Consider the following 72089-nt stretch of genomic DNA (forward strand, 5'->3'; position numbering starts at 1 on the left):
GGGAGAAAAAAGACCTGTATGCAGAAAACTATAAGACACTGATGAAAGAAATTAAAGATGATAGAAGAATCAATTAGAAGAATCAATACTGTGAAAATGACTATACTACCCAAAGCAATCTACAGATTCAATGCAATCCCTATCAAACTACCAATGGCATTTTTTACGGAACTAGTACAAAAAATTTTTAAATTTGTAGAGAGACAAAAAAGACCCCGAATAGCCAAAGCAGTCTTGAGGGAAAACAACGGAGCTGTAGGAATCAGACTCCCTGACTTCAGACTATACTATAAAGCTACAGTAATCAAAACAATATGGTACTGGCACAAAAATGGAAACATAAATCAATGGAACAAGATAGAAAGCCCAGAGATAAACCCATGCACCTATGGTCAACTAATCTATGACAAAGGAGAAAAGGATATACAATGGAGAAAAGACAGTCTCTTCAATAAGTGGTGCTGGGAAAACTGGACAGCTACATGTAAAAGAATGAAATTAGAACACTCCCTAACACCATACACAAAAGTAAATTCAAAATGGATTAGAGACCTAAATATAAAACCAGACAGTACAAAACTCTTAGAGGAAAACATAGGCAGAACACTCTATGACATAAATCACAGCAAGATCTTTTTTGATCTACCCCCTAGAGTAATGGAAATAAAAATAAAAATAAACAAATGGGACCTAATGAAACTTCAAAGCATTGGCACAGCAAAGGAAACCATAAACAAGACCAAAAGGCAACCCTCAGAATGGGAGAAAACATTTGCAAACGGACAAAGGATTAATCTCTAAAATATATAAATAGCTCATGTAGCTCAATATTAAAAAAACAAACAAACCCAAAAATGGGCAGAAGACCTAAATAGACATTTCTCCAAAGAAGACATACAGATGGCCAAGAAACACATGAAAAGCTGCTCAACATCAGTAATTATTAGAGAAATGCAAATCAAAACTACAGTGAGGTATCACCTCACACCAGTCAGAATGGGCATCATCAGAAAATCTACAAACAACAAATGCTGGAGAGGGTGTGGAGAAAAGGGAACCCGCTTGCACTGTTGGTGGGAATGTAAATTGATACAGCCACTATGGAGAACAGTATGGAGGTTTCTTAGAAAACTAAAAATAGAACTACCATATGACCCAGCAATTCCACTGCTGGGCATATACCCTGAGAAAACCATAATTCAAAAAGAGTCATGTACCACAATGTTCACTGCAGCACTATTTACAATAGGCAGGACATGGAAGCAACCCAAGTGTCCATTGACAGATGAATGGATAAAGAAGATGTGGCACATATATACAATGGAATATTACTCAGCTAATAAAAGAAAGGAAACTGAGTTATTTGTAGTGAGGTGGATGGACCTAGAGTTTGTCATACATAGTGAAATAAGTTAGGAGAAAAACAAATACTGTATGCTAACACATATATATGGAATCTAAAAAAAAAAAAAACAAGGTTCTGAAGAACCTAGGGACAGGACAGGAATAATGACGCAGATGTAGAGAATGGACATGAGGACACAGGGAAGGGGAAGGGAAAGCTGAGACAACGTGACAGACTGGCATTGACACATATACACTACCAAATGTAAAATAGATAGCTAGTGGGAAGCAGCCACATAGCACAGGGAGATCACCTCAGTGCTTTGTGACAACCTAGAGGGGTGGGATAGGGAGGGTGGGAGGGAGACACAAGATGGAGGAGATATGGGGATATATGTATATGTATAGTTGATTCACTTTGTTCTACAGCAGCAACTAACACAACAATGTAAAAGAATTATACTGCAATAAAGATGTTAAAAAAAATAAAATGTAACCTTCTTTTCCCTGGTTACTCTCTATTAATTTCATAAACTTGCAAATTTAAGCATATAAAATCATTGACTAGCACTAGAAGGGAGTTTTTAGAAGATAAATCATAGTGTATTGAAGCTTAGATCAGAGAGGGACTATAGCAATTTTTATCCAAACTTTTCCTTTCCCCTATAATCTCATGATCTTGAAAGGTGTTTGGTCAGTGGCCAAGAAAAAGAACAAAACTAATCTACATCTCTACCAGTTGCCTGGTGCCTTTCAGATGTCCCCTAGAGAAAAGATTGAACCAACTATTCTAGAAGCTGATGATCCAACAGTGAACAAAATAGATAAGGTTCTTGCTCTGAAATGCTTATATTCTGGTCAGAGAGACAGACAGTAAATAAGCAAATGAATAAATGGACAAAATAATGTCAGGTGATGTTAGGTGATGTGAAGACAATAACATAGGACAACGTGATACAGAGTATGCAGCTGGTTGAGACAGCAGCAGACTTTTGGGAGAATTTCAAATGCCTGGTTCCCACTCTGGTTTCTGACTTAGTATAAAATCTAGACAGGTCTTTTATGGTTCTCCCCGTGGAATAGTGTTCAGGGTCTCCTCATGGGAAATCCCTGTGACCCTGGTACCCAACCTGATTCATTTCATAGATGAGAAATAAAGCTTGAGTTCCACCTCTTACTTGTGACCCAGCATGTCCCCAACTCCACTGAACACCAAATCCCATTGCTCAGGGTGTAATACATATGAGGGCCGAGTTCACATTTGACCTTGTTACGTTTGCCCATTGATCTATTTACTTATTCTTTACACACATAACTGAACCTGAGGTTAGTCTGCCAAATGTCTTGGGCAGCACACTTGGCTGTGACCCAGACCAGCAAGGAAAACAGGAGGAAGCACTGATGTCTCTGCTGTGTTGAAAAGACTCGCACGTGCTCCTGCCCCGGTTGAGTGTATTGGGACAGAGAAGGATATGCTCCAGGGAGAATAAACAGAAATAATAGTGTTTCACCCACGAACATCGCAGGCGACCCTGATCCAGAGTTCTGGATACAAAGAACTTCATACAAAGGTATGAAACCTTTGTTAGACAAATATTTTGGAGAGACTATATTTATAAACATGGATTTGGACATCATACAAATTTGGGTTTGAAACCCAGCACTGCCACTTATCAGCCGTGTGAACTTAGGCCATTCAATTAATTCTTTAAGCCTCAATTCGTCATCTATGCAATAGGAATAATACATATACCTGTCAAATCTATTGTGAGAATGGAATAAAATAACATATCTAAAGCACTTAGAGTATCAGGGCACATGTGTCACTCAAGAGCTTAGACTTTTGAAGCTAGAAGGAAATATACACATCATTTACTCCCATGTCCTCACAAAACAGGTAGGGAACCTGAGACCCAGAGATGGGAAGGGATTAGCCAGTGGGAGAGTCAGTGTTGGGCTGTACCCTGCAGGCCTACAAGGCCTGTGCTTGCCCAGCTTTAAGACCAAAGAAAGAGCCTGGAGTTAGCAACAGAGACATCAATGGTTTAATGGATAGGGAGCTTACATGTCTGAAGCAAGTTCCTAGAGCAACACCCCACCATGTGTGGCAGACAGCAAACAGGACATGGTGGCAGTCTTTGCTGGGGGTGGGGGGTGCCATTTATAGGGGGAATTGATGTCAGGTTGGCTCATCGGTTACCAGGGAAACTAGCAGAGGGGCACACCCCTCACCGCCCCTTTGATAAGAACAATCACTAGCTGGGGCCTGGGGCAAGTATGTAGGAAGGTCAGTCATGTGCGTAGGGCAGAGATACAGCAGGCACCGGTCGGGCAGGGGGTGTACAGAGAGCAAGAGAACAGCCATCTTGAGTGGCCTGACCACATAGTCAGAAAGAGAACCACCAGCTCCTGGAACCTACATGTCACGTTGCCTTCCTAGGGCTTATCCACAAAGAGAGAGAGGGCCCAGTCTTGCAGGTCCTGGCTCTAGCAGCACAGATTGAACAAAGCAATCAGAGTCTGCAAAGTCAAGTTCTCTCTGTTCCATCAACTTGCTAGGTAACTTGAGTCAGGAAGTGATGCTGCTCTATACCCAGGTCCTCTACTTCCTGTAGAAATGGCAAGGGACCATGGTGAGACTGGCCCCAAGACTATGAGGTCTAGTTGTACATGCTCTGTAAATTCAGTTCAACCACACCAATCTCTGCTGCAAGATCACTCTGACTCCTCGTCATCCAAGCATTCATGTACTTGCAGGCTCAGGGCCAATGACACAGTGAGTTGTATTCACTCTATGGAAGGAAGTTTATAAAACATCCAACACTACCAGAATTTACCTATGAATTTCTGAGACACTGAATGCCTACTTTCTTGGGCTGCTGTGTCCTTCTCAGCCTTCACATTGGCCCTCTGATTCAACTTCTAACTTTTGGTAGTTGTATATATACCTCTTCTATCCCTGTTCCCCAGTCAGAACATTCTCCAGAGAATCAGAACCCTAGAGAAAGATGCCTAAGAGATAGTGAATCACAAGGATAGATGATGATGATGATGATGATGATGATGATGATGGTGCTGGTGGTGGTGGTGACAGTAGCTAATACCTAGTGATATGTCTTCAGGGCCAGCACAGCACTCAGCACTAAGTACCACCTCATTTAATCCTCACCACAAGTCTAATGATAGAGGCATTGCTAAAACTCCCATTTTGCAGGTGACGAACTTGAGACCCAGACTAGTTAAAGTAGCTCACCCAAGGTCATTAAGTGGTAAGGCTAGGATCCAAACCCATTATGCCTAAATCCAGACCCCAGTCTCTTAATTGCCACTCTACATTTCTGGAAGAGCCTCAGAGAACCTAGTTAAACCAACATCCTCATCTTACAGAAATCAAAACTGAGACCCAGAAAAAGGCAGATCACTCATTCACCCACCAAATACTTAACTGAGCACCACTGTATGCCAAGTACTACATAAGTGCCAGGGAAACATCAGTAAGGGAAAGGCAGTCCCTGCCCTCAAGGAGTCTAGAGACTGACCAAGTTCACCTAACTGGTTAATGGCAAAGTCAAGACATAACTTCAGTTTCCAGTACTCTTGTACCTTGCTAGGCAAGGGTATCATTCAGGCTTCTCCAGAGAAACGAATCAATGGGGCCTGTGTGTGTGCATAAAAAGATTTATTTTAAGGATTGGGCTCACACAATCACTGAGACTAGTAGGTCCTACATCCGTAGGGCAGGCCAGCAGGCTGGAAACTCGAGGAGTTGAGTTGCAGTCTTGAGACAGAGTTTCATCCTCTGTGTTTTTGCTCTGGAAATGTGTTTTTGCTCTGAAGGCCTTCCACTTATTGGGTGAAGCCCATCCACATGACCAAAGGTAACCTCCTTTCCTTAAAGTCAACTGATAGTAAATGTTAACCACATCTATAAAATACTTTCAAATATACCTTCAAATACCGAGATTAGTATTTGACTAAACAGCTGAATATTTAGCCTAGCCAAGTTGTCACAGCAAGTCAGTCCATCATCTTCTCATAATTAATTAGAGCTATCTCCAGACTACCCCCAAAATACCTCCTCCCTCTGCGGCCTTCCTCAGTTACAAAATGAGAAAATTATTCCTCAGATTCCTTTTAATAAATGTAAACCTGACTTACTTCTCTCCTTCCAATTTGATGGAGGTAATCATTCTGATATATATATATAGAATGAGTGATCTGTCCTTTTCTGGCACTCAGTTCATTGTACAAACCTATTAATGGCACATCAATGATTTAAAACTTGATTAATAAAAAAATATGAAGTCAGACAAGGAGTAATATAATTTATATTATTGTCCTGGCTTGACTGTATTTTACTGCCACACAACCTTTCTTATCCTTGGTTTCCTCCTCTTAAGAACAGGGAGAATATTTGGAACATTAGGACCTTTCCAATTCAAAATGTCAATCATTCTACACCCCATGAGATAGATAAAAAGAGGCACAAGCTCTGCCAGTGGACAGGCAGCAAAGATAAACCTACCCAATCTCATAACTCTGCCAGAGGCCAGCTTACCTTCTTCAATCGACGGGCAGATTACCTAGGTTGAACAATACTTATCAAGGCTGGGTTAGTTGGTAGGTTGGTTGGTTGGTTAGACCTTAAATGCACAGAATGAGATTAATCAGAATTCCTGGTCTCATCATTGGCCCTAACATGGTCTGCTTCTATGTATTTGGTAATTTTTTCAAGTTTTATTGAAGAATGACTGACAAATGTAACTGTATATATAGTTTAAATTAAAAGATGATTTTATATACATAGTCATTGGATTATGAAAATAATTACCTCAATCAAGATAATACATCCATCACATTGTATAGTTAACTATGTGTGTGTGTATGTGTGTGATCCGCTCAGCAAATTTCAAGTGTACAATATCATATAATTAACTATAGTCACCATGCTGTACGTTAGATCCTCAGATTTTATTTTGCTTATCACTGAAATTTTGTACCCTTGGACCTACATCGTCCCATTTTCCCCTCTCCCCAGCCCCCCAGCAACCACCATTCTACTCTCTATTTCTATGAAATCAGCTTTTTTCCCCCCAGATTCCACATATAAGTGATAAAATGCAGTATTTATCTTTCTCTGTCAGACTTATTTCACTTAGGATAATACCTTTCAGGTTCATCCATGTTGTTGCAAATGGCAGGATTTCCTTCTTTTTTATAACTGAATAATATTCCACTGTATATACATACCACATGTTTTTATCCATTTATCTATCAACAGACACTTAGGTTGTTTCCATATCTTGGCTATTGTGAACAACGCTGCAATGAACATGAGTACAGATATGTCTTTGATATACTGATTTTGTTTCCTTTGGATACATACACAGAAGTGGAAATGCTAGATCATATGGTAGTTCTATTTTTAATTTTTTTAGGGACCTCCACACCGTTTTTCATAGTAGCTGCACCAATTTACATTCCCCCCCAACAGTGTACAAGTGTTCCCTTTTCTCCACATCCTCACCAACACCTATGGTCTCTTATCTTTTTCATAATAGCCAATCTAATAGGTATGAAGTGGTTCATTGTGGTTTTGATTTTGCATTTCCCTAATGGTTAGTGATTTGAGTGCCTTTTCATATACCTACTGGCCACTTGTATGTCTTCTTCAAAAATGTTTATTCAGGTGAAGATATTTGCAAACCATATATCTGATAAGGGGTTAATATCCAAAATATATAAGGAATTCACAAATACCATAGCAAAGAGAAAAAAAAAAACCCACAAATAATCCAATTTAAAAAATGACTAACTTCCGGGGAAGATGGCGGAAGAGTAAGACGCGGAGATCTTCCTCCCCACAGATACACCAGAAATACATCTACACGTGGAACAACTCCTACAGAACACCTACTGAACGCTGGCAGAAGACCTCAGACCTCCCAAAAGGCAAGAAACTCCCCACATACCTGGATAGGGCAAAGCGGAGAGATTCCCGCACAGAGGATCGGTGCCAACCGTCACTCACGAGCCTGAGAGGCTTGTCTGCTCAACCGCCGGGGCGGGTGGGGGCTGGGAGCGGAGGCTCGAGCTTCGGTCGGAGCGCAGGGAGAAGACTGGCGGCGTGAACACAGCCTGAAGGGGGTTGCTGCACCACAGCTAGCCGGGAGGGAGTCCGGGGAAAAGTCTGGAGCTGCCGAAGAGGCAAGAGACGTTTTCTTCCCTCTTTGTTTCCTGGTGCGCGAGGGGAGGGGATTAAGAGCGCTGCTTAAAGGAGCTCCAGAGACGGGCGCGAGCCGCGGCTAACGGCACGGACCCCAGAGACCGGCATGAGACGCTAGGGCTGCTGCTGCCGCCACCAAGAAGCCTGTGTGCGAGCACAGGTCACTCTCCACACCTCCCTTCCGGGGCCTGTGCAGCCCGCCACTGCCAGGGTCCCGGGATCCAGGGACAACTTACGCGGGAGAACGCACGGCACGCCTCACGCTGGTGCAACGTCATGCCGGCCTCTGCCGCCGCAGGCTCGCCCCGCACTCCGTGCCCCTCCCTCCCCCTCCCCCCGCCCCGAAGCGGCTGCTCCTTTAACCCTGTACTGTCTGAGCGAAGAACAGACGCCCTCCGGCGACCTACACACAGAGGCGCAGCCAAATCCAAAGCAGAGACCAGGGAGCTGTGAGAACAAAGAAGAGAAAGGGAAATCTCTCCCAGCAGCCTCAGAAGCAGCAGATTAAAGCTCCACAATCAACTTGATGTACCCTGCATCTGTGGAATACATGAATAGACAACGAATCATCCCAAACTGAGGAGCCATGTGGATGAAAGGTTCTTGGTGCTACAGCCAGGAGTCAGTGCTGTGCCTCTGAGGTGAGAGAGCCAACTTCAGGACACTGGTCGACAAGAGACCTCCCAGCTCAACATAATATCAAACGGCGAAAATCTTCCAGAGATCTCCATCTCAACACCAGCACCCAGCTTCACTCAACGATCAGCAAGCTACAGTGCTGGACACCCTATGCCAAACAACTAGCAAGACAGGAACACAATCCCACCCATTAGCAGAGAGGATGCCTAAAATCATAAAAAGTCCACAGACACCCCAAAACACACCACCAGACGTGGACCTGCCCACCAGAAAGACAAGATCCAGCCTCATCCACCAGAACACAGGCACTAGTCCCCTCCACCAGGAAGCCTACACAACCCACTAAACCAACCTTTGCCACTGGGGACAGACACCAAAAACAATGGGAACTACGAATCTGCAGCCTACAAAAAGGAGACCCCAAACACAGTAGGATAAGCAAAATGAGAAGACAGAAAAACACACAGCAGGAGAAGGAGCAAGATTAAAACCCACCAGACCTAACAAATGAAGAGGATATAGGCAGTCTACCTGAAAAAGAATTCAGAATAATGATAGTAAAGATGATCCAAAATCTTGGAAATAGAATAGACAAAATGCAAGAAACAGTTAACAAGGACCTAGAAGAACTAAAGGTGAAACAAGCAACGATGAACAACACAATAAATGAAACTAAAAATACTCTAGATGGGATCAATAGCAGAATAACTGAGGCAGAAGAACGGATAAGTGACGTGGAAGATAAAATAGTGGAAATAACTGATGCAGAGCAGAAGAAAGAAAAAAGAATGAAAAGAACTGAGGACAGTCTAGAGACCTCTGGGACAACATTAAACGCACCAACATTCGAATTATAGGGGTTCCAGAAGAAGAAGAGAAAAAGAAAGGGACTGAGAAAATATTTGAAGAGATTATAGTTGAAAACTTCCCTAATATGGGAAAGGAAATAGTTAATCAAGTCCAGGAGGCACAGAGTGTCCCATACAGGATAAATCCAAGGAGAAATATGCCAAGATACATATTAATCAAACTGTCAAAAATTAAATACAAAGAAAACATATTAAAAGCAGCAAGGGAAAAACAACAAATAACACACAAGGGAATCCCCATAAAGTTAACAGCTGATCTTTCAGCAGAAACTCTACAAGCCAGAAGGGACTGGCAGGACATATTTAAAGTGATGAAGGAGAAAAACCTGCAACCAAGATTACTCGACCCAGCAAGGATCTCATTCAGATTTGATGGAGAAATTAAAACGTTTACTGACAAGCAAAAGCTGAGAGAGTTCAGCACCACCAAACGAGCTTTACAACAAATGCTAAAGGATCTTCTCTAGGCAAGAAACACAAGAGAAGGAAAAGACCTACAATAACAAACACAAAACAATTAATAAGAAAATGGGAATAGGAACATACATATCGATAATTACCGTAAATGTAAATGGACTAAATGCTCCCACCAAAAGACACAGATTGGCTGAATGGATACAAAAACAAGACCCATATATATGCTGTCTACAAGAGACCCACTTCAGACCTAGAGACACATACAGACTGAAAGTAAGGGGATGGAACAAGATATTACATGCAAATGGAAACCAAAAGAAAGCTGGAGTAGCAATTCTCATATCAGACAAAATAGACTTTAAAATAAAGACTATTAGAAGAGACAAAGAAGGACACTACATAATGATCAAGGGATCGATCCAAGAAGAACACGTAACAATTGTAAATATTTATGCACCCAACATAGGGGTCCAGTCACCATGCAAGATGAGACCAACATGTTGTGAGGAAGCCCAGTCTAGTCATATGGAGAGGCCAGGTTAAAAGAGAGCTACCCAATCAACCCTTAGCTCCTTTAGCCATCCCAGCTCAAGCCAGAGATATAAAAATGAAAAAGTCTCCCAATGACTCCAGCTACAGATGCCATCTGAATGCAACTTTATGAGAGACCTCAACAAAGAAATACTCAGCTGACCCTAGTCAACATACAAAACATGAGAAATAATAGTAAATTATTCTTGAAGCCACTAAAAACTGGATCGCTTATGTATCAATCAGAAACAACAAGCAATATGTAATGGAAACTAATGTTTTTCAGACTGTGTTTCATAGAGCAGTAGAATTCAAAAACAAACAAACAAAGAAACAAACAAAACAACCCTGCTGGGGAATAGATTGGCCTGTCAGGCTCTATGCTTTCCTCGTCACCCACTTCAGCCAGGGAAGCTTCTTTCTTATCTCTTGCAGTCCTACAAAGACTTTCCTTTGAAAAGAGGAGAAAGATAAGGAAGGGGGTTCTGTTGCTATTAGTCTGATAAACGCCAGATCAGGTGATGCCTAAGTTTCTTTCTGTCATTATCTTTCTATGATAATATCACTAGATATCATCCAGGGTAAAGGCAATAAAGACAATGTCAAATCAGAAATAATAATGAGAATTAGGAATGTTTGACCTAAAGGGAAAAACAACACAACTCAGATACTCTAACAAGGACCGGAGTTGTCTAATACTGAAGAGATGTATGCTGTGAGGAGGTATCTCCTATCCATCCACCCCACCTCATTCTTTGCTTACTATCTTCCTACACCGAACATGCTTTTGGTCTAGATTACATTTCTCACACTTAACTCAAGACCCACTTTCTGTGTGTGTGATCTTCGTCATCCAGTATGAACTTTAATTTGGGAGGAATCCCTCACTTTCTTGGTAACTATGTACGCTTGCCATATCTTTTCGGTCTGCACTCCTCCTGCTCAATTATCTTTGTAAAGAGAGGTCTCATTTTTTAATTCTGGGATTTTTGGCTGCCATTTGATTCTGAAAGAGTACAATAGAAAAAACAGATTTTTCATTCCTACCAACTTAAGCCTTCTCTAAACAGAGCATAGAGCACAGCTCCCCGTCCTCAGGCCAGTGTGTATTCATATTCCCAGAGAATCCACTGGACTTCTGGATGCTGAGTCCATGCTGCCCATCTGGAGTCTCTCCATTTGCCATCTGTATGACAGTAACAGTGCTTTTCCTGCTACACTTTCATCATAGAAACTCCATCCAAACACCCTAGAGAAAGGCTCAAAGATGTTCAGGAAAATATACAATAATCCTTGGCTGATTAATTTAATATCCTTTGGAGACATTCTATACAGCACTAGGCTGCTGTAAGCCATAACCTCCACTTTTATTCTGGAAGCTATAACCTCCACTTTTAAATTTTGCCAGTACTGTTATTTACTCAATATTTCCTTTAAATTAGACTGCTTTTCCATATAAATGAATTTGGAGTTGATTTTCCCTAATACACTCCAAAGTATATGCACAATCATTAAAGTGATATTCAACTGTAGACTAACTAAAATCACCACATTCCTCAAAACACTGGACTAGATGACCCTTTCAACTCTATGGTCAAATAGTCTTCAAAATGTATTAGCTTATTCAAAACTGCATTCATTCCAGAGGTCTGAGTCCATTTTCCCCATTTATTTCAAGGTCTTCCTCATGTCCTTTTCTTCTTCCCTAAAACTTTCTCTTGCTCTCTATATTGACAAATCTCCAATGGTAAAATATTCAGTTCCCTTTAGAATAAAAAAATTATAACCTTTATTGAACACTAACTATACAGTAGGCTTTATACAGAGTGCTTTACATGAAGCCTAGATATTAATTTTTTTTAAAGCAAAATATAAGGGAACACTTATATTAGCCCAGCCTTGTGGGTTTCTTTAGTTCCCATGCCTGGTTCCTTTTTGCTCTTGGCCACATAATAACAAAGAATGATGTTTCATTACTTAATGCTCTAAATGAGATGGCTGTGAAGACCCTTATTTTGGAAAAATGTCAACCCTATCTTGCCAAAAGCTAGCCACATAGCAGCCTTATAATAAAAAAGGGGGAAAGTTCCCAGCTTAGCTTTTCCAGAATGAAATTAACTATGAGAATTCAACTCTTTCTAAGTCTCTGGGTGCTCATGCCTTTCCCCCTGATAATTAGTTATAAATGATTTTGCACTTTCTGTGCTGAGTAATGTGGACAAAAATTTACAGCCTGGAGAAGGGGTAGAACATTGAAATATGGCTTAAACTTCCTACTCCAGGGACTATCTCAGGGCTACCTGGGCTGGCTCCTTCTGCTCCAACAATCATTAATATTCCCTGCGCCCATCATTTCTTAGCCTTGACCACTCACCTGAGCTTCTCATTGTTATTTTTTACATGCCTGTACCACTGAGAGGCTATTAAAGTTGCCCACGAAAGCATATTCTCAGCCAAATGGGTCTGAAATCTTACCTGCCTCTGTCTCTGAAGCACTGCCCTCTCACATCCTAGCTAATAAGACATTCATTTTGAGTTTGTTAATTTAACAGACATCTATCAGCTCCTACTGTGTGCTGTACATTGTATGAGATTGTGTGGGGGATACATCAGTAAATAAAATACTCTAACTTCAGTAAGCTAAAACGTATAGAACCAAATAGTTTAAAAAGATGATAGGCTAAGCTCCCTCCCCAGCCTCCAATCACTGAAATGTTAGTATCATGAAGACAGAAATTATGTTTTACATATTATATTCCAAGCACCTAAAATTGTGCCCAGCCCATGATAGCAGTTAATAAAATATATTTTAAATGAATAGAAAGATGATGTGAAAACTCAATGAAAAGAGAAGTTATTTTTGCGAGGGATATCAGAGAAGGTTTCTTGAAAGGAATAGCAATTGAAGTAGACCTTGAAGAAGAGACAGAAAATAAATTTGTGAAATGTCTTTTTACTTATAAAAGTAATATACATGGCAAAGGAAATCATCAACAAAATGAAAAGGCAACCTACTGAATGAGAGAAAATATTTGTAAATGATATATCTGATAAAGAGTTAATATCCAAAATATATGAAGAACTCATACAACTCAACAGCAAAAAAATAAATAAAAATAACCTGATTTAAAAATTGGAAGAATATCTGGAAAACGTTTTTCCAAAGAAGATATAACAGATAGCCAACAGATACATAAAAATATGCTCAATGTCACTAATCATTTGGGAAATGCAAATCAAAACCACAATGAGATATAACCTCACATCTGTTAGAATGTCTACTATCAAAAAGACAAGAAATAACAAGTTTTGGTGAGGATGTGGAAAAAGAGAACCCTTGTGTACTGCTGGTGGGAGTATAAATTAATGCAGCCACTAATTGGAAAACAGTGTGAAGGTGTCTCAAAAAATTGAAAAAATTATAAATATCACTTCTGGGTATTTATCCAAAGAAATCAAAAACACTAACTCAAAAAGATATTTGCATCCCTATGTTCTTTGTAAGCATTACTTATAATAGTCAAGATGTGGAAAAAATATAAGCATCTATCGATGGATAAAGAAAATGTGGTACATACACACATACACACACACACACACACACACACACACAATGAAATATTATTCAGCCATTAAAAAAAGAAGAAAATCTTGCCATTTGCAACATGGATGGACCTTCAGGGCATAATGTTAAGTGATACAAGTCAGACAGAAAAAGACAAATACTATAGGACCTTACTAATATGTGGAATCTAAAAAGGAAAAAAAACAAGATTATAGATAAAGAGAAAACATCGGTGGTTGCCAGAGTCAAGAGGTTAGAGTATGAATGAAATGGGTAAAGGGCATCAAAAGGTACAAACTCTCAGTTATAAAATAAATAAGTCATGGGGATGTAATTTACAGCATAGTGACTATAGTTAATAATACTGTATTGCATATTTGACACTTGCTAAGAGAGTAGTTTTTGAAAGTCCTAATTAAAAGAAAAAAAATGTTTGTAGCTATATATGGTGACATGTTAATTAAACTTACTGTAGTGATCATTTTAAAATATATACAAATATTAATTATTATGTTGTAAACCTGAAACTAATATAATGTTATATATCAATTATACTTCAATTTAAAAAATTAATTCATTAAAGTAATACAAGCTTACCTTGAAACACCTGGACACATACAAATTTTTTTAATGTTTAAATTATTCATAAATAAAACAGCCAAGAAGTCTAAGTGGATACGGCAGAAGAAGTATTCCTCTAATACTTAGTAAGTACCCCAAAATTGTAAAAATCAATAAAAATGTAAAAGGTACCAGTAGCATCCAGACCTGTGAGGTGGTAGGAAGGGGAAAAAAGTTCTATAACCTACCTGCCATCCTGTGAAAGAGTTTTTGTTATTTTCCTCCTTCTGATTTAAGAATATGGAGGGGACTGATGTAAATGATTGATGGAAAGTGAGGTTGAAAACCGAGTTAACTACCTTTTTCAGAAAAAAGATTCAAGTTACCATGAGAAAATTGAGAAGCAATTCCAATTCCAAGAGTACATTCTGCTATCTGGCCATCATTTAAAAGTCTACAAATAAATTCTGGAGAGGGTGTGGAGAAAAGAGGACCCTTGTACACTGTTGGTGTGAATGTAAATTGATGTGGGCACTGTGGAAAATAGTGTGGAGGTTCCTCAAAAAACTAAAAATACACTTACCATATGATCCAGCAACTCCACTCCTGGGCGTACACCCAGAAAAAAACTATAATTTGAAAAGATACCCACAAACCTATCTTCACAGCACCACTGTTTACAATAGCCAAGACATGGAAACAACCTAAGTGTCCATCGACAGATCAATGGATAAAGAAGATGTGGCACATATATACAATGGAATATTACTCAGCCATAAAAGGAAACGAAATTGAGTTATTTGTAGTGAGGTGGATGTACCTAGAGTTTGTCATACAGAGTGAAATAAGTCAGAAAGAGAAAAACAAATACCGTATGCTAACACATATATATATATGGATTCTAAGGGAAAAAAATGGTCATGAAGAACCTAGGGGCAGGACAGGAATTAAGACGCAGACCTACTAGAGAATGGACTTGAGGACATGAGGAGGGGGAAGGGTAAGCTGGGACAAAGTGAGAGAGTGGCATGGACATATATACACTACCAAATGTAAAATGGATGGCTAATGGGAAGCAGCTGCATAGCACAGGGAGATCAGCTCGGTGCTTTGTGACCAGCTAGAAGGGTGGGATAGGGAGCGTGGGAGGGAGGGAGATGCAAGAGGGAAGAGATATGGGGATATATGTTTATGTATAGCTGATTCCCTTTTTATAAAGCTGAAAATAACACATCCAATAAATAAAAATAAAAAAAATAAGAAGGGGCATGAGGAAACTTTTTGGGTGATACGTATGTTCATTATCTTGACTGAGGTAATGGTTTTATAGATGTGTACATAAGGCAAAATGTATCAAATTATACACTTAAAATACATACAGTTTATTATATATCAGTTATACTTCAGGTTTTAAACAAAAGTGTTACCACAACAAATCCACTCATAACCACAGTCCAGTAAGGGCTCATTCTAAACAGGATAAATGCCACATATTAGGATTATTTTTAAAATGAGTTATGGCAAATTTGCAAAAGTCATACATCAAGTCTACACCAATGCCGGGCTGGAAAACATCTAATCCACACTCCACTTGGAGGACTGGATTGGTTTGGATATTAGCTATTGCCAATTCTTCTTATTAACATTAACGCTTTCCAAAGTAAGGTTTGAATAAGACTAAACCTGCAGGTGGTTAGTAAGTGTCATGCAAAAAAAAAAAAAAAAAGATCTGTAATCAAACGGATGGGAAACTTTCAAACTGTATTCTCAGTATTCGCCACTACAGGACTTTCCCAACCTTTTCATATGCCAGAGTGGGTTTTAACTCTGTAAGGCCATGATGTGTATACAGTGGTTCCCAAGAGTATTTGATCCTGGTGTCCATGTTTTCAGAGAAATTTTCCCAGGAGTATCATCCCATTGAACATTCTAGGGGCATTCTTTGAGAGCATTTCCAGGTCCTCTTTATCCTCTACCTCCTGACTGGATAGTGCTAAATGGAGGGAGATCAGAGGTGGACATAAAATAAGGGGCAATCATATGCATACAGGTTGTTTCCAATAGTTCAAAGCATGAATTCTGAACCCAAAATAAACTGCTTTTGCATTTTTCATTGTTCCACTTTTCCAGGACACTAACATGAATGATTTCTTAGCATGATGGCACTCCCCTTTATAAACACAGATAATCAATCAGTAGTTGGCTGTGCTCAAAAGAGTGACAGACTCAGCAGAGGAACAAAGAATGCCCATTAGGGGAGAGAGAGAAAGGAGGGGGCTTGGGAATCATCCCTGTTAAGAGAGGTGATCCCCACCGCCAACAGCTATATCTCCAGGGGCCCCATTTATTACCATAACCTCCTATTTCAAACACAAGCTCACAGTCTGGGTCCCTCCATCCGTCTTTCAGGTGACGAATGGCATCATAAATCTTCCTTTCACCTCTCAAAAGGGCCACAGCTGAGCCAGGGCACCCATCCCCCAGTCTCTCCCCACCTCCTGCCTCTTCAACCTGGGCCCCATTCTTCTGGAGCAATTAAACACAATCAAGCTCTTCCACCCAGCAGTAATAGAGCCTGACCTTCTCCTGAAGGAGCCAGGGCTCAGCCCCAGGAGACAAGCCAGCTGGGAAGACTGAACAGTGCAGTGGGCAAAACAAAGCGCATGAATATTCAAGCATGGCCAGGGGCATTGAGAGTCACTTACCCTAAAGGGAAGCCTGACTACTCCCTCCCACCGCATAAAGGGCTAAGAGGACCAGCCAGATAACACTGAGCCCTTCTGACTTCCAGCAGTAACCAGACAGAACTCCAATGGTCAGAGATTGCTCAGATTCAAGAATGGAGAGCAAGGAGCCCTACCCATAGCCTCCCCCTGCCCCAATTCCTTCTCCCAGGGCCTCTCTGAAGGCTAGGGTTTGAACTGCACTATCCACATCATCTTGAGTCATCCCCTGATTCTAAAAATAGAAAAATTCATGCTCAGAGAAGATATCTCCTCAAATACACATAGTGGGTAATTGGTAAAAACCAGGGCTAGGACCTAACCGCCTAACTCTACATTCATTATACATTCCACTAGATGAACTAGAGGCTTCTAAGGACCAAAGGACCCTCTGTATATCTAGGTAAACTTCAGAGATACGTGCACACTTCCCAGAAGAGATTCCACAATTTTCATTACAAACTCAAGGAAGTAGATAATGAAAGTGAAGAATCATTGCCTGTAACGGGGAATAATTCACTTCCTAAAGCACAAGGAATGGCAGAAAGAAGTTGGACTCAAATAACAGGTGCCAATTTCTGGGACAGCAGGAAAACCAAATAAAAGAAAGTATTTGGGGGAGGGGACATTGGTAGGGCTGCCCTGAAGTAACCTATGAGATGGGGGTTATGGGTTTTGCATTCTCCCATCTCCCCTTTTAGCTTGATATCCCTAATCTAGTCTTCCATATTCTTTATTCCTTTCTTCATTTATCCTCCATAATCAGAAATATATCTGCACCATATCTCATGCCCTCAGGCTTCAAGTTCTTTTGAAAATCAGTCCATATTAGAGTATTAGTGAGGTCCCAAGGTTTTTCTTCACATGAGTCTTTGTTGCCTTAAACAAGGGAATAGCAATGGAATATCAGACACCGGGGTAGTCTGGCTTAGGAGCCATTTGGGCAGCAAAGAAAGTCATTCTGGGATACTCACAGATGGAGTTAATTTCTGAAGTCAGAGAAAAGAGTGAAAACAATGATTAATCAAAATTATCTTTGAAAACCCCATAAATCTCTCTTTAAATATAATATAGTAAATGTGATCTTTTATATCAACACTGGATAATAATATGTATAGACAGCAACCATGCTATATGTAAAAATTCAAATCTTTAACCACTGGCATATCACTAGTGTGGCAAAGTTTACACTAAGAGAAACTGTAGAAATCAAGACCAGCTGAACCTGTGTCTCTCGCATCTCCCATCTCATGTATACTCTGGAGTATTCCATCATAGGAGGGAATGGTAGTCAGATTGCCTTGACTATTGAAATTGCTGTTTTCTCATGTATGCCTCTATTGTTGTTGTTACTGTCGTTTTGGTTATTTTCCTTTGTTTTGGCTAAGCATGTTTCTCAGTTTGCAAGATGTATCTCTGATGCAATTCCACACTGAGAGAGTGGATTGTATCAATAGGTTTCTGCCCACATAATTATTGGCTCAAAGACTCACCTGTTTTTAAAAGTCCCCTTTATTAGCTGTCTCATATGTGACCTTAGAAGAGAGAATCTGTCACTTCTCTTTTGCTCTCTCGTTTCTTAGGGAGGTGAATGAGTAAGGAAGTCACTGAGTCTGGAATGATCTGGACTTGGGGAGCCTAAGTGAAAGAAAGCACTGGTGGATAGTTAGGAGACATGAGTTCACATCCTAGTTCTACCAGTGACTCACTGGGGGATGGACCTCAGAACAGCCTTACCCTTTCTACATCCCGGTATCTTCACCTACACAAGGAGGAAGTGAATGCTGAGGAGGCCTAAATTTCTTGCTAACTCTGAAATTCTGTGCTTCTGACCCAGCTCTGTCACTGGCTGGATACACTTAGCCAACAGCACACCCTACCTGGGCTCAAATTTTGTCTCTTCCACTTCTGGCTGTGTGACCTCAGATTTTACTTAACCTCTTTATGACTCAAGTCCCTCATCTGTAGAGGACAGAGTAAAGGTCCTGACTTCACAGAATTACATGAGATAATGCAAGGGAAGAACAGAAGCATCACGTGCACATAGTAAGTGATGAATACACCGAAACCAGCCTTACAATAAAATGAGAGAGCTGGGCTAGGTGACCCATAAGTCTCCTCCAACCCCACTCTTTCCCGGGTCTATTGCCCATTTTCTGGTCAGTCATGTTTGTCAGTTGTGGATCAGCATCATGTCACTGAAAATCAGTCACTTGCTCAGACTGCTGTCCAGGGCAAACAACTGACTGTGCCAGGGGCAGCAAGGAAATTTTTGCCCTGGTGCAGAAAAACTCACCATTATCCAAGAGCTTAGGATGACAATATTACCTATCGGGTAGAGTCCCATTGCCAAGGACTGGAGGTTGGGATTCTGGTCACTGCCTGTCACAAAGTGGGACCTGGCCAATTCATTCTGGCTCTGTCATTACCTGTATAAGACCTCACCACCAATGCAATGCCTCATGAGGGGCACAGGTGAATCCCAAGTTGGGGAGGTGTGACATTTCTCTGATCCCGGCCCTCTCTGTTAGTCACTTTACAGTTCTCCACAAAGAACAAGGTATGGGATTTGCCACGTTCACAATGTTATACCAAATCTCTGTTTCAGATATGCTTTGCTTGATCTTTGTGTCAACCCTGCGAGGGAAGCAGCACAGCTAATATCCCTATCGCAGATGGCTCAGGGATGTGACATGATTCACTCAGGTCACAGAGCAAATTAGTGCAGTGGCAAGAAGGCAAATCTCTTTCTCTTAACTCCAAATTTAGTTCTTTTTTTTTTTTTTTTTTTTTTTTTTTTTTTTTTTTTTTTGTGGTACGCGGGCCTCTCACTGTTGTGGCCTCTCCCGTTGCGGAGCACAGGCTCCGGATGCACAGGCTCAGCAGCCATGGCTCACGGGCCCAGCCGCTCCGCGGTATATGGGATCCTCCCAGACCGGGGCACGAACCCGTATCCCCTGCATCGGCAGGCGGACTCTCAACCACTGCGCCACCAGGGAGGCCCCAAATTTAGTTCTTAAGGCACTTATTTTACTTTCCCAGCCGCCAAACATAAAGGATGCTTTCCCCTCCCCGTCACCACCCTTCAATCCAAAATATCTGAGGGTCTCTATGGCGACTAGAAAATGCCCTAATAACCCAAGTCATGGAGGTCACCCATTGCTGACGTCCTCAGCTCTTGCTTGATCCTTGACCTCTGCCTCATTCTGAATCATCCCAGATCTACGGGAATAATGCTCTGTCCCACCCCCACCTGCCTCCTACCCCATAAAAGAAAATAGGTTGAATGATCACACTTGCTGACCAGTTGTCCAGCTCCTGAAAGGTCACCCACCCTCTCTGTTCTGCCTGGCTCCACCCCCAGCATGAGAGTCCAGGGGACTGCCTTAGCCGCCTCTGCATTGCGACGGTCCTCTCTCGCCCGTCTCCCAAACCACGCATCGCTGCGAGCAGAAGAGCCAAGCACTCTCTTCTGTCTCAACCAAGGGCTGCAGGGCTGCCAGACGGCGGTGAGGGGACTCGGCTCTCTGCTCGACCCCAACTGCAGCCCAGCGACCTCCATCTGCGACATCCCCGTCGCCACCCAACCCATGCGTCCTCTCCGGCGTGCACTTGCGCGGCTGACTCGCCTTGGAGCTGGGGCTGCTCAATAGCCCTCGGCGAGATGGATGGAGATCCAACCCCCACCCTCTTCTCTGGATGGAAACTGGACTCTTGGCAATGAAGCTGGGTTGGAAAAGTATCTGTGCTGCAGGAAACCCAACTTTACAGAGAGAAAATTGATTCAATGCAGAAAAGGTGTGCAGCCTTAAATGAAACGCGTTCCCAGTTAAAATTGTGCAGCTGCAGATTTGACGTCAACCCCCTGAGCCTCCGCCTTCTGTGCAAACTCTCTGCAATCCATCATGTCTTCTCCTCCCACCCAGGGACTTGATGTCTTCATCTCCCTTTATCAAAGACTGCTTTCAGAAAAGGCATCTCATATCTGTCCTTTCCAGCAAAGGGAGAATGTCAGTCACCATATTTTCTCTGCTATAAATATCTTCATGTCCAGCCTCATCTCTCAGTGACGAATGGAACGTGGTCATTCTTTGGGGCCATAGGATAGGTATGGACGAACGACCAGGGACTGAAGAAGGAAGTATAGAGTCCGGTGGGCCCCCGAATAAGATACTTCACTTCTCTGAGCCTCCACTCTCTCATCTGATGGGTGGCCAGGATAAGATCAGACAGAGCTAGCTCATGGGGCTGTTTCATCAGTGAAGAATTTGTTGACAAGCTTCAATGATTAGAAACCTGGGCTTAAAGTCACTCATCCCTGAGTTTAAATCCTAGCTCTAGCTGTGTGACCTAAAGCAAGTTACCTACTTTCTCTAAGGCCCAGCTTTTATATCTGTAATACCAGGGCAATTATATTTTAAATACTTCACAGGGTTGAGAGAACTAAAAAAGACAGTGGAGCCTATATAATGGTTAAAAGCATGGACTCTGTCATCAGATTATATGGGTTCAAGCCCAGCTCCACTCTTTACTAGCTGTGTGACATTGGAAAAATCACCTAACCTCTCTGTGCTTCAGTTTTATCATCTGTAAAATGCTAATAATAACAGTACCTACTGCAATTGATTGTTATGAGGATTCAGTGATTAAATATATATGTAAAGTATTTACAAGAGTACCTGGCTGGCACTGGTACCTAATAAGCCTGAATAAGTATTAGCTATTATTAGTGTGGTTATTTAAGTAAAGCTCTTGGTACCGTTCCTGATACATATAAGTATTCAATAAATGATGGTCATTACTATAAAGTCCAAATATATAATAGTGTCATCCTTATAGTATTATCTTTATAATCGTGACTACCCTGACATCCCACCATGTGAGGATGACTATGGTCCTTAAAAATCAAGTGACAGGGTTGGTACTGAGGCAGACAGGATTTTCAGGGACTTGCAGGTCAATGCTTAAGAGGCAGTGGGTGGAATCAGTCACTTGCCCAATGTGCTGGGGGTAGAAGGAAGGAAGGGGTTTGAAAAGAGAGAAAGTAAAAGAAGCAGCTTTGTTCTCATATATAGATTCTGCAGCTGGTGTGACCCTCTGCTTGCATCTGCTTACCAGTGTGACAAAACTCTCAATAGCCCTGCCAAAGTTGCTGACCAAAAACTCATTCCTATACAAGGATAGGAAATGCCTCTCCATGTCACAGAATCAGAATTTTGTGGATTCTCTATCCAGTCCCCTTACTTACACATAAGGCAGTTGAGGCCCAGAGAGGGAAAGGAGCTTACCCAAGGTCACACAGCTGATGAGGGGCAGTCAGGACTATAACCAGGATTTCCAAACCCAAGTCCAAGGTCATAGCTGCTAGGCCACATACTTATAAATGGAAATTATGGCACAGGGACGTGACCCTCGACCCTAAAACAAGTTCTCTTACTGGGAAATGCACAGGAAAATGGTGTTTGGAATAACCAGGTGTGCACTGTTGCCTTCATCTGGGTGAGAGATATTTATTTGCCCTTTATCCTCCCTCCTGTCTTTCTTCAGCTTCCGTGCCCAAGTGCTTTGCAGACATGTCCTAAAGACTGTCTAGCCCATTGAATTATATAATGTCTCCATGTCATGCTTCCCTGAGGGGCTCCAGATGTTCATGTCATTGATATAATTGCTGCAGGGCTCACCCGGAAAGGGAGGGAGTTTCAGACATGGCTAAGAGCAAAAGAAAAAGGTTACTCTTTGGCTATCATAGATGATCTATCCCCATATTTATGATGCCTGCCTTGGCCTCTTCTTATTGGCCAAATGGTTCTGCAGTTAATGTATTTCTAACCAATAAAATACAAAAAGGAAGCAGCTATAACTGCTGCTGCTGCTGGGCCACATACAGGCTTTTCTGCAGATGATGGGGAAAGCAGTTTAAAATCTTCCACAGAGCTGACAGTCAAAATGTCCACATTAGAGCTACAGGTGACACTGCCCACATTCTCTACAAACCCTGTCTCTAGAGCCAAATCACTAACCCATACTTCAGCCACACTATATAGTCCAAAGAGGTATGTGGTAAATTCTCTCTGGTCCTCATGTTATGAATGCAGATAAAACCTTATCACTGAACAAGTAGTTGCCAAATATCATTACACAGGATTCCATGGGGGCTACAAAGACAGAAAAAATGTAGCTCATTCTTTCAAGGAGGGAAGAGTTTGGTAGGGGAGACATAATATGTACTTATTAAAAAATCAAACAGAACTCTAAAATGCATCTGCTTATTAGCCCCTGATGCAGTCTTTGTCAACTTCCCACTAAAATATCCAGACGATAGAGGAAAACACATAAAAATTCATAATAAAAAAAAAACCAGACTCTCGTAGGAATGTTTACTAATGGTGAGGCAGCTGATTTTGCTAGAGAAAAATTTAGCAAAGTATTGCCTCAAGATACCAGGTATACCAGGTTTCATCTCCTGAAACCCTAAAAACGCATCTCCCTACTCTCTGCCCTACCCAGAGACTCGAGCAAATCACCAAACAGCCATATCTATAGTACATGGATGCTGCCTTTTGAGGAGGCTGTAACACAGTGCTTGATACACAGTGCACACTAATTAGATATCTGCTAAATGGCTAAATGAATGAAGAAGCCCTTCCCTGATCCACCCATTCTCATACTGCTACTCCTAACACCCTAATTCTATATCCTTTGAGAGACAGCACTTCTGTGGGCACGAAGCAGGGAGAGCTGGGAATGGTAAACTGCATCCTGGAACATGCCATTTGTATATATAAAGTTATTCAATCTGGAAAAGAAAAAAAAAGGATTGGGGGAAGCAATAGACACTGAAAATTGGATTTTACATGTGTTCCATTGATTCAGAGTATCAGAAAAAAAGATAGAGGGACTAGGATGAAATGCCACCTTAGCAGAACAGATCATAGATCTGTCATACATCAGAGTTTCTCGATTTTGGCACTGTTAACTCTTACGGTCACATAATTCTTTTTTTGTGGGGAGTATCTTATACATTATAGGGTGTTCAACAGCATCCCTGGCCTCCATTCACTAGATACACAATCCTCCCCAATTTGTAACAACCAAAAGTGTCTCCAGACATTATCAAATGTCCCTTGGGGGACAAAATCTCACTCAGTTGAGGACCACTGTCATAGATGAATATTTAAGAAACTAGAAATCATATGGTGAGCTATTCACATCGCATTGCCCTCTAGCTGTATAGCTGACCCATCACCACAGAAATACACTTGGATGAGACCCAGGGGAAGGCTATATACTTGAATATCGACAAACTGAAGGTTTTGAGATACTTAGAAGGATAACTAGTGTGAAAAAAAAGTTACAGGCTTCGTGGGGAAAAAATGCAGAACAAAGGAAAAGGAAGATTATCCTAAAGACCCCAGAAATAATCTACTGCAAGATAAAGAAGAAAATTTGAGAAAACTTTTATACTCTCAACAGAGAGCACAAAGATACAGCATTCATGAAGTAAGCAGAAAGCCATGAGGACAGATGGCCAATATGAAAAGGTAATAAATATGATATGACCCAATGATGTAAAAGGATAGAATGAAGTAAAAATGGATGAGATTTTTAGGAAGTTTTAACAAAAACTAAAAATATAATCACAGAATCAAACTACACAGGAGAGGCAGTAAATAAGCATAATTGATAAAGTAGAAAATCATTGGGGCTTCCCTGGTGGCGCAGTGGTTGAGCGTCCGCCTGCCAGTGCAGGGGACACGGGTTCGTGCCCCGGTCCGGGAGGATCCCACATGGCGCGGAGCGGCTGGGCCTGTGAGCCATGGCCGCTGAGCCTGCGCGTCCAGAGCCTGTGCTCCGCAACAGGAGAAGCCACAACAGTGAGAGGCCCTCGTAAGGCAAAAAAAAAAAAAAAAAAGAAAGAAAGAAAATCATAATACTAATGTGAGATGTTCTCCCACGACTGCAAAGAGAAAGCGCAAAAGATAAAAACCATGAGAAAATTGGAAGAAAGAAAATAAAAAGCTAATATGTAGATAGTTAGCACTTCTGAAAATCCCATTAGAAAAAAAGAAATAGTGGCAATAACCAAAGATAACACAAAAATGAAATGTGCTCAGATGGAAAAGACTCATGAATATACATATTGAGAAGGTCCACTGGTTTCCTGATCAATTAAAAGGCACCCTCACATAAAAAAGTGCCATCATCTTTTTAGAAATTATATGAATAAAGGGAATAATACTATATGTATGCAATGATTTTAAAAAGAAAAAAATGGGATTTCTATGAAGGAACAAAAATCAGGTAGTTCTCATATTTCTGCTCTGAAATGAATTATAACCTAAGAATCACTCTCAGCCAATTAGTACTAGGTAGGCTAGGGCTCAGAAGAACATGCTGTGTTCACTTCTTCTAAAAAATTGTTTAAAGGTATACCCCAAAGAACAAAGAAAGGAGAGAAAAAAAAAGACTTCAGAAATAGAGGATTGATGGTATAAAAAGATGAACAGTAAACACTAAAATCAGGTAGTGAGATGAATCTCCATAACTACAACTCTAGAACAAATAATGTGAAAGTTATTATTGAAGTAGAATATTAAAATTACTAATTTAGCATGAATAATCTAGATCTAAATCCCAAGGTTATATTAATGAAGAGTGAGATGTGCATGTAGGAGATCAGAAGTTTACTAAATACATAATAAATGTTTTAAAGTAAATACAGTTTTGCTCTTGACGAAATTAGATAAATATGGATTATATATTGTTCTCACAAACATTTTAAGTAATCACAAATAGGATATAACTATTCAAAAACACTAGGAAAAAAATAGCAGCATATACTCCATAAAACACAGAGAATAAAACAATGAAGTATAAAGTAACATAAAATAAAAGACTGTATAATAGACATTAAAAATAAATACAAATGAGTTTACCAACTCTCTTAACTAACAACTCTCAAAGTGAGTAAACACTCACCACACACACAACTAAATTCCATGTTATTGAAAAGCATCTCTAAAACCTAGTAATATACACCCAGAAAAAGTTTTAAAACTAAAGAAATGGAGAAAGACATGACAGGCAACTTAACAAAAAACTTGGGATCACAATATTGTTACCAAAAAAGTTGAGTTCAGTGTTCAAAAAAAGAAGCCTTAAAGAAAATAAAACAAATATGTTAGAAAGAATAAAACACATAGTGAAAAATACCAGATTTTTATGCACCAAGAAATTTCTTTGAAATAAATAACATTATATAGATATTAAGGAGAAAAATTAGTACTGAGATCATTAAATACACCTAAATCTTTGACTGGAAAAGTGAACAAAAATTAAGACAAGGACATAAATAACATAAATTAATTATGATTTAACAAACTGGGCTTCCCTACAATAATGGGATGCAGCTTCCTTCTAGCACTTATGAAAGAGTCATAAAAAAAATGATCATTTATTAAGCCACAATGAATACCTCAATAAGCTGCAAAAATATATGTATAGATCACATTTCAGATCATAATGCAATAAACCTAGAAATTAGATTCAAGTTTTTAAAATAACAACTTAGAAATTATTAATATTCTCCTAAATACTAGTTGTTGACTGAAACTGAAAATGAAAATCATTATTACCAATTATTTCAAGAATAATAAAGTTTGAGACTTCTACATATCGAAGTATATGAGATGTAGCCAAAGCTGTACACGTATTAAAATTTATAACTTCACATTTGTCATTATTCAACAAGAAAAAGTGGAAATAAATGGATTAAGCACTGAAGATATTAGAAAAATAATAAACTAAGGTAAGCAAGAATAATAAATCCAACAGCAAAAAGTAATGAATTTAATTGATTGATAAGTTGACTTGAATAAATTATCCAAGGGACCATCCAATTTTAATAAATACTTCTAGAAAATCTGAGAAGAAAGCTAAAGCAAATATAAAATATTAGAAATGAGATTTTCTTTTTCAGTATAAAGAACACTAATAAATTTTTTAAATCTCATTGAAATAGATTATTTTCTAGGAAGAGATAAATCAACAAAATTCACTCAAAAAGACATTTAAAAAAAACGACTATTTTAATAGCAAAGGAAGAACTTGAAATAAAAATGTGAATGGCATCTTGCATTATACGCCAAAAATAATTTGCAATGGTTTTAAGAATGAAATTTAAAATGTAGTTCTTAAGCAGAAAATGTATGTGAGTTTTTTAAACTTGAGATTATATAAATCCTCATGCACATAAACAAAAAAATACCTACATAAAGAAAAAACATCTACAGATTTGACTATACTGAATTAGAATTTCAGAATGAAAAACACTTTTTAATATTAAGAGGCAAATTTTAAAATTGGAAAAAGGGGTTTTACATACATGACAGAAAAAGATATAAAACCCTTAATATAAACAAGAATAAGTAGGAAAGGGACAAACATTAACAGAGATATAAGTGGCAAAAAAGAAAAAGAAAAAAATGTTCAACCTCTCTAGCATGCAACAAGCAAATTCAAATAAAACTAAGCTGCATTTGCTTCTACTGAATTAGTTTTAAATGTTAATTCCCAGTTTTAACAGAGACGTAGAGAAACTGATTCTCTGCTCTCTACAGAAGACAAACATGTAAACGGTTTAATTCTTTTAAGTCTTTGCAGAAGACAATTAGGCCATTTATATCAGAAGCCTGAATATATACATATTTATTGATCCAATGATTCTACTTGTAGGAATTTATCCTAATGAAACGGGTATATAAGATAATTTATTTAGAGAGATGTTCATTTCACCATTATTCATTATATAAAACATTGTTTACACTGTAAATGTCCAATGATAAAGAATAGCTTGTGATATATGCAAATGATAAAATGTTACATAAGCATTAATTACACAGAATACTAAATGACATAAGAAAAGAATTTTTTTGAAAGCCTACTTTTTAAGAAAAGAGCATTGCAATGCCAGCTGTACATAATAATCTACTCAAAACATGTTATACATTCAGATTCCCGGGCCTCCCCTAGGACCACTACTGAATGGGCCGAAGAGCAGAACCCAGGAATCCATATTTTTACCATGTTCCATATCTAATGATCTGTATGTGATAGAGAAGTAAAGACTGAATGTATTCACAACACATTTATTTCTGGGTAGATAGAACATAGATGATTTTTATTTGTCCTTTATGTGCATGTTTTGTACTTTCTATAATGAATACATGTATTACATTTATCAATTTAAAAATCATAAGCTATTTAATGTAAATTAACAACACAAGGTGATTTGTGGTCAGATAAATAAACCCTAAGGGCCAGGGTTCTGAGTAGTTTGTAGAGTAAAAAAATTAAGAGAGAGAACATGAACTGGGGGCCCACAAGGTACATCTGAAAACTAAACATCTTTAATCTAGATGGTGTTATGGGGTTTTTTGTTAGTTAGTTAGTTAGTTAGTTAGTTAGTTAGTTATGGCTGCGTTTGGTCTTCGTTGCTGTGCACGAGCTTTCTCTAGTTGCAGTGAGTGGGGGCTACTCTTCGTTGCAGTGCGCAGGCTTCTCATTGCGGTGGCTTCTCTTGTTGCAGAGCACGGGCTCTAGGCGTGCAGGCTTCAGTAGTTGTGGCACACGGGCTTCAGTAGTTGTGGTTCACAGGCTCTAGAGCACGGGTTCAGTAGTTGTGGCACGTGGGCTTAGTTGCTCCACGGCATGTGGGATCTTCCCGGATCAGGGCTCGAACCCGTGTCCCCTGCATTGGCAGGCAGATTCTTAACCACTGAGCCACCAGGGAAGTCCCAGACAGTGTTTTAATATTTTAAAAGGGATTGTCAGCATTTAAAAATCGGGAGATTTCCCATAATAGTGACTTTCATCTTCTCTTGAGAAAAATAAGACTTGGCCACTCTGGGCCCAGATGGCAGCAACTGATTGGAGTAGTGTGGTTCCTCCTTATGTGGGTAAGGGCTCTTAAGTTTACCACTGTCCCCACCACTCCCTAATGTCCACCCAATTGTCTTTATTATCACACTTTCACTTTGTTGTTTAAAAAAAAAAAAAAAGCCTACCAACTAAACTGTTTCTACCTGCCTGATCCCTGTAGGTATCTAAGGTCCCATGAGTAAGCAAAAACCTAGTCAACCTGTGAAAAGTGGGAGAGGCAAATACCATTACAAATACTTTACAGCTGTGTCTCAACCCTGGCTGTAAAAAATGGACTCACCCAGGGAGCTTTTAAAATGCCAAGGCCCAGGCCACAGCCCAGACAACTTACATCAGGGTATCTGGGGTGGGACCCAGGCATCAGTGTTTTTTAAATCTCTCCCAGTGATTCCAATGTGTAGCCAAGGTTGAGAACCACTGTTTTAAGGGCAAAGATGCTGGTAGTGGGAGCTCAGACAGATTTGAGGAGGAGAAAGGAGACAATACTTTTGACTGAGAGGCAGCAAGGAGCTTGAAGATAGCCTGGATGCAAAATCGAGCTCTTCCACAATATAGCTGTGCTGACTTATCTAGCAGGTTTACTTCTCTGGCCTCCCTGTTCTCATCTCTAAAAGAAGTGTCATATTCCCTTCCTTAGAAGACTGTTATGAAGATTAAATTGGATAAGGCCTGCAAGGAGCTTAGCATAGTGTCTGGTTTATAGTAAGTGCCTGATAAATGCAAGCAATTTTGAATGTTATCACTGAAATTGTACCCAGTGCAACAGAGGGATGAAGGAGGAAGATGAGGTGTTTGTGATAGTTGGGCACTTCTACCACATACTTTATGACACAATCTCATTTCTTCCCTTCAACAAACCTACCAGGAAAGTACTAGAAAGGGGTTGAGTGAGAAGATGGAGATGGAAGCATTTTCTGAGCCATAAAGAACTTTGCTGACACAAAGATACTTAATGTCATTATTTCTCCTTTAACAGGCCTCGTGCAGAGGGTCTGCTAATATTTTATCAGTGATGTTCCCTGTCTCCCCTCTTCTGGCCTGACATTCCCCCTTTGATCCGTTTCCCTTCCTCACTCATCTAAGAAATAAATAAGTGAAATAAAAGCCTATAGCAAATGATTTTTGACTCTCCCATCCCACTGGCAGAGCAGAAAGCAAATAGGATGAATGAGCCCACAGGAAGGTCCCTGGGTTGGGAGATTGCCCAAAGAGATTGCAGGGAAAGGAACCGTCAGAAAGTCTCGGGCAGGTGGGCTCCCACCAGATGGATGCCTGCACCCTTCTCCTCTCCCCAGCCCTCTGCTCGCCCCTCCCTCCAGTTTCAGGTTGGGTCAGCTAACTCTGCACTTGGACTTGTGTGTGGAGTAGTGAGGAGGCCATTGCAGGAGGAAGGCCCCAGTCTCTAGTCTTAACTCTGCCATTAATCTTGGGCAATTCAGTTTCTTTCCAGAGCCTTCCTCTACTTCCTCATCTGTTAAATGGGAATAATAATCCCAGACCTCTCCACCCACCTCTTACGGATTTTATGAGGACTGCAGATCAGTGGGAGAAAATACATGAAAATCCATTATTTCCGGACAAAGAATTTTAGGCCAGGGAAAGAACTCAGGACCAAATCCATGCAGGCACAGTGTTTTTCTGCAACGTAAATACATTCGTTACACCTTAACTTAATAGTACAGGTCCATTTGGATTTGTGTGTTAGCCAAGGTGTCAGTGATAGAATTTAGACATCTACAGGATGTGAGGGAAAGTGGTACAGGGCAGAGGGACTTCAGAGGACTCTGAAATCCTTCCACATAACTCACCCCCAATTTGCCCATTTGGGGACCTCCTCCAGGGTGGCCTGGAGTCATGGGAAATCATTAATTCACTTCCCAGTTAGAATCATCCTTATGAGTGCAGCTTACATTTTTAAAAACACTTTCCTAAAAGGCATCTTATTTTGGTAGTTGCCAAACCACTGCCCAACCCTTCCCCCGTCCCCCAGGGTCAAGGTGGCCTTTAGTGCCGTTAAGCCCCGCCTCCAGGAGCACACTCACTACTTTGCTCATCCAGAACAACTACAACAGCCCCCTGTCTAGCTGCCCTACCTTCAGACTTGTCCCATGAATATGTTCTCCATACTAGCAATCTTACCAATACTCAAATATGGTCATACCACTCCTCAGCCTAAAACCCTTCATTAGCTCCCCATTTGCCCAGGACCAAGTCCAAACAACTGCAAGTGGCTTACTGAGTCCTGCACCATGAGGCCACTGCCTCCTCATCACCCCCAAACTCCTTCCCTCCAAGCCCCTATGTCCCAGCCACTGCTGCTCCTCTCTCAGCTCCCCCAACATTTTGTGCTCCCTCTTGCTTCCGGGCCTTTGCACATGCTATGCACTACCTGCAACACTCCCACCACTCTGACTGCCCCCCTACCCTGGCACTGACCTCAACCTCTGACACTTCCCCTAACACTTATTCATCCCCCAGTTTTCAACTGAAATGTTGCTTCCTCCAGGAGCCTGACTCTAGACTAGGACAGATACTTCTGCTGTGTGCCCTCAGAGCAACTCGCCCTTCCCATCAGAACATATGGCACACTTAGCTACATTGCTTATTTATCTCTTTGCTCCGCTAAGATGATAAGCCATGTGTGGAGGTGAATGATACTGAATCCTAAGAACATAAGAAAGGAGAAAGAAGGATGGAGGGATGGAAAGAGAGACAGCAGGAAAGAAAGAAGAAATTGCCTAAGCTCTCCAAGATTTTCCTTATTCAGGCCTTTGCTTTGTCTTTATATTCGGGTTGATTCTACATCTGACCTCTGGGGAAAAATGAAGGATAGGGAACCACCCCCAACAAACTGAAATAGAAGAGCACTGCTTTAAAAAAAAAGAGAAGTCAGAGATTTATTCTTTAAAAATCAATATTTATGCTTGAGAAATTTATCCATGGAAATTAAGAAAAATTCAGAATCAAGATTAGAATGTCCTCTAAGCCAAGGGTTCCTTCCGAGAAAGCTCCTTGGAATAGCCAGTTCCTCACTAAAAGAGAAACAGAGCAGCTCAAGGCCTGGCTGAGATATTAACAAACCATCTCAGGGACAAGATACAATCAGCCCCTCCTTCCTTTGTGTCTCATGGTAACCGATATGGGCTTCCACCTGTACCTAGGGGTTTACACGTCCATCTCCACCTACTAGACTCTGAGCAACAAAGTCAGGACCCAGACCTGAGCTATGTATGTCCCCAGGACTCCACACACTGCTTGGTACACAGTAGATGCTCAAGAAATGTTTTCTGCGTGAAAGAATGAATGAATGACTTTTACTCGTACTCCTCTTAGAATAAGCTATCTTTATCATTCATTCTTTGAATGCCTATTTATTGTGTGCCTATACAGGTAACAAGACAGATGTAATTCCTCACCTAAAGGAGTTTGTAATCTCTTGGAGAGGTGGACTTGAGCACATAATTCCAAGTGTGCTCAGTATTAGGAAAGAAACACAGTGAACTGGGAGCCTATGAGATGGCTAAATTGAAACTGAGAGGTCTGCTCTTGCATGGGATTTAGCCATGCAAAGGGAGATGTGGTGAGAGAGAAAGTTCCAGCAAGCAGGAAAAGTTTATGAGAAGGTCCCAGATAGAAAAATGCAGCCACAGAGGCAGCTCTGAGAGGAGACCAGATCCTACAAGCCTGAGAGCCCACAGTGTGGTGTGGCAGTTTCACACTCACCCTAGCAGGGGAGCCCTCTCTTCCAGCAAAATCCTCTGTGGAAGCCATTGGCATAAAACATAAAAGCAGAGTTCCTCTGGTTGGAGCTGCAGCTGTGTTTAACCAAAGAAGGCAAATATTTTAGCTCAGGGCTTCTCAAACTTCAGCGTGCATACAAATCACCTGGGGATCTTGTTAAAAGACAGATTCTGACGCAGGAGGCCTGGGAGTCTGCCTTTTTAACAGCCTCCAGGTGATGCCAGCCAGTGCTGCTGGTCCACCAACATCACTTTGAGAAGCAAGATCCTAATCACTTCTCAGGCAGTTAACCAGGACACAAAAGGAAGCAGGGGATGGCCAAATGACCTCTTCAGATCTAAAGGCAGGCCTGTGTGGGATGTGCTTTCAGGGATGTGTGAGTCTGTAGGTCAAGGGAAGACACTGTGAGTTGGAGGCTGGACGTGCTCTTGTGATCAAGGTCACTCGTGTATACATGCTCACACCTGCTTCCGTTTGAGGATGTGTGAGTGTGTGTCTCTTTAAGCAGTGTGTATGTGTGATGTGTGCACACCCCAACAAATGCTCACAAGTAGAACAAGAGTGATGGGCGCTAAAACTAGTTCCTGGGAGTTATAGCAGCATAATCCAGATTTAGAAGAAAATAAATTATTTGATCTGTCATTCTGATGTCAATGGGTCACTTACAATCCACCTAACTCTTGCCCTATTATTTTAGTTCTATTGACTGGAAAGGAGTGGGGGCATGGTACCTCATAAAAGAATTGTCTCTCCACCCAAGACTTGGTTCAAAGGGCTCACTCAACTCCATGGGCATCCCAAATGGTGCACAGTCAAAGGCACCCAAGCCTGGAGAGCAGAGGGCTCAGACCACCTCAGGATTTCAGGTCTATCTGAAGATCTTCCTTGCCGCCACCAGTTACAATGCCTGAACCCATACAGTTGGAGTTTGTGCTCCCGTAATCTAAAGATTTCCAACCTAAACGATTGTCACTTTTCTATATAGGATAATACTTTAAGCCTTTATCACATAATTCTTTGGGGAGTTTGAAGACTAGTAAGTGAAAGCAAGGCCTCTGTAATGAGACCCTGGATATGAGCCACTGTTGTTTTTTTTTTGTTTTTTTGGTTTTGGGGATTTTTTTTTGCGGTACGCGGGCCTCTCACTGTTGTGGCCTCTCCCGTTGCGGAGCACAGGCTCCGGACACGCAGGCTCAGCGGCCATGGCTCACGGGTCTAGCCGCACCGCGGCATGTAGGATCTTCCTGGACCAGGGCACGAACCCATGTCCCCTGCATCAGCAGGCAGACTCTCAACCACTGCGCCACCAGGGAAGCCCGAGCCACTGTTTTTTTTAAGACCGCCTAAAGAACAAATACGATCCTTGGTTGCGCTAATAAGAGGGTACAAATTAAAAGACATGGATTCCAAAGAATTCCAGGTATTCAGAATCCATGGAGCAGCCAGAGTGATCTTAAAAAGCAAATCTTTGTCATGCTTCTCCACCACTTAAAGCCCTTTGACTGGCCATTGCTCTTAGGATACCTAAGTCCTTCAAATGACATATGCAGTCCTGCATCACACAGTCCTAGTCACCACTCCAGCCCCATGTCCCCCACTGCTCTCCCTCTCTCACTAACAAAGCGCCATCCACGTTGGCTTGCTTTCAGCTCCTGCCACATGCCAAGATCTTCTCCTCAGGACCTTTGCGCATGCTGTTTCCTCTGTCTGAACTGCTGTCCTCTCCCTTGACACCTAACCAGCTCTTGCCCACCTTGCAAAACCTCAGCTTAAAAGCTACTTCCTTGGGCTTCCCTGGTGGCGCAGTGGTTGAGAGTCCACCTGCCGATGCAGGGGACACGGGTTCGTGCCCCGGTCTGGGAAGATCCCACATGCCGCGGAGCGGTTGGGCCCGTGAGCCATGGCCGTTGAGCCTGCGCGTCCGGAGCCTGTGCTCCGCAATGGGAGAGGCCACAACAAGTGAGAGGCCCACGTACAGAAAAAAAAAAAAAAAAAAAAAAAAAAAAAAAAAAAAAAAAAAAAAAGCTACTTCCTTAGTGAAGTAGCTTAGTGCATTCCTCAGTCTATACTATACCTCAGTGTCTTCTGCTCCATCATAGTAACCAGAGCTAACATTTTTTCAGTGTTTAGAATGTGCCAAGCTTGACTCTAAGCACTTTTTTTTTTGCACATTGAATTATTTTATCTTTCAATATTTAGAAACAGAGGGATAGATCATCAAAATAGATAAGCACTTTTTATTTATTAACTACTAATAACAACCCTAATGAAGTAGTCGTTATTATTTCCCTCCATTCAACAGATGGGGAAACTACAGATCCGAGAGGTTGAACAACTTGTCCAATGGCACAAAATGGTAAGTGGTAGAGCTGGAGTTCAAACCCAACCACTCTAACTTCGAATTCCTCACTCAACGGCATGTTCTTCCCACCACATCCCAGAAGCCAGGAAGTGGGTTTTAATCTCCACTCCATCACCAACACCCAGCACAATACCTAGCATATGGTAGGCACTTAGTAAATATTACTCATTTGTTGTATGATAAAAATTACTCACTTGTTGAAAGAAATTGAGTAAGCAAATCAGGGTGAGGCCCAAGGAGAAAGTCTACAAATTATATCAAAAGAGAAATGGGTGAGGGTGCAGGAAATGCTCAGCTGCAAGAAAAGTCTACAGGTCTGACCTCAGAACTGAAAAGGAAACAGATTTCTCCTGAGTGGCTGCAGAGGACAGAGCCAGAAACAACTGGTAAAAAATCACAGGAAAGAGATTTCAGCTCAGTAAAAGGAACATCACTCAGTGTTACGCCAAAATACAGAGTGCTTCTCTTTGGTAGTCAAGGAAAGGCTGGGTAAGCATTTGATAGGAAGGTAACTGGAGTGACTCACACTTCAGCTGGAGATCCAAACTGGATCCTCTCTGTGTGTCTCTCCAACCCTGATATTCTAAGGACCCGTGAGTCCCACCCACATTCCCTGATGTTCCAAAGAAAAAATTTCAGCAAGTAAGTAAACCCACAGAGGTGGTCATAATTTGCTCCTAACTGAAAATAAAAAGAAAAGGTGAACTGGAGTCAACAAACACAGCAGAAAACGAAGATTGCTCCTCCTAAGAGCCCTGTAGCCTAGGGACAGGAAAGTTGGGCTCTTAATGAAACAAGAAGGCCCTTTCCTAGCCCACGAATGGCACACTGGGTAATTCCACCACTCCACCTCCCTGCCTCTCTCAGAGCAAAGCACTGCTCTGAGGGATGGAAGGGACATCTGGGGTCCCTTGAAGCTGTGGCTGAGAGGTTTCATTTGCATGTAGTTAAATAGACAGAAGGGTACTTCTACGAGATGACCTGTAAGGGCCTTCCCCATTTATATTTTGATTTTATGAACTGAATTACATTAAATCATAGCATATGGGAACTAAAAGAAAACTTAAAGCATCCAATCCAATCCCTCTGCTTTATGGAGAAGGAAACTCAGGCACAGAGTGCGGGGGGGGGGGGGGTGGATTGTCCAAGGTTGCACAGTAAATTGGTAGCAGAATTGGAACTCAACCACTTCTCCCTCGACCTCTCCTGTAAAGCTTATTTTTCTCCAGTTTTCTAAGACTGTTTTCTGAGAATTGGTGCTTTCTGAGATCAGGCAGGCCCTGTGTCCAGCTTCTTTTTTGTCACCCCCTCAGAGGGCCCTTAGCATGGTTCTATTCAGTGAACGCTCCATTTGTGACCAGAAACTAACTCCCAACTATTGAATAATCTTTTCATAAGGACCAGGTGATTTCTTTCTACTCATGAAGGCCAGAGGATCTGGAAACAGGAGCAGAATAGAAACCAGAAGGGCATGTGCCCAAATAACTGCCCAGGACACTGCAGATATTCTGATGTATATTTGGGGGCTGGCTTGGTGAACTGGCTCTCACTACAGCACTGGAAAAAAGAAAGATCTAGAATGAGTAAGCTAGACATAACCTTAAAGATCTCCCAAGCCAGCGACTCCCCCAAAACTAGTGCCTCTACCTGCCATGGTGAAATGGAAAATTAAGGAAATGTTTTATAGTATCTGTACATATGCATAGACACTTTCCTGAAAGAAACCTCCTTTATTCTGAGACTATGTTCTTCCTTCTTTTATAGTTATTATTTATCCCTTCTTTTATGAAAGTGGTGTAGCAAATGTTTGGGGTTTTGTTTTGTAAGTTGACACCAATGTTGACAACCCTGTGTTCGGGTACCCCAATTTTTTGGGAATTTTAGAAATCCATGAAGTCTGGAAACTACCGATCTAAACAAGTATTCTCTTTTTATAGTTGTGGGACCAGAGGACAGTGGGAAAAAATTAAATGTCTCCATGTTCTCATAGTCAAAAATTACAAACCAAATGCAAAGCTTGAGCATCCATAAAACTACTCCCATCTCAGCACTAAAGTTGCTATGTGATCCTGGGCAACTTGTTTAACTTTGGACCTCAGTTTCCCAATCTGGAAAATGGGCACAATAATCCCTGCCCTGACTTCCTCACAGGTAGCAAAGGTCAACACATCCTTTGAATGTAAGGAGTATAACTATAATCAGCTCTGTGCAAACAGCTGCCAATTCCAATGTCTGCAGGACCAGGTAGGCAATGGAAACAAGTAAAGCAGACCAAGTGTGAGTGAACAGATAGCAGCTGCCACTCAGTCTCAGTGTTGGGGACACACTGAGGCCTGGTGGGGAGTGGGGAAAACTAGCAAGTCTGGCAACTGAAGCGAGGAGAGAGGCTACCCCAGCCAATTTTTACCATGCAGTAATGTGGGCTGAGTATAACCAGATATTCTCATTTTCAAAGACACTGGAACTTTACACTTTTATTAGCTATCTTTTGAATTTTAAATGTTGACCACAAATTCAGATTTTAAAAATAGAGAGAGACAACAAACAACCCAATCAAAAAAATGGACAGGGGACTTCCCTGGTGGCACAGTGGTTAAGAATCCACCTGCCAATGCAGGGGACACGAGTTCGATCCCTGGTCCAGGAAGATCCTACATGCCGCAGAGCAACTAAGCCCATGCACCACAACTACTGAGCCTGTACTCTAGGGCCTGCATGCCGCAACTACTGAGCCCACATGCTGCAACTACTGAAGCCCACATACCTAGAGCCCGTGCTCCACAACAAGAGAAGCCACCGCAATGAGAAGCCGACACCCCACAACAAAGAGTAGCCCCCGCTCACCGCAACTAGAGAAAGCTTGTGCGCAGCAACGAAGACCCAAACGCAGCCAAAAATAAATAAATAAATAAAGAGTAGTATTTTTAAAAAAATGGACAGAGGACTTAAATAGACATTTCTCTAAAGTAGGCATACAGATGGCCAACAGCAACATGAAAAGATGCTCAACATAGCTAATTATTAGAGAAATGCAAATGAAAACTACAATGAGATATCACCTCACACGAGACAGAATGGTCATCATCAAAAAATCTACAAGCAATAAATGCTGGAGAGGGTGTGGAGAAAAGGAAAACCTCCTACACTGTTGGTGGGAATGTAAATTGGTACAGCCACTACGGAGAACAGAATGGAGGTTCCTTAAAAAACTAAAAATAGAGCTACCATATGATCCAGCAATCCTACTCCTGGGCATATATCCAGAGAAAAACATGGTTCAAAAGGATACGTGCACCCCAACGTTCACAGCAGCACTATTCACAATAGCCAAGACATGGAAGCAACCTAAATGTCCACTGACAGATAAATGGATAAAGAAGATGTGGTACATAAATACAATGGAATATTACTCAGCCATTAAAAAGAACGAAATAATGCTATTTGCAGCAACATGGATGGACCTGGAGATTATCATACTAAAGTGAAGTAAGTCAGACAGAGAAAGACAAGTATCATATGATATCGCTTACACGCAGAATCTCAAAAAAAATGATACAAATGAACTTATTTACAAAACTGACACACACTCACAGACTTAGAAAACAAACTTATGGTTACCAAAGGGGAAAGCTGGGGGCAAGGGATATATTGGGAGTTTGGGATTGACATATACATACTACTTATATAAAATAGATAACCAACAAGGACCTACTGTATAGCACAGGGAACTCTGCTCAATATTCTATAATAACCTAAATGGGAAAAGAATTTGAAAAAGAATAGATACATGTATATGTACAACTGAATCACTTTGCTGTACACCTGAAACTAAAACAACAGTTAATCAACTGAACTCCAATATAAAATTTAAAAAAATTTTTTTGATAAATATTAGTGTTATTTATGTACATATGAACTCTGGCAAACCAGTAACAAAATTAACAACCAACCGCAATTCCAATATCAACATATAAGCATGCAATAAACATGCTACTTGAAGTTCTTTTAATTAACATTTTAAGAAAAAAATTCTAAAGTAAGTTTTCAATTACAATATTAAGAGCAGTTACATTTACTTTTTTTTTTAAACTTCCCTCTAGTTCTGTTTCCCAAAATGAATACGTTTATGAAAAATGTTGAACTGACATCAGATTTAACAGAAGTATTAAACTAGGACCATAAAGTTAGAAAGACTCAAGCAGAATCCTATTTTGTTTTCCTCAGATTTATGATTTCCCAAAGAAAACACTAAACTAAGGTCTGTCACTAAAGTGGGACTTCAGGGCTTCCCTGGTGGCGCAGTGGTTGAGAGTCTGCCTGCCAATGCAGGGGACACGGGTTCGTGCCCCGGACAGGGAGGATCCCACATGCCGCGGAGCGGCTCGGCCCGCGAGCCATGGCCTCTGAGCCTGCGCGTCCGGAGCCTGTGCTCCGCAACGGGAGAGGCCACAACTGTGAGAGGCCCACGTACCACAAAAAATAAAATAAAATAAAATAAAATAAATAAAGTGGGACTTTAAAAATGCATACCGTGTTAACATATTTACAGCTTAAAAACAGCTATAAATAATTTGCTTAAATCTGACCTCTTTAGGAAATGTTTTTAAAAAAGAAAAGAGAAAATGACCAATCTCATTAGCGTATATTAAGCAACAGCCTTGATAACAGTGGACATCCAAAACTTGTGTAAGCATAGCAGGTAAGGAAATTCCTCCTTGGTAGAATTTTGTGTATCAAATAACAATATCTGCCATTAAAAATCTGTGCTACTTGGGTTACCAATTCACCAATATTATTCAAATATTTTGCTAGCTAAAATCTAAGTAATTACATCTTGGTTCTGAAATCTAAATATGTCTATTTTCTTTTTCAGGAAAGAAATATCTGAAATATCTGCAGAGAACAGTTAGTCAATCTATAAAATTTGGAACTTGTAATATCTATGTTTATTACAGGGGAAACTTTAGAAATTCCAGATACAGTAATGGGTCTTACTTTATTAGCAGCAGGAACAAGCATACCACACACGATCGCAAGTGTGTTTGTTCTAAGAAAAGGTAAGAAGTAGGTCCGTCAAGCTGCAATGCCCATTCTTAAAAGCCGGGCTGAAATACACTGAGCAAAGGTACCTTTAAAATATTTATTTCCTCAGTAACATACTTTGAAGAAAAAAAAAGGAGTGACTCAAGAGGAAGGATTTACTATTTAATAGCAGATTAATTTCACTGAATATAAACCCCCAAATAATATTCATCTGAAATGTGCAGTAAATCATAATTAATCACGTTACGATGAAAAGCAACAAGTAATCTACATACCTTATTGAAAAATGGTTTAATAAATAGATAATTATTGGATAAATAAATGTTAAGACTTCAAACACTAACCCCCCCCAAAATTCAAAAATACAAACTCAGTGACTTTTGCTCTAATACAACAATTTTCCAAAACAAACAGAAAAAGTATCCAGTGTTTTTTCTTATGAAGCTTATTAATAAAATACAGTATTGGTATGCATATTTTAACAACATGCTTTTTTTGCAGGCAAAGGAGATATGGCTATGTCTAACACTGTGGGATCCAACGTGTTCGATATTCTGTGCCTAGGAGTTCCATGGTTTATTAAAACTGCATTTATAAATGCATCTGCTCCTATAGAAGTGAACAGTAGAGGACTAACTTACATAACCATCTTTCTCAACATTTCAATTAGTTTTCTTTTCTTAGCAGTTCACCTTAATGGCTGGAAACTAGACAGAAAGTTGGGAGTAATCTGCCTATTATTATACTTGGGGATTGCAACATTATCAGTTCTGTATGAACTTGGAATTATTGGAAATAATAAAATAAGGGGCTGTGGCGGTTAATGTTAATAGTGTTATGTGGAAAATGTGAATGATGGGGAAGGGCAGAGAAGGAAAACTCCATTTCTTCATTTAAGTCAAATAAAAAATATTCTGAACTTTAGAATCTAAAACTTACAATAATTCTTTATCACCAACAAAAAAGTAATTTAAAACCAACCAAGATCATATCCTAATTTGTCTGAGCCCTTGCTTTTCAAGGACAATTACATATATTAAACAGAAGTTTTGAAAAAACCACCTATGTTTTACCTTGCAATATGTTGATAAAAGCTGGGGACACTTGAACAAACAAATCCCACTACGTAGAACTAAAAACAACATGAAAATGGCTTATTTCATTAAAAATAGTATAACCATTCATTTAAACTGAACGACCAGACTTCCTGTCTTTAAAAATCCAAACTTGAGATTAACAAAAATCAGAGTATATTTAACACTATACTGTTAAAAGCTGGTGGGAGTTTTAAAAGTATATTTTTATAACTTTTGTAAGCATACAGTATTACTTTAAAAAATGACTTTTACTAGGAGATTCAGCAAAACAGATGTAAGAATGTTCCAACCGTGGTTTCAAATTATGCATTATGATCCAAGCGAACATCAATTTCTCTGCCAGTGATTTTTATGCCATTCATTATTCTGCAGCCTTTTTCAGCTGATCCTGGGGAGTCAGATCTGACTGTTCCACAGCCTTTTGACCTTCCATTCTCCATTTTTATTTCTGCAAACATTACATGACATTTCTGACAAATATCTGGCTGCCTTTGGAGCCTATTCTGTCTCTCATTCCACTTCCCATTGGACCTGATAAAAATCTTGGATCCATATTGATAGTCCTTTCCATATTGATAGCTCCTATACCTGGTCCCATTCTATCAAAGCTGGAACTCATCTGATCCAGTCCCATCCCCATTCCTCCAGTCACACTGTTCATGCCACCCATTCCACCACCAAGTCTACCAAAGGAGTCTCCAAAGCCTCGATTTATTCCAATATCACCACGTCCAAAATCTCTCTCCATGCTACTAGTCATCGCACCACGGTATAGCTCTCCCGTTTGACTAACTCCTCCAAATCCTCCCATGCTATTCATTGCTTCCAGACCACCAAACCCAATTCCTCCTCCAATTCTATTCATTCCTCCAAAACCTGGACCATCCATTCCCATACCACTTGGACCTAAATTTCCCATTCCACCACCTATGTTCAACTGCCTGGCACTAATAGGCTGTCCACATGGACCAAGTCCCATTCCAGTGCCTCCAAGACCACGTGGTAATTGTGGTGTTTTACTATCATGTGAATGGTAGTCTTCATGAGGGACAGACTTGTCATCCATTTTCACATGCATAGGTCTATCAAACAAAACCTGCCCAGTGAACATAGAAATTTCTTGAACTGCTTCAACTGCCTGTTCAAAAGTGACTGTGCCCATTCCTCTGCTCTTGCCATCTTTGTCTTCTTTAATATCTGCCCGCTTTACAGTTCCAGCTAACCTGAACACTTCCTTTGGCTCCTTCCAACCAACTTTGAAGCAACAAATTGTGGAACCAAGCAACAAAAATTGTGGAACCAAGTCTACCAGCCTGCAATTAGCAACAAAAATTGTGGAACCAAGTCTACCAGCCTGCAAATTACTGATAACCTCAGGAGGAACATTTGGATTATTGAGAATGGAAGGTGGTAAATTCATCAATCCCGATTCCATGTTGGGTACATGTCCTCCTGGAAACGATCCTCCTGTCGGTTGCAATGCCCTACGAGCATTTTCTCCATCAGGATCCTCTTTGATAGTCAAGGGTCTTCCACTAAGATCATATTTGTTCATAGTTTCTAGTGCTTTCTTGACAAATTCTTCATCTTTGAATTCAACCACACCACAACCCCTTGATTTTCCTTCCGCATCCTTAAAGAACTCCACGTATGTAACCTGACCCAACTTTTCCTCTCATTAGATCTTTAATGGTTTGCCATTTCATGTCATATGGGATGTTGCTAATAAAAACTCTGTTAAGATTTGGACCCTTCTTTTCTCCAGTGCCTGAATTCTTGTCTTTTGAATGAGGATGAAATCCATTGGCCCTCTTATTTCCTGTAGATTTTTCTTTTAATTCAGGTTTCTCTTCTTTGATTCATCATTCTCCACTTTAATGTCATTGGAGCTGCCGCTGTGCTGCGGCGGCTGCTTCTCCTGCTCGGGCGGGTGAGGTTTTCCCCGGCGGCTCCGCGGGCTGCGCATGCGGGCTGTCGTCGCCAGCAGGCCTAAGCACCTCGGGTTTGTTGCGTCGGCCATCCCACTGCCACGGCCTCCGCCTCCGCCGCCTGCGTTGAGGGGCCCTGAGTGCTACAGTAGTGGCGGCAGCGGGCTAAAAGTTTTTTAAAAAAAGAAATTTCCGTGTCAATTAGTCTTTGAAAACAAAGAAAATTCGAAGATGTAAATTTAAGAAAAATGGAGAGAGACAAGCGAAATAATGCCATATGTGGGCTGCCCATATGTGAGCCAGAGGTGCCCCTATCACCTATGGTCTCAGTGATTCCACTTTGCTCTTGTTCTGGAAGCCCCACGGGCAGGTCAGATCAGTAAGCGCCAAAGTGCCCTTTATTGCCTAACGACAGGAACACAGCTCAGACCAACCTAAACAGTACAAACGTGCAGTAAAGATCAGCCCCTGAGGATCTGTACAGACATTTCAGAGTTGGGCAAGGGATAAAGCTGGTTGACAAAACACTTCATGAATTAAGATGACACTCTCTGTAAAGGCTCTCCTCTATATTTTAACACTCGGAATCATCTCTCTGAACGCTCTAACCAGCTTGCAATGCAATTTTCTCATCCTAAAAAATAGGACCAATTATACATGTCTTGCCTACTTAAGAGATTGTATATAATTTGAGTACAACAAGGATGGTAAATATATGGCAAGATTATGTCCCTGATAGTGAAGGTGATGATGATGATAACAGCGTGCCAGGCACTGTTGTATATTAGGAATATTAATTTTATTTTTTATTATTATTATTTTTTTTTTGCAGTACGCAGGCCTCTCACTGTTGTGGCCTCTCCCGTTGAGGAGCACAGGCTCCAGACGCACAGGCTCAGCGGCCATGGCTCACGGGCCCAGCCGCTCCATGGCATGTGGGATCTTCCCGGACCGGGGCACGAACCCGTGTCCCCTGCATCGGCAGGCGGACTCTCAACCACTGCGCCACCAGGGAAGCCCAGGAATATTAATTTAATCCTCTGACAACCCAGTGAGGTAGATCCTATTATCACTGGCATTTTATAAATATGAAAACTAAGGCACAGAAAAGTTAAGTAACTGCCCAGTGCTACATGGCTGAAAAGTGGCAGAGCTGGGAGCCTTCCTGCTAAGCTTCAGAATCCTTGTCCCTAGAGTGATCCAAGAAGCCCCTACCAACTGATCAAGTTGGCACGCAGATTAAAATCTATTTTCCCAACTCTAGCCTAATTCAATGCCTGGCACAAAAGAGGTCCCTTTACCCTTATTAAGTATGAGCTCCCTTTCATCCAGCTTCACAATGTGTTACGAAGATCAAATCACTGGATGGGTATGGGCAGTGGAGTTCAACCTTCGCCCTAATGGCATTTGGGGCTGGATCATTCTTTGCTGTGGAGGCTGCCCTGTGCTCTTTACGGTATTTAGCAGCATCCTTGTCTCTCCCCACGAGATACCAGTAGCACACTCATACCACCCCCCCTTTGCCAGCTGTGACAACAAAAATTCTCAGACCATTGACAAATGTCACCTAGTGGCGGGGGGGGGGGGGAACTGTCCCTGGTTGAGACCCACTGGTGTAAGGGATGATTAGTCAGATTCTGAAACAGATCCCTAATAACTCTCCATTGTAAGGGTGTCACTGTTTAGTCCTGTAGGAATGGATGGGGGTGGAGAGCAACAAACAAGACAGGGATGGCGAAATAACACAAGTTGCAGAGTTCTCTTGACAGTAGAGACATATTATAATACCTACCTTCCAGGGTTGTATGGAGGACTCAGCAAATGCCTGGCCTCTGGGAAGCACTCAGGTAAATAACCACTATCAACAGTAACAACCTGAACTTGTTATCCCTTCATTTAAGAAATACTCTTTCCATACCTTCTAGTTACCAGCAATGGTGTAATGGCTTTACTTAGATCATCCTACCCATAATACTTACAAGGAAGAAACTATTACCACATGGATAGTTTATAGATTTAAAAAACTGAGCTTCAGTGAAGTTAAAACACTTGCCAAGTGCAGGCTACACAGCAGAAGAAGAGGATTCAAGCCTGCAGCCACCGCAGCAAAGGAAACGCAGCTCGGGACAGTGGGAAAAGATTCACACCCCAGCATCTCTGCTATTTACCCTTTGGTGGCCAGGAGCCCATAATTCAACCTCCCTGAGGCCCAAGTTCCTCATATAAGATGAGGGGGCTAGAGGAGAGTATGTCTGGCTCTAAAATTCCAGAACCCTCATCTGTTATCTCCTCTGCAACCTTCCTCCGAGACAAGTGGTGGTGATTCGTCATTAACTTAAGATTTTTTTTTAATGTTATTTAAGAAGAAAAAAAGAAAGGACTTCCCTGGTAGTCCAGTGGTTAAGACTCCCCGCTTCCAACGCAGGGTGTGTGGGTTGGATCCCTGGTTGGGGAACTAAGATCCCACATGCCGCGCAGCGTGGCCAAAAAATAAAAATTAAAAAAAAAAGAGAGAAAAAGAAGATTACCTCTCAAACTGAGTGTTTCCCATTATAAAACCCCATTTTCTCGCTAAATACCAGATTAATGTTGTTTAAATTGCGTTGCTGGAATGAGTGGGGGGGAGGGGAGAAGTAATGAACTTCTAAGCAAAAAATGCTCATCAGCTGGGGAAAAAGATATAAATTAATGAGGAAGAAGCGCTAATAAACAATCACATCAGGCCAGCTTTCTCTAGAATTATGTTATTAACACAACACAGTGAAACAGCAACTGGTTGCAAGTGGAGAACAAAGGAGAACAATGAAGGAGAAAAAGCAGTGGCCTGTTTACTCATAGAATCTCAAGAATGAGGAGCGGGAAGGAAACCCAACCAGCAGAACATCCACCATAAGTAACCAAAATAATAGGAACAGCAACTGTTAAGGGTTTTCCGTATATTAGCTCATTTAATCCTCACAACCCAGGAACTTAGACACTATCTCCATTTTATTGCTAAGGAAACTACACCTAGAGAGGTTTGCTTCCTTGCCCACACAGTAAATGACAGTGTCAGGATCTGAACCCAGATCTGACATCAAATCTTGTCCTCACGACCTCCACATCATCCTGCGTCACTCTGGCTGGCCTCTGGTACACACTACCTCAGAATGTGGCCCAATTCCATGGTAGATGTCTTTTTGCTACAAGGTGTCTTTTTGCTACAAGCTACCTTTTTAAATTGAACTGAATATGCCTTCTTGAAAACTTTGTGCAAAAAGCACTGACTCTGCCTTTCCCCCACCCCCCAACCCTGTGACCATGGTGTCCTACAGAACCAAACATCTCCCTCTTCCCCAAGGCAGCCCTTCAGGGATTTAAATGGATCACGCTGACACTTGCCTTCTCCAGGATAAAAATCTCCCATCCTTGTCCTTGTTCCCCATTTGGCAAGGTCTCCAGACCCTTCCTATCTTAATCACCTTCTTCTGGACACACTTAAGTTTGACAATGAGACTCTCAGAGAACGGAACCCAGATTTCTAAGCGTATCCCAGCCATCTCCTCCTTCATTGTAGGCCTGCTACTTCTCTTAATGCACTCCAAGAGCCTATTATCTGTATTGGCAGCCCGGTCACACATTGGCTTCTGATGGGCTTGCTCCCAGAAAACTAAGACCTCTCTAAGCTTTTTTCAAAGTGGACTTCTTTAGCCAGTGTGTAACTCAGCTCCACTGTTCAACAATTGGTTGTTTCATAGCTGAATGCAACCAAACAGAACCCACAGACAAAAACCCAAGGAAACTCATGTGTTCTGACTCATTCCAAATTATTCTTTCTTTGTGAGGTAACTAATTGTTATCAGTTGGTCCAATAGGAATAGACATCCTGTTAGCCAATAAAATAATCATCATCTCTCATAAGCCCTTAGGTCTTTATTTCATAAAACATTCTCCTGTCAATAACACAAAGTAGGACTTCCTTGGTGGTGCAGTGGTTAAGAATCCGCCTGCCATTGCAAGGGAAACGGGTTCGAGCCCTGGTCTGGGAAGACCCCACATGCCACAGAGCAACTAAGCCCATGCGCCACAACTACTGAGCCTGCGCTCTAGAGCCCGCGAGCCACAACTACCGAGCCTGCGTGCCACAACTACTGAAGCCCACACACCTAGAACCCGTGCTCCACAAAGAGAAGCCACTGCAATGAGAAGCCCGCGCACCGCAACGAAGAGCAGCCCCCGCTCACCACAACTAGAGAAAGCCCGAGTGCAGCAACGAAGACCCAACACAGCCAAAAATAAATTTAATTAATTTTTTAAAAATAATAATAACACAAACTATTATTTTGAGCACCTATTATAAGACAGGCACCAGGCAAATTGATGATCCTAACCCTTATGATAATCCTGCAAGTTGGCATTATTATTTCCTTTTTCTAGATGAAGAAACTGAGGTACAGAGGAGTTTAGTGACCAGCCCAAGGTTTCACAACTACCTCAACACTTTCTTTCCTATAAGCACCAGGTCTGAGATTCAAATCCAGGTCTGCTAGATCCAAAGCTTATACTTTTTCTACCACAGCACAATGGCTTCTGAGTCACTGGTGCATTGGTGCATCCTGGGCTGCTGAGTTTCTATCTACTTACCCAATTTCTGTTGACTGAAATAAAAACACACAACGTGAGAACTGTGAGTTTTGGTTTTCTCTGGGGACTTACTGAGGCTTATAGCCAGGGAGACAGTCTCTCATATAGCCCTGAGAAACTGTTCCAAAGAGGCAAGGAGGGAGGTCAGCATAGATGTGATTTTGGAGAAGGGGTACGTGCAATCAAGCACACACCTTGGTAGGAGGTTACTGCTAGTCATGATGAACAGATACCTCAGTTGATGATTTTAGTGCCTTTCTAAGTATGGGAAGATGCAAGAAATTGGGTTCATAAAATTTTCTCTTGAAAATATCTAACTATCTGAAGACCTGTTCTGCCAGTTTTCCCAGAGCGCAGAGTGCCTCATTCCTGATCTCTTCCCTGAACTCCTTTCAGGGTGTGTTAAACGTCAGCAAGTGCAGTGGCCAGTGACTTGATCCTTTTAGAGCCAGATGGTGAGTGACATTCATTGATTATCAAAAACATCCTAGGATCCCAGGGAGGGAGAGACCAAGGGACTTGTCCAAGGTCCCAAATACTGGCCTTCTTTCTGAGTCTTCAGAAGCTATTCTCTCCTGCTCCTAGATCCAGGCACAGAGGACCCCTCCTCCTGCCATACTAATCCATGCTCTTGTTTCTGGCTGAGGCTCCCAGAGCTCAGAGGACCTCTGCAGGTCAGAGGGTTGGAGTGGGCCAAGTCACATCCCCTGCAGAGAAAACCAATCAATTTCATGTCGACCCTCCTGCTCTCCAAAAGAGCAACTGACCAGCCACTGCCGATGAGAGGGAGGTAATTTAAAGGTCAAGTGAAGGCTGGATGTCTATCTGCCCTTCTTTCATGATAAATGTGTCTGAGATGTGAGCACAGCAAGATGGTGATATTTTAAGATGAGTAGCATATTGGAAACACTGAATTCACCCAGCCTGTGGCAGCCCCATTTTATAAAATGCAGTGTCCAGGAGTCTCAAAAGGCAGAACAATGGAGTGAAAGCAGTGGAGCCCTGGAAGGCAGGGAACCCAGGACACAAGTTGAGTCTTGGCATCAGCTGCTGGTCTTTGGACTTTGCTGCTCGAGCCCTTTGCTATGAGTCTCATTTTGCTCATCTTTTTTTTTTTTTTTTTGGTCATTTTTTAAAAATTGAATTCTAATTGATTTACAATGTTGTGTTAGTTTCAGGTGTACAGCAAAGTGACTCATTTATCTATATTTATATTAATATATATATTCACCTTCATATTCATATATATTCTTTTCAGATTCTTTTCCCTTATAGGTTATTATAAAATATTGAGCAGATTTCCCTGTGCTGCACAGTAGGTCCTTGTTGGTTCTCTGCTTTATATATAGTAGTTTGTACATGTTAATCCCAAACTCCTAATTTAACCCTCCCCCCTTTCCCCTCACTTTACTCATCTTTAAAATGAGGACACTCTGTGAGCTGTCATCATAATGATGCTGTGACAAGAACACAGAATTGTCCCCTGGATTTCTAATCCCATGCTGTAAAGTGCTAGAGTTGCAAGAATCCTTAGAAAGCAACTAGCAGAGCAGGTTATAAGTAGCAGATCCTATTCTCAAAAGAGATCTTGTGTAGTACCCCAACGTACCAAACTGATCAAATCCAAACTACTGCCCTGGTTGTCATAGAATCGGGGGCACAGAGCAATCACCAGACCTCTTTGAAACTTGGGTGTACCGGGGAACAGTCCAAAGACCATCCACCTAAGAGCCCATTTTACAAATGAGGAAACTGAGGCCCAGAGGAACGAAGTAACTCCAAGTCTCAAAGTGAGTTTAGGGCAGAATCCAGACTAGCGTTCAGGACTCACAGGTTCTAGGTGAGGGCACTTTCTACTACAACACACTGGGACACTCAATCTTTTGTCTCTATGTAACTATACATGCATGATATAAAATGTAGTGTTCTAGAAGGTAACCTCTCATACCTTGGCTTCGATCAAAGCCAGTCTTCATGCCTGTTAATAGCATCAGCTAATATTTATTGAGCACTATCTATCAGGCACTATGCTAAGCTTTTTCCTGTGCATCATGATCTCATTTAATACTCCCAATGAACCTGTAAGGTAGCTGTTATTTTTATTCCCATTTTAGACATGAGGAAACTGGCAGTTAATTAAGTAACTTGCTCAAAGCCATACAGCCAGCAAGAAGTAGAGCCAGAGTCACATCCTCAGGGCCTATACTGGCAACCCCCATGTTTTCCCACCTAAGCACAATTCTTTTGGAAGAAAGGGACTCTCAGCCCACCTATCATTTCTTTTCTGTTTCTTTTTTTTTTTTTTTTCAGTCCGGAAGGCCCCGCTCTGAGATGGAGAATCAACACCTTGGCTTCTTTTCTCCCCAAGCTCCTCACCTTGTGTCTTAGGTGGGTGAGTCAGCAAACGGGTCAACCTTTTCCCGGAAGTGAAGTGGATGGCCTTTGGCATGGCCGCCAGGTGAGGGTCTCAGCAAAACTGTGTCCTCCACTGGCCTGACACACACTAGTGACCTGACAGGTCTCCCACTATCACTGAGGCCACCAGCAAGTCCAGTCAGGGCTCCTTAGAGCCCAAAGCACAGAGCAGTTACTGCAGCCAACTCCATGTTTCCCTCCCCTCCCCCATTTTACCTGCGGCTCTTTCGTCTGCAGCAGTTCTGCAAGGTGGACAAGACAGCTGCATCCTTGGTGTGCATACAACTTCTCTGGAGTTTCACTAGGTTATCGTCAAGGCTGAACCCCAACCTCGGCTTTGGAAGAAACTACTTTCCACCAACCAATTCCTGCAGCTTTCACTTGTCCCTGATCTTTTCTGCCTTGACCCCAAAAATGCCAGCTCTGCACAAGGCTGCTGAGATAAAGGCTATATATAAATGCCAGGGCCCTGGAATTCCTATTTCAGAAGCAGTCGATACACTCCTGCTTAAAGGTCTCACTCAACTCCCCAAGCCTGCTGGGGGCCTAAGTGACTGGGTCCCATTAATAAGGACCCAAAAAGGAAATGCAAGGCAGACACTGTCTACTCTGAAACACAAGTTAGCAGGAACAGCTGGGACCACAGACCCCAATGCCAGCTCAGTCAGTGCCGTTCCCCACTCCTAAGGGAACTCAGGTATCAGCTGAATCATCCTACAACCACATAACAAAATTCAGTCCCGAGAAGGATAGTGTAGGATGATACTTAACAGCAAGGAATAATGTTCATGATTGTCAAGTGGAAAAACCCTGTACCAAGAAAATAGCACATTTCATTTTTATGCTTTCAAAGCATATATATTTGTGCATCTGCAAATAGAATATACATTTAAAAATTAAAAATGTTATTGTATGAACTGTGTTCTATCATGGTCTCTTGTTTTTTACTTAAAGTAGCATAAACGTCTTTCTGCACATGTATGCACATGAACTCCTACGTTAGATTACTAGCGATTTTGCTCTTTCTTACTTCCATATTTTTGGTGGACAGCAGTTGACTTTGGCACACTCACATTCTACTTCTCCTTTGGGGAACACCCATCCCACCCACACTGCTGTGGCAGGACAGCCATAGTGCTCCTGTCCCTGCCTCCCTCACTGTCACTCACCCCAGAGACTGGCACATGCCTCAGGCTAGCCAGGCAAAGTTCTCTGCTCCTCTGAGCAGAGTAGACGGTTCCGAGAGAGCCCCGGCCCAGTCTGAGCCTCTAAAACTTAATATCTGAATGTTGCCAGAGAGAGCGCCTTGCTCTTCCTCTGGAATTTCAAGCTGAAAAGATCATAATAAGCCAAGAATCGTTGGCAGATTTATTATGTTGCTTCTCCTATATAGAGAAATCCTGCCTTAGAATGAAGGCGAGACAGTGTGGAAAATAGAGCCAAAAAATGGAGAAAAAGCCCAAATCATTGAGATCCTGGATCCAGTCATGCCTGAAGCTGGAGTGATCCTAAAATTCCTAATCTTGTGATCCAACAGATCCCTTCTTAAACTCACTGAATTGGATTTCTATAACAGACCTAACACGTGTGTTTGCTAATCAGCAACTACATGTGTGTGTGTAATACGTTTTGTGAACAATGGTAAATAACCCCAATCATTCTTGAAGCTCTCAGTGTATTCCTCAAAGCTCTCTTCTCTCACTTTACAGCACCAATTTTGTACTCCATATTCCCACATATTGTTAATTAGTTCGTTTTTCATATGCCAATTCAATTTAAAAACAGAGGAACTAAATAAACATTTCTCCAAAGAAGACATCCAAACGGCCAAAAAGTGCATGAAAAGATGTTCAGCATCACTAATTATAAGAGAAATACAAATGAAAACCACAAGGAGATATCACCTCATACCTGTTACAATGGCTATCATCAAGAAGACAAAAGATAAGTTTGGGCAAGGGTGTGGAAAAAGGGGGAATCCTTGTACACTGTTAGTGGGAATGTAAATTGGTGCAGCCACTATGGAAAATGATACATAGGTGCCTCAAAAAATTAAAAATAAATCTACCCTATGATCTAGCAATTCCACTTCTTGATATATACCCAAAGGAAATGACAACAGAATATTGAAGAGATCTTATGCTCCCCCCATGTCTACTGCAGCATTATTACAATAGCCAAATTATGGAAACAACCTAAGTGTGTGTCAAAGGATGAATAGGTAAAGGAGATGTGGTGTGTATGTGTATGTGTGTATATATAGATATATACATACATAAACATAATGGGACATTATTCAGCCATAAGACAGACAGACATCTGCCATTTGCGACAACACGGACAGACCTTGCAGACATTATGTTAAGTGAGATAAGTCAGACAGAGAAAGACAAACACTGTATGATATCACCTATATGTGGAATCTAAAAAAGCCACACTCATAAAAACAGAGAGTAAAATGATGATTACCAGGAGCTGGAGGGCAGGGGAATTGGGGAGATGTTGTTTAAGGGTACAAACTTGCAATGAGTCATAAAGGAAAATGTCCTAGAGATTTAATGCAGAGTAGAGTGAATATAGGCAGCAATACTGTATGATAATCATCAAACTTACTAAAAGACTAGATCCTATTTATTCCAACCATTAAAAACAAACGATCAGGGCTTCCCTGGTGGCGCAGTGGTTGAGAGTCCACCTGCCGATGCAGGGGACACGGGTTCGTGCCCCGGTCCGGGAAGATTCCACATGCCGTGGAGCGGCTGGGCCCGTGAGCCATGGCCGCTGAGCCTGCGCGTCCGGAGCCTGTGCTCCGCAATGGGAGAGGCCACGGCAGTGAGAAGCCCGCGTACGGCAAAAAAAAACCAAAAACAAAAACAAATGATCATTATGTGATGTGATAAAGGTGCTAACTATCGCTACAATGGCAATCATATTACAACATATAAATGTATCAAATCAAAGTCCCGTACACCTTAAATCTTTTATATGTCTAATATATTTCAATTTTTCAAAAAAAGAACCTCCCACGAAGCACGGAGGTGAGGCTGCCTGGAGGCGGGGCGACAGGGTCGTCTTCCCGGAGCTGCTCCGGGCAGTGGGCGAGGGAAGCCGCCGTGGAGGTCCAGGATGGCGGAACCGGCGTCCGGACGCGTGTGGACCTCACAGGGAAAACAAATGGAAGACCTGCCTGATGCAGTTGTTTTGGCGACTAGACTTAAAAACACTCTCATCCAATACCACAGCCTTGAAGATGACAAGTGGCGAGTTGCTAAGAAAATGAAAGATGTAACAATTTGGAGGAAACCTTCAGAAGAATTTAATGGATATCTCTTCAAAGCCCAAGGTGTTATAGACGATGTCATCAATAGTGTAATAGACCATATACGCCCAGGTCCCTGTCGCTTGGATTGGGACAGCTTAATGACCTCATTGGATATTTTGGAGTACTTTGAAGAGAATTGCTGTGTGATGCGTTATACTACTGCTGGTCAGCTTTGGAATATAATTTCCCCAAGAGAGTTTGTTGACTTCTCCTATACTGTGGACTATAAAGAAGGGCTTTTATCCTGTGAGATAAGTCTTGACTGGAGTGAAAAGAGATCAGAATTTGTTCGTGGATATAACCATCCCTGTGGTTGGTTCTGTGTTCCTCTTAAAGATAGTCCAAACCAGAGTCTTTTGACAGGCTATATTCAGACGAATCTGCGTGGAATGGTTCCCCAGTCTGCAGTAGATACAGCCATGGCAAGCACTTTAATCAACACTATGGTGATTTACAAAAAGCCTTACAAAAGGCATAATATGTTTAAACTTATAGTATTATATTCACTGAATCAGCTCTCTCTCTTAGCTGCATGGCCTGTAAAAATCATCCTACCCTGTCTTCTGCATAGCCTGTAGAAAATTTTGAGATGTTTTTGGTTTATTTTATTCCTAAAGTAAATAGCTGTCTAGGGTGGGCATTTCAGTTTTCCTAAACAGTTATTTGCACATTGTTTGGTATGGTGATATGTCTAGGAATGGAGAGTATGACAGAAGTCCACCAAGAAGTAGATACAGTTCTTTGACACAAACTCTTAAGAAATTGAATAGTGCCTCAGTATGAATATTTTGGCTACTTAGAAATTAGAGAAAGCCAAGCTTCATGCTGGTAGGTTAAAATCACCTATTTTGGAGCTTTATGAACATTCTGTAAAAGTTTTAATTTTGGGAGTCGTTAAATATTAATGCTTTAATTCTCGTATGCTCTATGAGTTTAACAATATCTTTGACTAAAGAAAAAAAGCTCTTCTCTATACTTTATAAAGATGCACTTCATTGTCAGTTGACTTGTACTACTTTACCTATTGAAAATATCAGAAATAAGAAAAGTAGGTATCATAGTAAAATGCAATTCAGTTTTGATACCTGGATAGCATTATTTTATAGATATCTTTAAAAATATATTCATATCTTTATGGGCTTTTATTTTGGGAGTCTTAAAAGCATTTATGAATGAATAAGACAGTGTGAAAAACTGCCAGATATGTGCTGGGACACCACATTGATTGGACAGTATTCTGGGTTATGTGAAATGGTTGGTGGTATCCAATACTAACCAATAGAGAATCATCTCTCTAGAAAGTCAAATTCAGTGAATGTTTTATACATGTCTGAGTTTTAAATGTGTCACTCAACTCATAAATTATAACTACGTCATAAGCATTCACAATTGTGATGTAACTTCAGTCTGGAACTAGAACAAATGCATTCATAGATTTATCTAAATGCCTGGGTGAGTCATTTTATAACTAGAATGGACTATAATATGTCCCTCGATTCTGTGGCTGCATTAAATGAACATTCCTAAAAAAAAAAAAAAAAAAAAAAAAGAACCTCCCCAAATAAAAGGTAAGTCCTTGAAAAAAAGGAGCTATGTCTGCCTGACTCCATGATGCCTAGTACCCTACATGTTGTTCAAAGTAGGAACTCAGAAAACCTGCCTCGCCCCACCTATCAGCAGCAGCAGACGTGCATTTAATTTAGATTTCTACTAGGCGGGATAAGCAGCCTTACAGCATTCTCACCCTCTCATGAAGTTTATAAGAAGAGTGCTGCCGGGATTTGAGAGTCCGTGGTCAGGTACAGAAGGATCAAACCCAGAATCACTGAACGTTAGGGTGAGAAGAAACTCTAGCTATCAGTGGTTTTCAAACCAGCTCTGCAAAGACCTCAGGCTGTGTGTGGATGTCAGCGGCGGGAGTCCCAAAATCTGATGAGAGAAGCAAGTGGTTATGCTGAGGGTGCTGACTCCATATCCCTGTTTCTATCAGAACAGCCCCCATTTAATCCATTTAAATATTGAGAGTGCAAAAACAGTCTCTGCTTTAAAAAATTAGATCACAGATCCAATCAACGCTGTTATTTTACACAAGGGCAAGTAAGGGCTGAGAAGGAGAAGGGCTTGCCCAGGATCCCTCAGGGGTCACTGACAGAGCTGGGTTAGAACTCAGTCTCCTAATCTCCAGGTTGGTACCTGCTCCATATTGCCGTCTGCTTTTCTAGATGCCTTTGAGTCTCCCATCTCCCAAGGCTTTTGAGGGCCCATTACAGTGACTCTCTAAGGTCCATGACCCTCATACACCAAAATCAGCTGGGAGCTTATTAGAAACGCTAACTGCCGGTTTCCACCCCAAACCTACTAAAACCTACTGTCAGGCATGGGATGCCAGAACGGTTTTGTTTTTGTTTTTGTTTTTGTTTTTGTGGTATGCGGGCCTCTCCCTGTTGTGGCCTCTCCCGTTGTGGAGCACAGGCTCCGGCAGCGCAGGCTCAGCGGCCATGGCTCACGGGCCCAGCCGCTCCGCGGCACGTGGGATCCTCCCGGACCAGGTCACGAACCCGTGTCCCCTGCATCGGCAGGTGGACTCTCAACCACTGCGCCACCAGGGAAGCCCCAGAATGGTATTTTTTTAACAAGCATGCACTAAAGTTTAGGCAGCACAACTCTAGAATCCATCCAGAAATTGAGCCTCTTGCCATTCTTATCTAGAAATCCTATCCAGCTCTACCAGCTCCCTGCCTGGCTAAACCCTGCCCTCCTAGGGAGTGGTAACTGAATGTCACATGTTGAGAATAATCCTAGAAAATCCTCTGTCATCATGCTCAAGTCCCAGCAGCTCAGAGCAATTAGATCTAGACTGGGGAGAGGCACAAAGGAATCATATATTAATGCAATTTGAAGTTTCTGAGGTTCATGCAATGAGGGAGACCAGGAGCAGCAAAGGAAAGCACAGCCACAAAGTCCAAGTGAGGGGCAGCATGGGGGAGCCACAATAACCCTGGAACATTCCAAGTTCATTTCAGCTTCTCTCACCCTTGCTGTCCCCAATCTGGTGTCCCATCAAACAAGGACATGCATACATGGTGGCAAACTTTGTCCTTTGCAATGTTAAGCAGTGATGGATTTAAAAGCTCGACTTCCCTGGACTGGCTACATTTTAGCAACTTGATTTAAAAACTAAGAACACTTCCGGATCCTTCTCCTGACCTCTTAAGTCTGAAACCCCAAAAGTGGAACCCTGGGATGTGTATTTTTATAAAGATGCCCATTGATTTTTACATAGCCAGCCCAACTCCAAACTATTGGAGCCCCCATATATGTTCACATTTGAAGGTTGCTGGATACTATTTAAAAAAAAAAAAAAAAGATTAGGGTAGGAAAAGCATAAAAAACAGGGCCTGGAAAGAATGAAAGAATTAGAAAATTCCTATCTTGCAACCACTAATGAGAAGATGATCTGGACAAGATCAGTGGATGCTAAACCCATTAGGTAAAAAGTTGATGGAGAACTTTGTTATGGTGAGACCAGGCTGACTCATGGAACTTAGGACAGCCTGACATTACATGCCCAGGATGTGGTAGAAAAGGAAGAACCCACTCACCATACCTGCCTACAATGTCATCTAGCCAAAAATACTGACACTGAATATAATCACATTCTAGACCTAATACCATTTTACAGGAAATACTGGGGATAGAAGAACAACTAAAATAACACCAGGAAGAAGTAATCAACTAAATCCGTAATGTGTGATCATCAACAAAAGAACCCAATTTCTCAAACAGGTCAGTGGTATTAAAAGGTGGGGAGAATGAAATATAGACTTAAAAGACATAATTACCAAACAAAATGTGGGAACCTTGTTTAAATTCTGCTATCAACAAATCAACTATTAAAAGGCAGTTTTTGAAACAATCTGGGAAATTTAAACATGACAGGTAACAGATGATATTAAAGGGTTATGATAAATATTTCTATAGACACAATAATTTTTAAGTCTTTATCAGTTAAGCTAGTTAGGAAGTAGTTACAGCTAAAATGACATGATTCTGCATTTACTTTAAAATGTTCCAGTTTAAAAAAAAAGTAGATAGTTAAAACAAGATTAGGAAAATGACAATAACTGCTAAAACTGGGTGATAAGTTTGTTATATCATTCTCTACTATTTTTTGTACTTTTAAACAGCTCCACTGCAAGAAAAAAACAAAAAAAACAAAAAAAAACCCTTTAATTCCTGGCACTATTACTCGTCCCTAGTAGGAAATGAGTCCTAGTAGGAAATGGTGAGTGGGTGGGTAAGAGTGAAAAAACAAACAAGCAAAAATATAATTGATTAAAGCATGAGGGGCTAACTGAGCTCCTGTTCGCTGTTGCCCGATATAAACAATGAAAATATCTCTTTAGACATCCATTCATTTTTGCCTCAAACTGTACTTCCAGACTGGTATTTCAATTCTGTGAGGTGAAAAGTACCTTGGGGGGGGGGGGGATTAGCATCTAGTATGGTGACCAAAATTAAGGCAAAATAGAAAATACAGAATAATAATTAAGAAAAGCTAACTTGATTGAGCTCTTACTCTAGGAACTGTGCACTTAATATTATCTTATTTAATCTCACAGCACCTTCAAAGGTAGCTACTATTACCCCAATTTAAAAAGAAATTGAGTCTCAATAAATTCAGGTAACTCACCTGAAGTCATGCAGGTTGTGAGTTGGGTGGGGGGGCCAGGGAGCTGGGCCATCATAGGGCAGAGGGAGAAAATGTGCTTGGGAAGATGGAACCATTTCTTGCTTGTTCCTCTCAGAAACAAGTTTAATAATGGAGAAATTAATGTCCTTGCTTTGAACAACTGAGCAGCCTAGAAGGCCCAGGGGGCATTTAGAAGGTTATACTGTTACGAGTCTTCTTTTGTCTCCGTAATAGGAAGCAAGTTTGACACATTTAGGAAAGTGCAAACTTCTGGAAAGGCTCAACCCATGATACTATTTCCTCCTTGACTCTGCCTACTCTTCAAATTCAGTTCCAACCAGAAGAGTCAAGTCTTTGGGGATTGAGGCCTTGGAGTCAAACAGACGTGGGGCTTGGTCTTAGCTCCGCCCACCACTTAGCAGCTGGTGACCTGGTGGGGAGGGTTCTTAGACTCTCTGAGCTTCTCTGGGGTCCACCTGTGAAGTGGGGTGATGACTGTCCCTCCTTCACAGGGTGATAACAAGGTTTCCACATCATGTGTTTAACCCCATGCAGGTGTTGAATAAATATAAGTGGCTATTGGGATGATGAAACTTGGCAGCCCACTGACATTTTTCCTTCTTCCAGACCCCTCGAGATCACTGACCAGTGAACTTCAACCATAATAAACCAATGCCTGGCATACAGTAGGCAGCCAATGAACTTTTACCCTATGTATTAATATGCTCCCTGGTGCCATCTCTCCCACAGGCTTATTCACTTACTGACTTGTGAAAATGCACCTCAACCAGAATGCAAGTATGGAAGGTCAAACTGGTCTTTCAATTCCATATCCCCCATTGCATGCAGCAGGGCATTAGAGATTCAACAAATGCTTCCTGAAAGACCTAAGTGAATAGCAAAGCGTTGGCTGCGTCTATGGGACAGAGCGACCAGGGCCCCAGGCGTGTCCATAGCACAGCCTCCAGCCGAGTCCATTCGTAAAAGAAACATTGAGAAACCTAATGAGTCTAGTGGGGTGATTCAAGCCCCCAGTGACCAGAAGCAACTTCTCCCGACTCTGCAACACCCACCTTCTCTCTCCGCTCTGCCAGGCCAGGGGGTGGACACTTCCCTCCTGGTGATCTGCGATGCCTCCATTGGGATGGAGGGAATGCAGCAGCGGTGACAGTGTCTACGCGGGGACGCATGCAGCAGGCTGTCCTGCTGGAGAGATGCAGACTGGCCACGGAGCTGAGCACGGGTTCCCCTGGGCACAGCGTGCTGCCGCACTGACCACAGCAATTCATCATATGTAAAAACCTGCCTACAGGAGGGGCCCTGAAAGGAAGCAGGGGAGCCGAAGCCGCAGGTTCTCAGGGAAATTCAGGGCTGTGATCTTTTTTTTTTTTTCTTTTTCACCAGGCCTAAAAGGACGGTGAGAAACATCCAATCCACAGGATGCTGGGAGCAGAATCCAAGGAGGAATCCTCATTCTGGACTAAACAAAACAATCTAAGAAAGCTTGACCTCACCCAGGAGACAAATTCCCTTTTTCCTGCAAAGTGTCTCCTCCTGTCCCAACCCTGTCCTTCTGCTTTAGACACCATTCTCTGTGCCAAAAGGAGAGCTCAGTTTTGAGACCCAAGTGGTCTAGCTCGGCCACTGTGTGACCTTGGGCAAGTCACTTCTGCCCTCTTGACCTCAGCATGCTCGTCTCTAAGGAGAAAAGCGTGAGCTAGATCAGGGTGCACAAATTTAAGTGATTAGGGGGAGGCAGTTTACATGTATATATAAATATCTAAAATGACTGGGCAGATGGCAATGGTGCTAAGCTGCTTAGCCGCAGGTCACAGTCACCTGACTAAAACCCTGGAAGGGTATAACAAAAAACACAGCAAAACAAAACTCTCACAAGTCTACTTGTTTGTAACCCACATTAAAGAGCTACTTAGGACCTTTCCAAATCTATGGAATTCTCCTTCACATTCTTTCAACGGTATCTACAATTTTCTCCCATGGCACCATCTCCTTGGCACCCTACCAGAGTTGGCAGCAAGATGCACTCATGGGAAGCAGCACTGGAGCCAGGCAAGAGACTCCTTCTCCCAAAGAGCGAGCAGAGAGAGATGAGGAGAAGGAGGGGCAGGGGGCAGGAGGGAGAGAGGCAGGGGGATGGAGGGAGAGAAAAAGATATCTCTTCCTTTAAATCATTTCTCAATATGCCTACAAGTGAGAAAAGTGAAACTCAAGGGGGTTGAATAATTTAGCCCAAAGTCCCTCTGTGTGGATCAAAGCTAGGATTCAAACCCAGGCCTGTCTCAATGAGAAGACCTTGCTCTCTTCCTTTTCCACCTTTCCCCCAAAATGCGCTCAGGGAGAGCCTGGCCCTGACTGAGAATAAAAAGCACCCACCACACACACATGTGGGATCCAGAAAAAAAAGATACATTCAACAACTTAGCATTTCAGAAGTAGATTTCCCCCTAAATTACCTTACTCTCTCCAACATCTGTTTTTAGCACTTGCCTGCATTCTTCCCTTTGCCTAGAATTTCCCCACCCCTAGCCAGGCTCTAAGGACGAGTTAAAGCCTTCCTCCTCCAGGAAGTCTTGCTGATTAATCCCTCTCTGCCAGCCCTTGAAGTTTCCCCTCTACACAGTTTGCAGCCCACGTTACCAGTAATAAAAATATGAATACAAGTCACAGCAGTAATAGTTTTCATTGAATTCTAATTCTATGTCAAGCTCTGTTCTCAATGCCTAATCCTTATAACAGCCCTGTGAGGTAAGTGCTATGACCTTCTTCCTCCAGCAGTAAAGTTAGGTAACTTGTCCCAGGTCACAAGCTCAGAAGCCACAGGGATAGGATTCAAACCCAGGCAGGGCTGTCCCAGCCAGAGCCTTCATCCCTAATCACCCCCCTGCACTGCTTCATGTTTCCATGCTTCTTTACAAATAGCCTCCTCATTTTCCATCTCATGTGCAGGCTCATAACAAACTTCAAGTGTAAAAAGTGAGGGATCTTAAAAGAGGGCATCAAAGCTGTTCAGTTAGGAAACTTGCCAAAGGAGCACACTCGGTGCATGATCATTCTGGGGATCTAGGTCTCACGGACCCCCACCCACACCCCCAGCACCAGGCTTGTAATTAAGTCTTGCAACCAACACCGGAATGTCTCCCAGAGGTAGCACGGCTGGTACCAAAGATCCATAGTTATGAGACATTACCAGGGATCAGGGAGGAGACCAAGGTGTGGCCACAGACAATATTCAGGATCCAGGGAAGAGGAGGTGACAGGTCCCAGGGAGCACATGCTGACAATTCTGTTCTCTCCGGTAGAAGTCGTGAGGCTGCTGTGCTTAGCCCAAGGCTGTACACTCTATATATACAGTGAAGGATGGAGGCTCAGTGCGTGTGTGTTTCTCTTTTTCAGGGACTATATGATCTACAAAAGTCAGTAGTGTCATCACCTTCTTAGAGGAAATGAAACTAAGGCTCAGAGAGAGGAAGGGCTGGGCCAAGACAAGAGAGTAAATTAGCACAAAGAACGAAACCCAGGGCTTCTCCCTTTATTCTCTCTTGACCAGACAGACACGTCCCCTGCAGCACCCAACAGGCCCAGACAGGGGACTATCACTCACTGGACAGGCAGCTGGGAAATCCCAACCATCTGGCTTCTGCCCCGGCATGTCTTCAGCCTCTGCAGACAAACACACTATGTGCAAGAAGGTTGGGTGCCACCATCTGCACAGTAGCCTTAATGAGAGGCCTGTGTTTTCTTGGAGTCTTGGTTGAGCTGTTTGTCGGTCCCAGCAAGTGAGCACCCTTGGGCTAACCTAACACAGACTTTTAGCCCCTGCACAGCCTAAATAAATACAAAACAAGATTTCGAAATGCCCAATCTCCTGGGGTCCCTTTGTTGTGGAAGCTAGGGATGGTAACCCCACTCCAAGAGTCTGTGTTGAGATGTCCAGGGGGAATAAGGAAGGCACTGAGGAAAGCAGAGGAGGAAGGCAATTCTTACATCAGTGAAAGCCCACTAACAATTAATGTCCTTTGTCAATGGAATGGGTTGGCTCCACAGAACAAGGAGTCAAAGGGAGGCTGAATCTGTTGGGGACCCTGTAGCACAGGGGTCCCCAACCCCCAGGCCACAGACCAGTACCAGTCCATGGCCTGTTAGGAACTGGGCTGCACAGCAGGAGGTGAGCGACAGGTGAGTGAGCAAAGTTTCATCTCTATTTACAGCTGCTCCCCATCGCTCACATTACCGCTTGAGCTCCGCCTCATGTCGGCATTTTGGTGAGTTGCATAATTATTTCATTATATATTACAAGGTAATAATAATAGAAATAAAGTACACAATAAATGTAATGCTCTCGAATCATCCTAAAACCATCCCCCCAGCCCCCCCAGTCCATGGAAAAACTGTCTTCCACAAAACCGGTCCCTAGTGCCAAAAAGGTTGGGGACTGCTGCTGTAGCAGATCCTTTGTGGGTAGAATTAAGTAGAGGCCTTGAAGGTCCTTCCAAATCTTGGGTTCTCTTCCCATGATTCTTGGAGGGCAGCAGTTCAAATAGCACAGATTTTAGAATCAGGACAATGCAGTTCAGTACCTGCTCTGCTACTTAGAGGCTGTATGACCTTGGGGGAAGTGTTCCTGATCTGTAAACTGTGGCTGACCCTTCTTCCTCTTCTCTTTGGGTTATCAGTGGGGGTGAAAATGGGGGGTGGGGGTATGTGACCTGCACCCTGCAAGCACATTGGTCCTCAGCAAGTATTAGTTCCCTCCCTCCCTCTAAGGGAGCACACAGAATTCCAAGATCCCCTGATCCTAAGACTCATAACATTTTTTCAACTCTGATTCCAACAGAAATAGGACAAACAAAACATTGATATGGAACCTCCTTTCCTGTCTCTCAAGAGCACTGAGGCAATCTTCTCCCCAACCTTTGAGATAATGCCCATGTTGATTTTTATTTCCAAACTTGCAACTTGGCAACCTGCTCTAAGCTTTTTTTTCCCTCTTTTTTTCAAGTGACTTTAGGCTGAGCTGTTACTTGAGCCAAAAAACAAAAAACAAAAAAACAAACCAGGCTGAATTCTGCACCTTTCCCTCCAGAAGATAAATTATGTTGGTTTTTGCAATGAGTGAATTGGGGCAGGAGAGAGATTTCACTAGAATAAAATGTGCTGGCTGAAGAGGTGACTTGAAGTAGATCTGCTTTGTTTGCAGAGGTTCCCAGACCCCCTTGATTTCCTGGGATTGCCACCTACCTCCAGGCCATCCAGCATGGCCTGGGGTGAGCCCTGAAGACTTGGAGCATAAGTGACCCTGGATGGAAGGGTCCCGACCATTGGCAGCTTGTCCCCTGTCCCCTCCCCTCTCTTGGGAACAGAGCTGTAAGTGGAGACAGGAAGAAATAAACCATTCTGTTTCTTTTCAGAAGGAAGATAGCCTTTAGCAGGATTGTCTAAGATATTACACTGAGGAGAGAGAAGGCCTACTTCCACTGATTCAGCATTTTCCAATCAGTGCAACACTCGCTTCCTGCGGTACAAGAGATGATTTTAGGTAAGACTCAGACACAACATTAAATCACATTGAGTCACTTCGTGAGGAAGTTATGTCCTCTCCAACTCTCCTTAAAACCTTCTCATTATGAAGAAGAAAGCCTCTGTTTGGTACTAGTGTGTCTTTAACACTCTTCTACCACTTCTTAATTATCCTTTTCAACAAAAAAAGCAGGCCCTGGCCGAGGTCCCTTAGGCAACAATATCTGCAAGAATGTAATTACTTTTTCTATTTTTGTTATATTTACTTTCACATCACTTACTTTTTGAGGCAAGTGGTAATGGCTTCCCATTTATTGTAGTGTTATAAAGATCCTTTTAAAATAAATATATGTATTTTTTAAAGGGGACTGATTTTTTTTTAATAATAAGTAAATAATGTAGTTGGTTCCCAGATATGGCAACAAGCATAAAGCTAGAATACGAAACACTAAAATTGAAGAAATACTGGATTAATGGGAAAGAAACACATGGAGTGCAACTTTTTTCCTCCTTTCTCAAATTAAACAATATATTTTGTTGCCTTGTTTTTCCAGCTGAAATGAAAACTGGGGCTCTTCCACTTCCTTTTTCCTTTGTTTTCCCAAGGCTTCCTTAGCAGCAGAGGACTTTGCATGAAATATGACTGTATCATCTTCCTTTCCCTTAGACTCTAGGTGAATGCTTTGAGCTATATAAATGCTCATTATACTCATTTATTTATTCATCCATTTGATAAACATTTGAAACATTTGCAGATACCCACTCCCTATCAGTCCAGCGCCCAATACAGCAAACAACAGGAAAGGCCAGGTCCCTGCCTTCCTCAGGCTTCTAGGCTAGCTGGGAAGACTGACTAACTACACAGGCAACTGCAATGCAGGGTCACAAAGACTGGGATGGGGGAACCGCATGACACTCAGAGGACCAATAGCGGGTCAGGGAGAACTTGCTGGACAAGGGTAGCTGTACAGTTGACCCTTGAATAACATGGGTTTGAACTGCATGGGTCCACTTATTTGCAGATTTTTTTCAATAGTAAATACTACAGTACTACACAATCCGGGATTGGTTGAATCCACCAATATGGAACTGTGGATACAGAGGAAACTGGTAGATGAACAGTGATATATAATTTATACACAGATTTTCAACTGTGTAGAGGGTCAGCTCCCCTAACCCCCATGTTCAAGGGTCAACTGTATATTGTTACTGTTAAGCCTACCAGCTCTAGTGTAATCAGACACGGACACAAGTCCCAGCACCATCCCTTTCCTGCTAGGAGATCATGGGCAAGTCACTTCAACCTCAGTTCCAGTTTCCCAGTCTCTTAAGTAGGGTTGTTATCTTCCTCTTAATGTTATTGAGAGAATTAAATGAGACAATGAATGCAAAATCCTTTAGCACAGTGCCTAGCACATAGTAAATGCTTAATAAATGCCAAATAATTTCTTTCAGCATCTTTCATCCAAATACTATCTCTTACACACACACACACACACACACACACACAATTTCATGCAAATATCCCTGCCTGAGCAAATTCTATATGAAAAGGCAAAGAGAAGTTAAGGATGTTCTTAGAGAACACAGCAGATCTAGAACGATACCAAGGAGAAATACTTTCTTGCTTCAGATCTGATAGTATTTTCCTTAAGCACAACTTGGTCTGGAGGAAGAATCCTGAGTTTGGGACAGAGTTGATTACCATGGTCAAGATGAGGAAGTTCAAAAGAAAAAGGGGGGAGGAAGTGCTTCTTAATTATCAGTGAGAGAAAAATAAAAAACCTGAAATAGTGGAATACAGTGATATAATAAATGTTAGAAGCAGAAAAAAAGAGAGAAAATAATCTCTCCTTAACTTAAAGATAGAAGACCTCCAGATTCCATTAGAAAGTATGAGGAACTGCAGGTATTTATGAGTATACACTGTCTTTCACAAAAGTTAGAACTATTGAGGGAAATCAAAATACTTTGTTTTTATAATGCTTTCATGTTTATAAAGTAGATTCACATGCATCCAATCATCACAATGGCCCTAGAAAGTAGGTACTATCAATATCGCCATTTATAAATGGAAAAAGGTGGGAGAATGGGCTTGATTTGCCCAAGGTCACCTGGTAACTAAGTAGAAGTTCCAGGGGTCCATGCCAGGCCTCCTGACTCCAAGCCCAGTGACCCTCTAGAACAAGGGTCTGCAAACTTTTTCTGCAAAGGGCCAGACAGTAAACACTTTACATGTGGGCTGTGCCATCTTTGTCACAGCTGCTCAATTCTGCCCTTGTGGCATGAAAGCAGCCGTAGTCCTACATAAACAAACAGGAGTGGCTGTGTTTACAACAGAACTGAAATATGAATTTCACATAATTTTCATGTGTCATGAAATATTATTTTTTTTCCAACCTTTGAAAAAATGTAAGAACCATTCCTAGCTGGTGGGCCACACAAAAGCAGGCAGTGGACCAGATTTGACCTAGGGATGGTAGCTTGCCAATTCCTGTCCTAGAATATCTTAGTGATGAATGAGGTATAACCCCTTACCCTCCCAGACTTGAGAGAAGAGGAGGCATAACCAATTCTACTCCTACAGAATTCGTTTCAGTTAAATTTCACTCACTGTGGTACAACTTCCACGATACCTGCCTCATCTGCAGGAAACTTCTATTATTGAATCCTTTTTTTCTCCATCAACTCATTTTTCTTATTTCCATGAGTTTCTTTTTTAATGTTATAACATTTTTATAAACAGAAAATCCGTATTACTGGCCAAAAGTATAAGATGAACCTAATCAAAAACCATAAAATTAAATGAGTGCTACTAAATTCTAGCTGTCTACAATCACTCTGGGACTGAGGCCTGCTCTGTCCTCTGCCCTTATTTGAAAAAAAGAAACTGGCAAGTGGCAAAAAGGTGTTAAAAGTCATAGTGGCACCAACAGGAGACCTTCTTCTTGGTATAGTCAGAAATACTGAAGAGGAAACAACTTCCTCACCATGTACCTCACTTCCACATCTTTGTCCATGACTTTGTCCACGACTTCCCAGACACCAGGCCCATGAGGTCCACATTCTGTAAACTGCTGTCACACAAGCCAAGTGCCCTAGGTTTGTACAAACAAGAGAGAACCAACCAGACGGAGGGCAGGAAAAACTGTAGAGAGGATGTGGCCTTTTTCAGCAGAACTTTGAATAATGTCTAGCATTTCATTAGACATAAAATTCAGGAAGAGTATTCCAGACTGACTGAGAAAAGGAGTGAATGGAGATGGGACAAAAAAAGAGGTGTGGCCTCTGAGTTGCGAATGGCCTGGAATAGCACGCTGAGGGCTGTGGATACAAGCCTTGTTGTTTTCTCAATGTTCCCCAAGTCAGTGGATGCTCAAGGCTATATTTTTAGGTTCTTCTCTGAGAAGGAGATAAAGAGATGTGGACCAGGGTCTCTAGAGAAGGCCCATGGGGACAGAGAGAAAAATTAGGACTGGTGGCTCTGGACTTTTGTACCATTGAAGACCCATTTGTCATTTACCCTCGTGCATTCCTGGCTTCAAAATAGCTCAGTGATTTAAGTCCTGCATGATTTAAGTCTCAGTGATTGTCCCTCTATTTGCTTAACCAATGACATACATTCTTGCCAGTTACCATGAGAGACTGGTATTGACCATACTGAGTTGCTCAAATTCCAGCCAAACTAAGGAGGAGCTCTGACCGGGGAATTAGTTGAGGTGGTCTCATTTGGGTGACTGTAGTGAGGAACTCTGTCTGGCTCCAAATTAAGTGCTCTCAAAGCTGGATCCCACTACCCTCTCCGAACCCACACACAGAATATGGATTCAGGGCCAGCTCTCCAGGGCCACCAAATGTATTACACCGCACAGAACTGGCACGAGAATGGAGCAGCATTGATGGTAACTTTTAAAGAGAAAGAAAGAAGAGAGCATCAAATGCTCAATTGCTTGCTCTCACTTCCATTTGGAAACCCATACATAAATATGGGAACTGTTCTCCTTTATAGACTGCAATGTAATCACAGAGAAGCAAATGCAGTTTGCAGGAGCCGCCTCCCACCTGCAGGGCTCCCAGAGTGTTTGATAACTCGATAACCTCATAATTGGCCACTGGAATAACAGTGTAAGGCAATGTGGATGCAATGCAGCTGCAGAAAATACCCAGCAGGGCCTCTCCCAGGAGCTCCTATGGAGGCAGCAGGACTGGCCCTCGGCAGAATCGTCAGAGATACACGGTCCATCCTGTGCCCCCTTAGACATAGTCACCCCACAGTGCACACAGGGCTTTGAGGCTTGCGGAGGGCTTACCATATCTCATTCCATGCTCACAATCTCCTGGGAGAGAAGTGGGGCAAGACAGCTGAGACCCAGTGTCTGATGTGAGACGACGCTGAACTCCCACTCCCTAAAATCATCTCTCCTGACCCTGCTCACCTACCTGACATTCAGAGCCTCCCCTCTGGCAAGGAAGATCGTCTCAAAAAAATCAAAACTGTTTCAAATTCATCGTTGCCTTCCCACGTTCTAGCAAACACTTTCTGTGTATGCAAGCTCCCACATTCCCAAGTCTCTGTTAATTTCTAACTCAACTTTGCCTAGCTCACCTTCGCCCTGCCCTCCTTAAGCTGCTCTTCAGCATATTTGCAGCTTGGTCTTCACTTTGCTCTTCAGCTTTATTCCCCACTGCTCTCCTCCAAACCCTCTGCTGAGACCCACAGTCCATCTCCTAAGGGAGTTCTGCCCCCACCGCTGGCCCCAGCTAAGCTTACTCTCTAGAACGCCCTCCTCTCATTGATCTACCATTTACCCATCTCCAAAGTCTGAATTCCACCTCCTCCAGGAGACAAGTCCCTCTGGAGCGTGCTCACAGCTCCCACGCTGCCCACTTCATGGCCCTCATCCTCCCTCCCCATGTTATAGGAGTCCACTTCCCAGATGATGAATTCCTTATAGGCAACAACTGTGCCATCTTTGCCACTGCATTCCCAGCACTAGATCCAGTATCTCTCCCACGGGAAATGTTGCTTGACTGAATAAATCACTCCTCAAATTAGAGAGTGAACACAGGCTTGGGAGGCAGATATAACTGGCTTCAAACCTTGACTCTGCTGGTCCATAGTCTTTAGAGTAGCCCATGTGACCATGAATGACTCACTTAAACTCCCCAAACCTCACTTCATCATCTGTAACATCTGTAAGAGAGCCAGAATGCCCTCCTCAGGGGGTACTGGGAGGATTAAATTACATAATACACACTAAACTCTTAGCACATGCCTGGAGCAAGAAAATCATTTAAGATGATACCCACAAATACAGACCTAGAACCTCAACTTTAAGCCAGATCCTGAAGAAGGCACTGGAGATTCTATAGTTGTTGAAATAGAGTCCCTGCTCTGTATCTGAATTATGCTACATAAGTCTTATCTACCCAATTAATGGTACTGCCATTTATTTAGCATTTACTATAGTAACAAAAGAATGCATGCCTGTGCTAAACAGTTTATATTAATTACCTCCTGTGATCTTCACAATAACCCTATAAATTGGACACATTTACTAGATTAGGAAACAAGGCTGGAAAGGCTTAAATAACTTGCCTACAGTCACACAGCTAACAAGGGGCCACACAGACACTAGAACATACATTATCTGACTCCAAAGACTGATCTCATAACCTCAATCTCAGGCTCTCTCCTTGTCTCTAAGAACTTGTTGTTGACTTTTTCCTATCCTCACAGTGACCTCTGTTACACAGGGATAACACTTTAGGTTATCATAAACTTAAACGTGTATCTATAAAACCCGATGTGTTTATGAGCTCTGAGGTCCCTGAGGGGTAGGATAGGTAATAGGTTTGGGAGAGAGATAAGGAGTGGGGAAGTGAGGGATAGAGCAGAATAACTGGTTTTCAGGTAAACTCTTCTCTCAGCAGCTACCTGGCGTACAGTGTGTGGACTGAATGAATGACTGGGAAGGGGAGGCCCAAGGAAGCACCAGACTGGAGACCCTGAGTGGTCAAAAGAAATTGAATGACTCAAGGGATTGGGAAATTGAGCAAAACGAAATATGAAGCAGAGGAGAACCAGAGCTGAGCTTTGTGTAAGTGAGAAGAGCTGGTTCTCACCTGCCCATCAGTCTCCTTGTCTGACATGAGGCAAACCTGTCATTACTAAAACAGGGTATTGAAAGCCTGTTCTGCCAAACTTGGTGGATCATGGAGAGACTCCACAAAGATCCCTTAAAGTGCTTTGAAAAAGTTAAAGAAGGTATATTCTGAGGGTGATTTTTAAAAAGTTATTTGTTGGAGGGCTACAACTGTGATGTGATGGAAAATGCACCACCCAATGGTTTAGGAAGCAGTTTTTGCAACCTGCTTTGCTTCTCTGGGCTATTTTGCTAGCTTGAGAAAACTCCTTCACTTCCTGGAGTCCGTTTTTTCCTACCTATAAATCAAGGATATGAACATCGATGTCTCAGGTAAACATGAACATGTATATGTCAGCTCATTGTATGTATATGTTATCGTGTCTGAGGTTTCTACAACTGTTTTGTTAATTTGCTAAATTTATTATAAAATAATAAGTCATCCCCTATAGCCCTCCTAACAGAAGACAGCATGATTCACCATAAATGATACAAGTTTTGGGGGCCAGATTTGTAGTCTCAACTCTATCCCTTACTAACTGGGTGGGATGAGTTACTGTGCCTCTGTGTTTCTTTATGTTTAAAGCAGAAGTGAAAACACTACCTCATTCCTCTTCTTTAAAATGGAGATGATATTATGCAGATAAAACATTTATTAAGCACCTACCATATGTAATAATTTCTTATCAAGGAGCTTATATAAAAGAAGAATTATATAAGAGAGTCTTTAAGTCAATTTTGTTCCACCCTTACTAAATCTCAAATTGCTCAGGACAGAAAATTACTCTGGGAGCAACTTTGCTCTCAACCAAAGGATGAGCTGGGGACTTGAGATCTCCTCTTGCCACTTTCTAAATGACCAAAGGACAAGTATGGATTTTCTAATCCCAGAGTACATGTTTTGTTGATGCACTAATAACCCAGGCACTGGAAATTCAGGTCAGGGATTTGGAGGGAAACTGAAGAAACTGTCATCAGCCTTTTGGGAACCCAATGTTAGATGCAAAGCTTTTAAAACAAAAAAGGACCGCTTGCTTCTGAAATTCAGGAAAAAAATCGCCTTTAATTAGCGATGGCAACCAGGATCCCAGGACAGAGAAATGATACTGTGTTTTTATCTTGCATTGTTGGCTTTGGAAAGTGGCTGGAGGCCTCAAAGACTCAGATCCTCAGTCTCACAGTCAGCTGTCAACTGACTGCTCAGAGGCACAAGCTCTGGGACTTCCGGGGGCCCTGCCTGGACCTCTTCTGCCTGAAGCCTGAGATGCTACCAGGAGGAAGGATGGACAGAGCCCCCAGGAAGTTCAGGACACACTCACAGTCTAGGGATCATGGCGGGAGAGGGAGAGTGGTGGTAATAATAACGAAAATAATAATTGGGCACTTTCTCTGGGCCAGGCAGGTTTTTTTTGTGTTGTTTTTTTTTTTGCCGTACGCGGGCCTCTCACTGCTGTGGCCTCTCCCATTGCGGAGCACAGGCTCCGGACGCGCAGGCTGAGCGGCCATGGCTCACGGGCCCAGCCGCTCCGCGGCATGTGGGATCCTCCCGGACCGGGGCATGAACCCGTGTCCCCTGCATCGGCAGGTGGACTCTCAACCACTGAGACACCAGGGAAGCCCCAGGCAGTTTTTTTAGGCATGAGTACACAATATCCCCATGAGGTGGGTATTGTTATCATCACCATTTTACAGATCAGGAAACTGAGGTTCAGAGCTGTTAAGTAGCTTTGCCAAGGTCACACGTTAGCAAGTAGCAAAGCCAGAACTTAAACCCCGCAGCCCACATTTCTAGTCATTGTGACCACCATCTACATGTATATAAAATGAGTGAGGAGTTACCTTTTGAGTATAAGTTTTTCTCCCAAGAGCATTCCACAACAAACCACATTGAAGATCTCTTGAATACTACTGTGAGTAGGAAGGGAGCCTAGAAGCCCAGTCCCTCCTAAGGTGCTGGAATGTCCTCTGCACTATCCTTGTCATCCTCCAATACCTGCTTTCATACTTTTAATGACACAAACATTAACTACCTTCTTTATAAGACAGACCCATCACCTTTCAAGAGTTTGGCTATAGGAAATACTATATTGAGCTGAACATAGGGACATCCTATGTTCCCCTGAAATGTCTACCCACTGGGCTTATTTCTGCCCTTTGGGATGGCACAGAACAAATTCAACCCTTCTTCCACCTAACAGTCCTCCAGGTACTTTGGAAACAATTCTGGTCCCTTCAGATATACCACCCTCCCACCTGCCACCCCTGCAAAAAAAAAAAAAAAAAAAAAAAAATTAAGGCATTTATTGACTTGTTCACACTCTCAATACACATTGCCTGAATACCTACCACAGATCAAACACTCTGCT

General features: G+C 42.0%; 1 protein-coding gene and 1 pseudogene across 2 annotated transcripts; one reads left to right on the forward strand and one right to left on the reverse strand.

Annotated features, from left to right (window-relative positions):
• Positions 1-41360: 41360 nt before the first annotated feature.
• Positions 41361-43078, reverse strand: LOC307051197 (myelin expression factor 2-like; annotated as a pseudogene). Its single transcript has one exon. The product of its transcript is annotated as a myelin expression factor 2-like (transcript).
• A 10072-nt stretch (positions 43079-53150) lies between these two features.
• Positions 53151-53824, forward strand: LOC307052463 (stAR-related lipid transfer protein 4-like; the record flags this gene model as incomplete). Its single annotated transcript, XM_079703386.1, is given in 2 exon segments — positions 53151-53784; positions 53787-53824. Coding segments are annotated over 2 exon segments (672 nt in total).
• Positions 53825-72089: the final 18265 nt, after the last annotated feature.

This window comes from Hyperoodon ampullatus, assembly GCF_949752795.1.
Source record: "Hyperoodon ampullatus genome assembly, chromosome: 4".
NCBI lineage: Eukaryota > Metazoa > Chordata > Mammalia > Artiodactyla > Ziphiidae > Hyperoodon > Hyperoodon ampullatus.